This window comes from Pseudonaja textilis, chromosome 6 (assembly GCF_049901715.1).
Source record: "Pseudonaja textilis isolate UNSWEBS1 chromosome 6, rPseTex1.2, whole genome shotgun sequence".
NCBI classification, from domain to species: domain Eukaryota; kingdom Metazoa; phylum Chordata; class Lepidosauria; order Squamata; family Elapidae; genus Pseudonaja; species Pseudonaja textilis.
The window spans coordinates 29,935,079-30,007,167 of record NC_141995.1 but is presented as its reverse complement, the minus strand read 5'-3'; positions in this window follow the sequence as shown (position 1 = coordinate 30,007,167).

Genomic DNA, 72,089 nt, shown 5'->3' with positions numbered 1-72,089 from the left:
GATGAGATTCTGCCGAAACGTTGCTACAACTTTAAAAGCACAACTATAATGACGTGGGAAAATACCCGAACAAAGCTGAATACCATACATGTAAGTACCCGTGAAAACTTAAGAAAACATATATACATACATACATTCAATTTGTCACAGAAGTCAGAAGGCTTTTGTGGGTGCCTTTTGTTGCCCAGTTATAGAATTCTGACTGCTCATGCATGACAAAATTATGTGCAACTCACACTTTATCAGAATTGAATTTGTTTTCTTTAAATCTATGGCTCCAATTTTCCACTGATTGTAGAACAGTGTGAGCATTGTATTTGCCATATATTATGTGTTTGTATTTTTTTTTAACAACAATGCACCTGAAATTGTAAGGAAGCAAAGATATGTTGTAAAATTGTCACATTCATTGAAATAGTTCTATACTTGGAGGGAAAATTTTAGATGATTTTTCTTATAAAAGGACATCAGTCTGAAAATCTTTTTGCATAATGTTATGAAGTGCTAGCCAACTGAACAGTAAAATGTATTTTAAAAAAAGGGTTGGTGAAATAATATAACATTCATAGATTAAGCTTATTTTAAAAGATTTGCATTTATTATATCTCCTGCTGTGTCTCTTATCAAATCTCTATATTTACAATGAATGAAATTTAATAATATGGTAGGAGTATGCAGCAGGAGTTTGCTTCATCACAGATTCAGGAAAAATATCTTTTGTTGTACAATTATGATGTTTTCCTCCCATTTTAATCAACAGAGTGTCAGAACTTCCAATGAAAATTCATTATGAACTATAGACATCTATGGCAAGATCAACAGCCAGATTGGCTGGGCATAATTTTCCAGAAATTGAAGAGATAGTGAGATCATTGACTTTTACTCTGGACATCTTATAATTATGAGTAAATCACAGGAATTAAGGTTTTAGGCAACTTGGGAGCAACATCACTTCCATCAAATACACAGCCACAATGTATCCCTATGGCCCCAAATTGTGCCAAGTCTAATTTCTTAATCACTTTTGGAAATTGCTTCTTTAGTGTTTTTCAAATATTAAGAACTTTCTGATCAATAAGTTTTATAATTGTAGCAGGTAAGTTTCTCATGGAAAATGCTTCTGTTTTGAATTATTAAAAGAAAACATGATACATTGGAAAGTTGAAGGAACTAAAGATTACAATTAAAGAGAAGAACTCTTAAACTGGACTAGCAGAGTGGACAAAACACTGGATTAACAATGGAGGAATGGTGAGAAATGGATCCAGAAATTAATCTTTAAAATGTCTGCCCTTAAAGACAGATTTGTTCAGATATTAAGGAAGTGGAAAGAGTTTATCAAATAAGAATGAACTGACATAAAAATTGAGTTAAAAATGACAAGGTACAAGAATGATACAGCAAAAAATTTTACACCGAATGTATACATGAAAACTGAATGATGTCTTAATCATTCAAAAGGACATATAAATGGCAAAAAAATGATAACTTTCTCATATTGAACTTATAAAAGACATATTTTAAAAGACATTAAAATTCTGAAGGGTTTTGTGAGATGGAACAAAAAATAAAAATAAAAAGGAAACACACTCTAGGGCATTATTTGAAGGGATTAAAGATTAAGATTGTTAAAGGTTAAAAAGAAGAAAAATAAATTGAGTTTATTTAATCAAGCTTAAAATAAATACACTTTTATATCTCGTAACCATTAATGGACTTTTACTAATGACCAAGAGTGAATCATGATCTTTTATAGGTTTTATAGATTTGTTTATATACAAAAATTTGATATGGAATAAGATCATGTCTTAATTTTAAGAGAAAATGATACATTGTTAAAACTGTTTATACTTTTTGTTACAAAGTTAGGTCATTTCTTTATATATTTCCTTTTTTTCACTAGATTATTTTTTCTGTTTTTTTCCTTTATATTTTCCCCTCCCACACTTTCTATTTATTATTATTTTGTTATTATTTCTATTAATTTGTATCTGTTTAACTGTAATATTTAATGAAATTATTTAATCAAGGGAGAGGAGCAGCCACTTCTCTTCCAGTTGTGAGCGTTGCAACATACAGAAATCCTTGTTATAGTAGGCTCACTTTCAGATGAGTACCAGCGCCAGAATCATCAAGTGCTGACAGATGAAGACCATCCAGCTGTAGCACCACCAGTCTGTCTCCTGACCAGGCAAAAGGGATAGGACAAAATAGCAAACCGCAGATAGTTATTCTCTGAAAATAAGAATGTAGAATTACCGCCTTTCCCAACATAAGAACTTTGAAAAACTTTTCTTCAAAGAGAATAGAGCAAAGGTGCTTTGTGAGACTACTTGCAAGAAAGGAATCACATCTAGCTAAATGAACTATGTGCTGGGGCTGTTTCTATGAAAATAGAACAAAAAGCACAAGCTCCATTGTCAGCAACCATGTGTTAACTCTCACTCTGTGTAGCTTGATTTGTGAACCTTGCAACTCTGACTTTGAACCTGAACTGATAGACAAATCCACTATCATCTTTGAGCCTCAGAACTCACCTGATTACTCTCCTGTGTGCTGCTTTAATTTGGAACATTTGTAAGTCAAGCTTGTTGACTTTAGAGAAGGTCTGTCTCTACACTTCAAGTGTGGGTGCCGGTGTTTGCAAGCCTCATTTGATAAAAAGAACAAAGCACCCCTTCATATATTCCTGTGTGCTTGGGCTAGGATTCAACAATCAACCCAACAGTTTTTCATTTTGTTATACTTTAAAATGTTCTTCAAAGTCTGAATCTCTTTTTTATACAGTTTTTTATTTATGGTTTAATGACTAACATTTATTTATAACCCACTCTTAGGATGTGATATCAGTAAGAGAATTAATTTAGATACATGTGTACTATTCCCCACCTTCACAAACCTATGCAAACAGTTCAAATAAGAGATCCTTCTTTGAGGTTAGAAATACTTAACATCTGATTGTGTTTATTATACTGGATGGACAAAATTGGAGATGAATAGAAATAGTTAATCTTATATAATATTTCTTAATACAAGTTTCTTGGCTTCAACCTAAGTATCTCTTACTAAATCAGGTACCACAATCTGAAAGAATGATCCAGATGTATTTCCAAGGATGAACATTTTACAAATGTAACCTTATCACAAATGGGGCACTGCAATCTTACAAAGGATCCAGTGTACATCCAGATACAAGCATTTTATTCTGTAACCTTATCACTTGTATGAAATAGGAAAGCCTTACATCGTGGTACATCAGAGGAGAGATTGCTCCTTAGGTCAAGAAAGGTTGCAGACAATCAGCAGTTTGTATGAGTGAGCAGCCCCTGAATGGAAAAAAATAATAATAATAGACAGTGCAGACACTTTCTACAGAAAATGCTAGCTTTAAGACTTATATATTTTAAAGGGATCTAGCTATAGAGAACTGATAGATGTTTGTGAATTTACTTTTGTTCAGATAATGTTTACCTCTTTCATGGTTTTTCCCATAGAGTACTTGAAGGCAAATGAGCATGAAGAAATTGATAACATTTTTCTACCAATTTTTGAAGTGTTGGCCAGTTCAGCAGAATTTGGCAGAGAACAAGGTTCTTTTAGAAAGAAAAAAAAAATCATAAATTAAACTTTATTACTAAGGGGATTATATCATTTAACAATGAATTCCCAAAATATCAATAAACTTTTTTTTTAAGTTAGATGCTGTTTTTTAAAAGAAATAAGTGAAAAGCATAAAGTAAAATACTGGATTGTCCAGATTATGCAAACTTCCAAACTGTTTTGTGGCAATTAGATAATCCTCTTATAGAATGGTTAAAATATATATTTTACCTTATTAATTCATGGTAAAAGAGCTCCTTTCGATAGCATTCTGAAAGTTGTGTTCAACAGTGATTCAAATCTCATCACAAGCTTGAGTAGTTATATTATGCTTTTCATTATGTGTTAGGTGTTCCGAGTTCACAGATTACTAGGTATAATTCCCTCAGTTTGTCTTGCTTCAGTAATGTACTTTTCCTAAACACAAAAAGGTTAATTATAAAAAGTATATCTTTAGATTAAAGGTCTGCCACCTTTTGAAATAAATGGGATGTTTTCAGCTTTAGGACCTTTTTATAGACAGACTCAGGTACAGAAACACCGACTTAATTGTATATATGGCCAATCACAACTGCAATACATCAAAAAACAAAGTACTGGGCCAGCTACTTTTATAGGTAGCTGAAGAAGATTAAATGAAACTAAAATTAAGCAGGACAAAGAATTTGGCGGGTACTAAGGAATATTCTCATACTGATGTCTTAGAATTTAGAAATCAGGAGAAAGAATGGTTTATTGGATTTTTAACAATTTAGAAGGTTCCTAAACAGAAGCTTTCTAATATTTTCAGTGAAAAGGTGTTTTGCAGTGTGCATTTTTCCTATAAATTTTCCTTAGTTTGAAAAAGGCAGAAAAAAGAGAAAACAGTGTTACAAATTGAAATATAGTGATAATGAAATATAAAGATCTATGGTCTCTGAATAAGGTAGTGTGATTCCATAATATAAGCCTCATGTGGAAGTATTACCAACTCTTTGTTCTCTGTTATTTCTGGAATGAGTTCTGAGTAGTATCTATATTTGTCCTTTCTTTGTAGCTTTTTATTTCCAAACATGATCAAATATCTCTCATAAATATATTAATTACCATATTTTTGTACGATAAGATGCACCCCCAAAAAAGTGGATGGAAATGTCTGTGTGTCTTATAGAATATAGAGTGGATGTTGTTGAAGCCCCACCCACCCACCAACTCCTATCAAATCCTACAAGAAGCTTATTCAATGCCTGTTAAAATAAACTGATTATGAAGTGAGTAAAAATGGATCGACAATACTGCTGAGAATATGGAATGCTAAGTCAAAAATGAGTTTATTGGAGGTCAAAATATGTGAAAACTGATATTTATCAATTGAAAGAAGTTAGAAGGCTTAAGTCTGGGTTTGGTGAATAAGGAAATGAAGACTTTTATTTTGAAATATATAAAATATCTAAAACAGAAGTTCTTCTTTTTTTTTTTTACTCCCCTTTAACCATATTAAAAGTTACCATAATATAATCATTTTCAGTTATCACCTAAACACTACATATTACAAATACATTTTAGGTTAGATTCCACATGGTATTCTTTTCTTTACCTTCTAAGTCATTTATTATTTCAAATGCATTAATCTTTTCAGCTAATTGTAGAAACTGATATTAATCTTTTTAATACAATCCCCATAGTTCACTTTAGGTATATTCTCAATTTCATTCAATTTAATTAACATTCTTATAATAGTTTCCCATTTTTACATTTATTCCAATTATAGTTTAACCATCATTCTTAAAAATAATCAGATGGAAAAAAAAACACCACTTCCAATTATTCATTTTTTTTAAAAAAATCTATGTTCTTATACTTCTCTATACATTACCTTGCAGAAACTCCTTTCTTATTCTTTATCTACTCATTATCTGTAAGTCTTCTAGCTACGTAGCTTCTTTTCAAAAAAAAATTTGGCTTTCTATCTCCCCTTTCTATCTCCTTCTTTTCTGGGCCTTTCCCTTATTCCCTTTACCCTTTATTTTTCCCCTCCATTTCCGACTCCAATTTTTATCCCCTTGTCTCTGTTGAGCTTTCCCTTTTCTGCTGTTTCCTTTTCTTTGTTTGGCTTTCCAAACAGTTATCTTTTTAATTGTCCCCTCAAACCTCCAAGTTTTAATTTCCATGTTTTCCCCTCCCCTTGTTTTAATGTTCATTGCTCCATTGAGGCTGGCTTCTTCCCTAATCAACTCCTCCCCTTCTGGATTTCCTTGTTCTTCTTTTTTCTCCAACATCGCCATTTCTAAAGTTTGTAAGGCAATACTGCACAGTTCCTCTCTTTCACATATCATTTCCCTTATACTTCTTAAGTCCAATTTTATTTCCAAACAAAATTGTGCCATTTTTGTGCACCTCTTTCAATTTTAGTTTTTCTTTTGTCTCTTTCTTCAGTATTTAAGTCCGGTTGTCCAATAGTTTATTTAAACCAGCTTCTAGTCATCCACTTCTGTTAAATCCTGTTTCAATTTTCCAGGGTCAAAATAGTCCAATGTTTATATATTTTTATTATTAAGTTCCTTTTGTTGGGTTTTAAATTTTTCTCAAAGTCACCTACTATGCCCAGGGTTCAAGCTTCTTCCTTTATAATATGTTAATTTCACTTTTCAGGGTTTCTATCTTATTGCATCAAAGTTCCTCTTACTTTGTATCAAGTTCCAATTTTTAGAGAACCAAATACTTTTTAAAGAGTCACTGAAATTTTTACTTTACCATTAGGTGGTGCTCTCTGTTATGTCCAAGTTCCACCTTTTCTTTTCACTTTCCTTTACCTTTTAAGGCTTTTAAGTATCAATAATCCAGTAAGTCCAATTGTTAAGTATTATTTCTTTTTAGCACATTCAAGTTCAGCTTTTAATTATGCCTGTTTACTGACAATATCATATAATTTAATACAATCCAATTTAAGAAGATATTTTCTTCTAGCTTCCTCTTTCAATTTAACTCTTTTAAAGTTCAAAGCCACTTTCACTTATGTCCATTTTTTTCCCACTTCCTCTGGTCGCCGCTTTCCCAATCTTTCTTACACGTCTCTTAAAACTTTAAATCTGAGGTTCCTTTATATTCAAATATTATGCCTGATTTGCCTGGTCTCCCCACTGTCTGCTTCTTCACCACTTCAGCACAATCTTTGTCCCGGATAGCTGTCCATCTTCAGGGTGGCAATGTTTAGCAACCGCTGCAGCCCATCTTTGGGGAAAGTTTACCTAGCCAGGGAGGGGAGATGCTGCTCCCCTCAACTTGACAGGTGGTCTGTCCCTTCTTCCCCACCCCTCCAAAATGGTTCTAGTCCCATTTGGAGCCCTTTAATGGGAACAGCACAGATTGAAGCTGCACACAGTTGTGGTCTCCAGTCCGTCCCTGATGAAAATGCCACCAGAAGTCCCTAAAACAGAAGTTCTAACAACAGTTGACTTGCATAATTATTTGTTGTCATTCATTCTAGAGATGTGCTATGTTCCTTCTTGCTTCAAATGCTCTACTATCATCCCAGTGCCAAATAAGCTCTCCATCAAGGAACTGAATGACTAAAGACCAGTTGCTCTAACATCTGTAGTTATGAAAATCTTTGAAAGGCTAGTGCTGTCCCATCTGAAAACCATCACAGATCCGCTGTTAGATCCCATGCAGTTTGCATACCGAACGAATAGCTCGACAGATGATGCTGTTAATATGGCTCTGCAGTACATCCTACAACACTTTGAATCTCCAAATACCTACATAAGGGTCCTCTTTGTAAACTTCAGTTCAGCATTCAATACCATCATTCCAGACATTCTTATAACTAAATTAAACCAGCCAGTGGTATCTGAACATACTTTTAAATAGATCATAAGATTCCTAACAGACAGGAAGCAGCAGGTGAAGCTAGGCAGAATCACATCTGATACCTGTACAATTAGCACACAAAGCTGTGTGCTTTTTCCATTTCTCTTCTCCCTCTGTACCAATGACTGCAATCCAACTGTTAAAATGCTGAAGTTTGCAACAGTGATCGGTCTCATTCGAGACAATGACGAATCCTCATACAGATGGGAGATTGTATAACTTGCCTCGTGATGTAACCAGAACAATCAGGAACTGAACACACTCAAAACCATAGAAATGGTGGTAGACTTTAGGAGAAACCCTCCCATACCATCACCTCTTACAATGCTAACACAGTATCAACAATAGAGACTTTCAAATTTCTAGGGTCTCTTATATCACATGACCTAAAATGGACACCTAACATCAAAAACATCATCAAAAAAGCACAACAAAGAATGCTCTTTCTGAAAGAAAGCCAACTCAGAAAGCTCAAACTGCCCAAGGAGCTGCTGATACAGTTCTACAGAGGAACTATTGAGTCATCTGCACTTCTTTAACTGTCTAGTTTGGTTCTGCAACCCAACAGGACAGACACAGATTTCAGAGAATAATTAGGACTGCAGTGTATACCACACGAGTCAAAAAGAGGGCTGTGAAAATATTTACAGACCCCTCACATCTCGGACATAAATGTTTCAACTCCTTCCCTCAAAACGAAGCTATGGAGCACTGCACACCAGAACAACTAGACACAATAATGTTTTTTTCCCAAATGCCATCACTCTGCTAAACAAATAATTCCCTCAACGCTGTCCAACTATTTACAAAGTCTGCACAACTATTACTATTAATCTTCTCATCACTCCTTATCACCCATCCCCTCCCGCTTGTGATAGTATGACTGTAACTTTGTCACTTGTATCCTTCCAATCTATATTGACTGTTTCCTACAATGATTTGATTGCTTATTGTATCCTATGACTATTATGAAGTATTGTACCTTATGATTCTTAACTCTTGATGAATGTATCTTTTCTTTTATGTATACTGACAGCATTTGCACCAAGACAAATTCCTTGTGTGTCCAATCATGCTTGGCTAATAAAGAATTCTATTCTATTCTATTAATGTAAAAAAAAAGCCTGCTATTATACCAGTCTGTATTCATGAAACTCATGTGTGCTGACTATGTTCTATCAAGTTAGTATTGATTCTTAGCAGCCAAATAGTTAATTTTTCTTTGTGACAATCTATTCCTAAGATGGTCCTTCAGGGCCTCCAATAGTGCCCTCATTGTCACTGTGTACATCCACCTGGCTGTTCTTCTCTTCCTACCTTTCTCAGAATTAGAATTTCTTCAAATAAATTCATTTATGGCTGTTCAAATTCTCACTATGGAATCATCATCAATTCATTGTAGGGCTTATTATGCCAATGAATTCAGTGTATTATTTCTTGAATGAAGAAATACTATTTATTTGCCAGTAAGACCAAAATTATATGCTTCACCTATGAATGACTAAAATGATATTGAACTTTTATTATTCTTATGACTGTTGAGTACTTTTTTCTGCTCAGGTTACATAGTGATCAGCTTGCAAACAACCCAGTTTTTTTAGATTTCCTCCTAGCAGTTATGCATAGGTTTTCCCTTTTAGGTTCATATAATATTACAGTTATTTTTCAAATGTCTATGATTAGACCTTGAAAGGCTGTTGATATTTTAACATACATAGTTTTCATAAAAATTAATATGAGATTAAACACTTCTTAAACTTTACATTTCACTAATTATTGGGAGAGAAATTGTTGGAGAAGAAAAGGCAGCGCCTGGGGGAGGGAATCAAGAGAGGAATCAGTCTAGAGTCATTGTATTGATAGAACTAATTCAAGTGATTCTTAACCAGTGCTAATTTAGTGCTAATTGTCACTTGACAAGATTCTGGTGTATTGTGAAAATGGAGCTCAGGAGGACTGTGTGCTTCCACACAAGCTCCATTTTTGCTGCAGAGGGTTGCAGGAGCCATCACAGCTGAAACTGAGCTTGGGAGCCCATTTTTGCTGGTAGAGCACACTGACAGCAAGTCCCACTTCAGTGATGATGTTACCCAGTTTGAGTAATGAAACTTCTGCAAGAAAACAACTAAGCTAAGAGAGCACCAAGGACCTCTCAACCTTGAGCTTCTTCTTTATTAGAATGTTACCATCTTTGTATGTATTTAATTGTCTGTATTTAATTGATCTGTATGGAATGCCCAGTATCTGCCCAGTATCTGCGTTTTTCATGAAATCAGACACAGAACTTCCTCTGATAAAATGCTAGCCTACTATAATTATTATATAGTCTGTACAGTATATATGGAGAAAAAAGTTAAAATGACATTTTACATCTGTTTAGTAGAAACTATTTTGTGACAAAGTAGTTCTCTTCTCTACTGCTTAGGCAAATTACCCTAATGGGAACTTTGATGATAAAAGAGTTGTGGGATAAAGGCAATATAACTGCAACTTGGAACTTGTCTTTTCAAAATGTACATTATGGAAGCCCAGTGATACTCACACAGAGAGGTTTGCTTAATTAGCTGTCTACTGCATATAGTGAAATGTAGCAGTATCTAAAGACTCATAAACATCTCTTACTCCAGCTGGACTAATTTGGACATTTGCATTTGTATTAAAAATTCAAACATTCTCCTTGAAAGTCAGTTCAATTCTAAGGTTGGAATCAGGAAAAAATGAAGCAGAGCTGCTTTTGATATATATTAATTTATTTATTTTCAAACTGTGCTTCCTTAAAGCATTTTATCAGATGTTAGAAGGCAGTAATTTGCTAGGAAGGTATTGGGTAGGAAGATGTCCAATTTACACATATCTTTTGAAAAACAAGTTCTTATGAGTTTGGTCTAAATTAGTTTATCTGTTGCAAAAGGAGACAAGAAGGCTACATAAATTTTTTAATGATTTGATGCTGAGGCTGTAGAACACAGGTGTAAATTGACAATATAATTTGCTTTGATTATTAAATACATTTTTCTAACTTCCTCATTAAAAATTCTTTTAGATTAAACTCATTTTTACACTAGCATTTTTTTGTGGTAAAAGATAAAAAAGAAAATATTCTAGAAGTTTTAATTCATCTATGATTACTATAGTTTCTGTTTTAGTATATGCTGTAGGATAAAACCTTTGGTTTCTTGTTATTTGTTAATTATTACTCTTGAAACTTTGCTACTCATTGTTTGATAACTAAGACATCTGAAAAACTGTTGAAGTCCTGGCTGACCTGTGAATTACAGATAGATGGTAAAAAAAAAAGTGCCTATGTATGTACCCTTGTCCTCTAGGAGAACTAAATAACTATGCTGGTTCATTGGACAACTGAAATATCCTATGCTGAAATCTGAGGGGTGACAATTTGTCTATTGCAGGTATGCTGATTGATTACAACCCATTCAAATTGTTAATTCAACATGTTTTATCTAGTTTGACCACTGTACCAATTATGAATATGAAACTGAATGCAATCTGGAAAATTGATTCAATCTTCTGTACCAGTTTTTAAAAAGGGCACGTGAAACATATAGGCTCATCAATCTGTTCAGAGATTTTAAAATTGATGCTGTGGACCTTGAAAAGATCAGATTACTCCAATATCCCTAAATTGGTGTGAAATTTGATGCAACACTAGCAAACAATTGACAGAATGACTTGCTTTAGAAAATTTAAATAATGTCTCTGAATGGTATGTAAAAATTACTTTTTCACCTCCATGGGTACGTTTTTTTCCTTATAGATAATAATTTGCTTATAGATAATTTTTAAAGATAAATGTAATTGTTATACATGTATGTTTAGTGGCTGAATGAAATAGTCCTAGTCATACTTATATATTTCTTGTTTCATATTTATTACACTGTCAAGCCCGAAATTGACATGTGTATAGCCATTTTAGTTAGGCATAGTATATATTATCTTTCTTGGGAAAGTAAGTCATGGGGAAAGGGTTTCAGGCTTGCCACATTCCTAAGGGGTGTGGAGATAAAGAGAGTTGTTTTGGCTAGGTGATTTTTCTTCCTATGGGAAATGAGCTGTCCGTGCTTGGGTCCCTTGAGGTGGAGATTTATGACATCAAGCAATGTTGAATTACTTCTATTGGAGAATGTGACTTTTGGGGGTTGTTTCTAACTTTTAATATTGTGGGGTAATTCTGGGTTATGTCAGATCCAGAATGACCATGGACTTTCCCAATTTGATTCTTTCCTAAATAAAATAATTTATTTTGGAAGATGGACTTTGTTCTTTTCTTTTTAAATGGATTTCATCATTTGGAAACCTGACAAACATATGAGGCAAATTTGGATTATCATATATTATAGTAGTATCAAATCATTTGTGGAAACTACTGTATGATTTAAAAAGTCAGTATTGAATTTACTAGTACATTAGAGAACTTTATAATTTTATAGAAAATATTTTATTTTTATTTATTATTTTTATTTCTATTTTTTATTTTATTTATTAGCCAGGTTTTTGAACTTGAAAAAACACTAATCAAGTCATCAAGCCATGATTTTTCACCCCTATATATTAGAAATAAACCACATACACGGACATAAACAATTTCACTGATTAAAACAAAACAAAAACAAAGAAAACAATGTATCGGGAAAACCAGATATATATCTTGAAAGCTAAGTAATTTCATAGTTAACTGGAATGAATGTCTTTTTTTCACTACAGCCATATCCTTTTGAAAATAGCTTGTAATTTTTGGTGGGGGTGGAGATATAATGAGGTTATTAAGCAAACCAGCTAAAGTAAATTTGAACCATAACATAGGCTACCCAATTACAAGTTTGTCAGTAAATTGCTTTTATTTAAAATAAGAGGAGGAAGGAGAAATACATATCTTTATATCATATTTAATAAATTTCATGGTATTACCATAAAGCTTCAAACCCTATAAGCCAGCTTGTAATGTGAGATTCTTCATTAAAGCAGAAAATTGCATGAAAAAAAAATGTTCCACTCCAGTGCAACAGTTTCCAATATGATTGATTGCTGTGAGTATGTAGTGGCAAAAGCTAATGTGGCACATTCTGTGAATAAAAGCATTAATTTTTACTGAGTACAAAAATCAAAGTGACAGTGTCTAGGTATAAAGTTTTGAATTTATAACTTATAGCTACATTTACAACATTTGTGTTTTTCATCCAGTTTTTCCTACATAGGTATTATTCAGACTGACAAAGAAACTGCACTATTTTCAACATATCATTTCATTAATTAATCATAATTTGTCTATTTTTACTGAAGAAATAATTTTAGATCCTGTATCAATCTATGCTTATTTATGTAAATATTTTATATTAGAAATACATTACATCTGCCTTTACTACATATTAATATTATGATAAAGATCACAAAAGCTAACAACACAAAATTCCAGAAATACTAAGTTCAATTAAACAAGTCCCATGAAGAAGGATACCAGAAAATTAATTGTGAACTGTGATCAATCAATGTTCTGTTGCATTCACCACATTTTTAGCTATCATTGGGAATTATACTCACCAGCAACTTTGGTTTTTGCATAGCTTCTTGTTATTACTCTCTTGGCTTTATTTATTACATTACATTACCACACCACACAACACAACATAACACATTTTTAAGATAAATGTAATGGTCGTACAAGTATTATGTTTAATGGATCAAATAAATTTCCATAGTCATAGATAATGTGCATATTTCTTGTTTTGTGCTTATAATACATGATGCTAATATGGATTATGATAGATTAGAGTAGTTATAGTATACACATATATACACATATACAAAGTTAATGCAAGACTACATGCAACAGTTATTGCTGTTGCTTATATCTTACAGAATAGAATAGAATAGAATAGAATAGAATAGAATAGAATAGAATAGAATAGAATAGAATAGAATAGAATAGAATAGAATACTTTATTGGCCAAGTGTGATTGGATACACAAGAAATTTGTCTTGGTGCAAGTACTCTCAGAAAAGGTACATTTGTTAAAGAATCAAAAATCATAATGTACAACACTTAATAATAGTCATAGGGTACAATCAACAATCAAATCATACTAGGAAACAGTCAAGTGGAAGGGGATGGGTGATAAGGAGTGGTGAGAAGATTAACAATAATAGTAGTGTATACGTTGTAAATAGTTGAACAGTGTTGAGGGAATTATTTGTTTAGCAGAGTGATGGCTTTCGGGGAAAAATGTTCTTGTGTCTAGTTGTTCTGGTGTGCAGTGCTCCATAGCTTCGTTTTGAGGGAAGGAGTTGAAACAGTTTATGTCCGAGATGTGAGGGGTCTGTAAATATTTTCACAGCCCTCTTTTTGACTCGTGCAGTATACATGTCCTCAATTGAAGGCAGGTGGGTAGTAATTATCCTTTGAAGTTTGTGTCTTTCCTGTTGGGTTGCAGAACCAAACCAGACAGTTACAGAGGTGCAGATAGACTCAATAATTCCTCTGTAGAACTGTATCAGCAGCTACTTGGACAGTTTGAGCTTTCTGAGTTGGCGCAAAAAGAACGTTCTTTGTTGCACTTTTTTGATGATGTTTTTGATGTTAGGTGTCCATTTTAGGTCATGTGATATAGTAGAACCTAGAAATTTGAAGGTCTCTACTGTTGATACTGTGTTGTCTAGTATTGTAAGAGGTGGTAGTATAGGAGGGTTTCTTCTAAAGTCTACTACCATTTCTACGGTTTTGAATGTGTTCAGTTCCAGATTGTTCCAGTTACACCACGAGGCAAGTTGTATAACCTCCTGTCTGTATGCAGATTCATTGTTGTCTTGAATAAGACCAATCACTGTTGTGTCATCAGCAAACTTCAAGTATTTTAACAGATGGATCGTTTGAGATACAGTCATTGGTATATAGGGGGAAGAGAAGTGGAGATAGCACACAGCCTTGGGGGGGCCCTGTGCTGATTGTACAGGTATTGGATGTGATTCTGCCTAGCTTCACCTGCTGCTTCCTGTCTGTTAGGAATCTTATCATCCACTTACAAGTGTGTTCAGGTACCGCTAGTTGGTTTAATTTACTTAGAAGGGTGTCTGGAATGATGGTATTGAATGCTGAACTGAAGTCTACAAAGAGGACTCTTATGTAGGTATTTGGAGATTGAAAGTGTTGTAGGATGTACTGCAGAGCCATATTAACAGCATCATCTGTTGATCTATTTGCTCGGTATGCAAACTAAATGCACACTAGGTTTTCAATAGATACAAATACTTATTAAATAAGTATTAATAAAGCATAACAAATGGTTATTGAAATAACATTGATCTTACCAGTGCACCTAAAACAAATTACAATCAAATATATATAACCTTTAATAAATAAACAAGACCAACTACAATGACAAACTACCAAAAAGGCTATATTAGTACCAATATAAGAAGGCTCATACATAACAGAATGTACGATTTTTATGCTAATATTATTTCAAATATGTTAGAATACATACACATAGTCCACGTTTATCTATGTATGTATTCTTCTTATTAAAAACGTTATTATTACATTATATTATGTAAACCAAAAGGATAGAAGCAGTTCTTAGTAAATAGACACTTGAATCTGAACCTCTTTCGTCTAAACCCAACACTTGACTATGCCCTTAATTATAGTAGTTTAGCAAACGTCATAGAAATTTCTTTTTTACAAAGGCATAAATTTTCCTTTACAGAAAGACAAGTTGTAATTGGACAAAGTCCCTTCTCATGTGAGGAATAAAAAGACTTCCTTGTTTCTATGATGTTCAGACATAAAGGTCATTGTCCAAGATCTTTCCCTTTTCTCTTTAAATTTACCTATATATTATTTTCAGTTTTCATTGTATTTTTATCCCCTTATTTGATACTGTTTGGCAATATTTTCTTGGAAATATTTTTCAGAAGTTATTTGCCATTTCCTCCTTTGAATGGCTAAGAGAAAATGGCTGGCCCAAGGTCACCCAATTGACTTTGTCCCTAAGAGTGGATTAGAACTCATGATTTCCCAGTTTCTAGCCTGATGCCTTAATCACAACATCAAATTAGCTGTTTTAGTGTTCATAGTAACTGATAAATATACTGCAAGAAATTAACAAGCTAGCTTTTAGGTAAATATATTAAAAAAATACATACAGCATAGGCAACATTTAACAGCATGAAACTGTACATTCACTATGATATAAAATTTATTTTTTACATTACATTTTTTTGCTTCTCAAGACTGACTGACTCATATTTGTGCTTCAGGTGGAGTGCACTGACACTATTATAGTTATGTCTGCAACTAGTATTTCAATTCCACTGAAAAAGATCATTATATATCAAATGGAAGGAATTTATTTTACTTTTTTATTAACAACTTATTATACCATATGGTAGTAAAATATGAAGATTTATAGAGACATAAAAGATTTGAATGATATGATATGACGAAATGAACAATTTTATTGGTACTAGATTATATTTATTGCCCTCTTCAATTCTGCTAACAAAACTAATGTGCTTTTACTTTACAAACAGACTTTAGGCAGGTCAGTTTGTTCACATCCATCTCATATAAAGCAGGACATTAATGGATATTGTAATGAGCATTCAATAAAATGGAACATTTTATCCTTTATAGATTTGCTTTATAGTTTTTTTGAAATTAACATATATACTATAACAATCTACTAGAATGTATCCAGAAATGATGGCTATTAATTATTAATATTATTAAGCAGGGTGGTGGAGCATTTCAGGTTTATGTTCCAGAAGTGTTTTAGAGTACATGGGAATGTGAATGCAGCACTCATCTGCAATATCTTAATGAAAACATCATTTTAATACCTCTGAAATGTTGGTACTTTTGTTCTACTTAGTTTACTGATTAATATAAAGAAGAGGCAACAGATAACAAACATCTAAACATAGAGGGGTATGCCTCATCTGTGTCTGCATATATTCAAAACTGTATTGAGGATATCTCTGTCCTTAAAAGAATTGTTGTGACTAATGAAAAAACATGGTTGACATATGAGGTTTGCAAGTACGGAATGTTGAAAGCATGGAATGTGGCTTTTAAATTCAATGATATGCTGGCACTTAGAAAAGTCAGAGCTAATGTGAAAAGTGCCATAAAAAGAGCAAAGCAAGAAAGTTTGCTTTCTTGTCAGAAAGTTTAGATTTTTTTTCCAGGACCGACAAACTTCAAGCGTATTTCGGAAGGAATCCAAGCCATTACAGATTATAAGGTGACTCCATCAAGTTGCAAGGGGACAAACTTTTTTAATAAGCTGAACACATTTTTGGGAAGATTCAAAGCATCAAATAGCACCCCTGGAAAGAAAACTGTGCCCCATCTTGATGAGCAAGTGCTTTGCTTTGGTGTTACCTCAGTCCGAAGGACACTGCAGACATTTGGAAGGCAACAGGTCCTAACAATATCCTTGGGCATGTTCTTAGGAAATGTGCAGATGAGTTGGCTTGTTATTGAAATTTTCAATCTTTCATTGCAGCAGGCAGTGGTCTCACTGTGTTTTAAGACAGCCATTTTGCCATTGCCAAAAAAGTCTACAATTGCATGTCTCAATTATTACCATCTGGTTGCACTGACATCCATCATTATGAAATGTTTTGAGCAACTGATAAAGTACATTATTATATCTAGCCTCCCTCCAATATTTGACTCGCTTCTGTCTACTTCCCAACCTTATCGCTCCATAGAGAATGCTATTTCTTCTGTTCTCCATCTAAGCTTGGCACACTTATAGAAAATAAATGCTTGTGTGAATGCTGTTTGTAGACTTCAGTCTAGCATTTAATACAATCGTTCATCAGTATCTTGAGACAAACTGTGCCTTTTAGGCTTTAATACTCCTATTGTGCAACTGAATTCTTGATTTTCTTATTGATAGGTTCCAGTATGTGCAAGCTGAAACTAATATTTCTAACATCATTTTCTTGAGCACAGGTTCTCCTCAGGGATGCGTCCTAAGTCCATTGTTGTTCACCCTGTTGAACCATGATTGTTGTGCAAGGTTTGTCACCAACCATATTGTGAAGTATGTGGATGATACAAAAGTAGTGAACCTTATTCCAGAAAACAATGAGAGTGCTTGCCAGAAGGACATAGAGAGTTTGGTGAACTGGTGTAACAGCCTTGTTATAAACATTGAAAAAATTAAAGAGATCATTGTCAATTTCAGAAATGCAGGCACAGCCATATATCTCTAAGTGTTAATTATTTTCCTGTGGAGGTGGTTAGTAGCAACACATTTCTGGGTGTGCAGCTAATGGGTAGCCTGACCTGGTCACTTAACAGCAAGACACTGGTGAAGTGGGCACAGTAGCGCCTGCATTTTTTTTATCACATGAGAAAAATATACCTTTTCCTTGCCACTTTTTATAGAAAGATGATCAAGAGCATCCTGTCATATTGCATTATGATCTGGTTTGGAAGCATTTCTGCTTCAGACGGGAAGGTGGTGCAGAGTTATGAGAATGGCAGAGAAGACTATTGGCAGTTCATTTCCATGTATCTATCCAGAACAATAAGCAATGCTTGACCAGTATTTTCTGGGACACTACATATCCTTTTCATGACCTGTTTTCCTTATTACCTTCTGAGAGGAGGTTTCATGGTAACTGAAGCAGAACATCAAGATTCGGTCACAGTTTTGTTCCATATAGTATCAACCTTGTGAAATCTAAGCTTCCTCTTTGCCATATATATTAAAGATAGACAGTTTTGTGTGTGTGTGTGTGTGTGTGTGTGTGTGTGTGTGTGTAGGGGATGTATATATGTGTGTTATGTATGTGTACACTTTTGAAAGCAGACAACAGAATTTAATTTTAGTGTGCCCACAGTAAAAATGACAATAAAATTTATCTATGAAATATCATACTTCATCTTAGATTTTCAGAGAGTCAGCTTGCTGATCAAACTCTTCCAATTTTCAAAAATAGTCTCTATTAAGTAATTAACCTTACATTCTTTATAATATTTCCCCACATTGTTGAATACATTAGTATACATTATACATTAATTGAATAAACACACTTATCTAGAAAGTATTTCTATACGCTATTTGCCAAAACCTGTGGCAGCTTTTACATTCTAAAAACATCTTATTAAAGTATCTTTATGGGGAAATTATTATGTAACTTTAGACTACATGTATTGGTTTTTGGATCTGATTACCATTTTGTTACATTTCATATTTTTGATGAACTTGACAAAGCTACAATAGTATTGTATTCCGTTTTTATGTAAGTCAGAACAAAATCAAAATCAAAAAATTAAAAAATTGATACTTTTAAATATCATCATATCACTTCAGTTCCCAGAAACTTTAAATATAACATCAACTAAGGAAAAAGACACATCAAACTATAGCTATCATTAAATTGTAAAGTAAAATTGTAAATTTTAAAGCTAAATTTCCAAATCTTTGATATTTTTCATTAAAAAGACTTGATTAAAAATAAAATATGACTCTTGGTTTTTTTAAAAAAAAAATAAAAACTAGGTCTGGAGGCAGCCTAAGAAACAAGAGACTTTTTCCAAGGCAAAAAAAGAGGAAAATATCAAAAAGACATTGCTATATAGTGAAACAGTTCTCTTAAAATAAATTTTAATTACTGTTAATTTTTGCCATCTTTTTATTTGCTACAGTTCAATTACTTTTAAAAAAATGTTCCTATGCCATGTTTCTTTTTAAATGTTTTCTTATTAAAAAGAAAATTATAATAAATAAGCTTAATAGTTATACCTCTACCATCTGGTTTACTTATTTGAAAATATTAGAATAAAAAAAATGGAAAAAAATAACAAGGTAACAATTCATTCTTCTTCTTAATAAACTATTATTTCTATGTTAAGAAACTTCTCTGCATCAACGGAAAAGAAAAAGAAGAAACATATTGCAGAGGATATGAAATAACAAGATAAGTTAATAAATTTCTTTTGTTTTTTAAAAAGCAAAAGCGTTCACTGCTACAAAATTGCCTTGTAATTTAGGAAGAAATGCATAATCTTGCTGATTTTTGCAATATTAGAAAATGGTCCTTCATGTGATTATCAGAATAAAGTAACCCTTCAAAAGCTCAAAACCCTCAGCTTGTTTAATCAAGATCATGTTAGTGGGGGCTATGAAAATAAAACACAGAGAGAAGCAATAGGTTGAAGGTTACCCAGAAAGTCAATGTTTAATCTAGTAAAAAAGAATCATGTTTGAAATAGCCTTCTCAATTAAGCCATATTTCCCTTAATATCAATTACAAAAGTAAATTCCCCAAGCAATCATGGTGCTCAGGTTCTGGGTCATATTTGTTTTGAAACTCTCTTTCAGCCTTCAGCTCTCAATCATCTGAGGATGTTTTTTTTTTTCAGAGCATTTGAATCATTGTTTTCCTTTGACCTTGCCTGAACTCCACACAGTGCATTAGTGGAAGAATGATACTTGAACATTAAATGTTTGAGTGATGCACAGCATCAGACATATCCATCTGATTAATCTCTAATCACAGCTAACTGCATCTGAGTCACCATACACGAATCACAGCATCGTCTACTTTCTGAATCATATTGAAATAATTAAGCTTAATTTACATTTTGGGGTTAGGACTCATGTTACATTAAATAATTAGATTTTAAAAGTTTATCTTTAAACTCTTGCAACAAACTGAATGCTGAAAAATTCTTCATGACAATTGCTGTTTGGGTGGCTGTGTGACAAATGCATTTGATCACAAGCTTGGCATAACAAGCTCTATTCACATTAGTACCATGTAGACATTTTTATGCATATTTTTATGCCTAATCTTTCTAATATCATTCAACTGATGAAATATTGTTTTATTTTTAAAAAAATTGAAAAGAATTAAAATTATACATATTTTCCCTTTATTATTTAATTATGAGGCAATAGAATTAGGCATGAATATTCTAGTGTTCATTATAATTATCTCTATGTTGCTTTCAGTCTCCCTGCTTTCCATACTTCAAAACATAACAAAGAAATATCTCCCATGGGGCTGTTTTCTGATTGGACATTGTATGCAGCTAGAGTGGTCTCAAAATGGGATAGAAATATAATAATAAAAAAATCAAGACAAATAGTACCACTTTATTTCCAACAGTAATGAGCTAAATAGAAATTCCAAAGGAATTCTCAAGCACTGTGAGATTAGGAAGAAAGCAGAAGCCTATTTGACAATATATATTTTTTTGAGAAATCATTAGGTAGATTTCAAATGTTGTCAATTGAGTTATTGGAAAATTGTAAGAGTGAAGACCAAGTGAAGCTGTGTAGGCCTGTCTTTCCATTTTATCTCTGATATTGTCAAAACAATCTGGAGAAAATGTTAACTTTTCAATTCCAGAATTTGAAAATCCTCCTATTTTGCCAACTTTAGGCCATAAAATAAGATAGTGACTAGGCTTAGTTGAGCACTATTGAAGATTCTGCCTAAAATATGCTGTGGGGTTTGAAAAAAGGATTTGTCTTTTATATACTCCTTTTCTAATCTTCTGAAAATGGCAAGTACATTTATGATAAAATAATTTATTCCTTGTTTTCCTGCAAGTAAATTGTTAACCCACAAGGCATGAATGGAATTCTTTTAATATGTAGACCGGTATTTGAATTCCAGCTGGTACCTACCTTATTCTAGGAGTCCTTGGTCAAAGACCCCAAACATTGTACCAGCCTACTTCAGATATGAGAGTAACAAGAACTAAGAGTGATGCTGGCTTGGATATTTCTTGGATTAACAATGTCGGTGCCATGTTGAGGAATCAGTATAATTGCATAATAAGTGGGCTATTGGAACAAATCACATGGAGATCTGACAAGAGAACCTGGAACTGATGTAATGATATTATTATAGTATACCTAATAAATGGAAATATATGGAACATATAAGGAAACTATGGATGAATAGAAGATCTTCATACATTCTGGCCAAGAAACAGATAGGTATCCAGTGTTTTAACATAATAAGAAGGAAACAGCTTTCACAACTTGAGACAGACAAACTATATATCCTGAACTGGATGTGCATCCAATACCTGAAACTAGAATTTCACTACTACCCCTCTATTGCAGAGCATAGCAACTGACATGAAATATAAGATCATAGATAACTAGCAATATTCAACCTTTGAGACTAATTACAAAGACTCAGTGGTAGTATGCTAAAAGATGCCAATAGAGTCTTCATGACAATCCCTATAACTCCATCAACTGATATATGCTACATCCACTATAATCCTGGAGATTCTTCACTATATAGAATAAAATAGGATAGGATAGGATAGGATAGAATAGAATAGAATAGAATAACAGGAATGTCAAACTCGCATCATCACAGTGGTATTATGTGACATATCAGGACTTTTTCCCCGTTCACTAAACTAGGCGAGGTGGGCCAGTATGTGATGCATCCAGCTCATGGGCTGTGAGTTTGACACCTCTGGACTAGAATAACAGAGTTGGAAGGGACCTTGGATATCTCCTAATCCAACCCCCTGCTTCGGCAGAAAACCCTATACCATTTCAGATACAATTAAAAAGAAGAACAAGCAGTACACACCACCACCATCACTACTTCTCAGAAAACAAGGTTGGACACTAATATCAATGAAACTTGTAGAAAAGTAAATCAGTTGGTGGAACTATAGAAGGGTATGGAGATTAAATAGTCTACTGAAAAAAAATACAAGAGTTTGATTCCATCTGAAACCCTGGAGTCTACTAAACAAAGTTCACAGCATTGGTTACCAGCCTAAGAAAATACACCAGAGAAGAAAATGAATGCTGTTTTCTCAAAAGAATCAAGTTTGCACCTAACTGCAATGCAATAACATAAGAACAGCAAAAACTGAGCATCAAAATAAGCAGTAGATTAGAAATAAGACATGTACATACAGATAATATATAGAAATAAGCATAAATATAAATAAGAGAATAATATAAAAAAATCTAGAAACAAATATCCTCACTTTTTTGAAAAAAGGAAATGTATATGTTTGTGTAATAAATCAGTCCTTCAATAAGGGAAGGAAAAAAATCAAAATCTATTTTCTGTACTCTATATTATCCCCCATAAACATGATGATAGTACTTCAATGTTTAAAGTACTAGACCTGTACTGGAAGAATCTGTTTTCAAAATCACACTCAATCATAGAATACTTAGACTTTGAGCTCACAGAATTGTTGTTTTGTGGGTGAAATGCAGTGAACTCACAATGCATGCCAACTTGAAGCCTCAGATAAATGATCGGATATAAATAATAATAGATAGAATATTTTGTAACAGTAGATACAATACAAGGATAGATTAGCTATAGCAACAAAGTACCTCTATACCAGTGATGGCATTCAAAAATTTTTACTACCAGTTCTGTGGGCGTGGCTTGGTGCGTGTAGCGTGGTTTGGTAGGTGTGGCAAGGGGAAGGATACTGCAAAATTCCCATTCCCTCCCCACCCCACTAACCTGCTTTCCAGCTCTGTTCTCCTGTGCAGGACAACCAAAGAAGACCCAGCCAATCAGCTGGGACTCGGGAGGCAGAGAAGAAATGGGGGTGGGGCCAGTCAGAGGTAGTATTCCAAACTACTCAAAATTTCTGCTACCGGTTCTCCAAACTACTCAAAATTTCTGCTACTGGTTCTCCAGAACTGGTCAGAACCTGCTGAATACCACCTCTGCTCTACATTGCTCTTTTTAAAAAGAGTATATTCACATTACATTAATTCTGCAGTTGTAACTATAGTTCGTTAAATAAGCAATAATAGCATGAATTACACATCATGTTAAGCCAAACATAATGTTCATCCATTATGTTAAGGCAGATACAAATGAAACAGATAAAAGTATCACATTATGAATAATTTGGTTTTATGAATTGTGTAAAACAACTACATATCTTATTGCATTTATACAAATGAGAATCCAATGACTTATAATAAATGATAACCAAATAAACCAGTTGTTTCTGCCTATCTTACCTTATCTGACAAGAAGATCATGTTCTATATATTACCAGATAGGGATTGTTGACAGTCTATTGTGAGAACATTCCCTATGTTGTCAGCATAGACAGATAATTAAAATGAATATATTTGGGATATCACAATAGGACATCTACTTGAAGTGTTTTTCATCTTTCGAACTCTTGGCTTGAGACAGATTTAGGGCTACAGCACTTATGTCTAATTGTACCATCTGTGTTTCATACCTCACTTAGGACTTTGAGTATTATCTAGGTATCAGTGACCTGCATAGATTAATAATTAGTACTCCAGGTCCACTTTTCCTTTCCTTTCTGGCTGGGTGATGTATTTGACTGGCTGGCTAGCTGGGGTAACACTAAAATGGATGATGAATTGTATTTTGAACATGATCTATTGATAATACTTTGATAATATATTGTCAAAAATTTAGAAATGGGGAAAGGAACACAGGATCTTCAAAAAACATTAAATAGTAACCTAACCCTGGTCTGGCTTTAGCCAAATAGGCACTAATCTAGCATACCAAATCTTAGGGGATACTAATGCCGTTCACTTTCCCAAAACAAAGGCTATTATAAAAATCCAAATCCAAATCTTTGTATCAGTGGGAGATGGTACTATTGGTCAATGAGACTGAGGGTACCATATAATCTTGTGGTAGCATTCGCCTTGTCACTGGCTGATACAAACATATAAGTAATAATAAACTATTCATTTTAAATGCATAAATTATAGGATATTTGTATTAAAACATAGTGTATTATCTTTGGGGCTTAAATTATCTTTTGGCTTACATTAAGCCACACATCTGGAACTAAATGTGATATTTCCCAATTCACTATACACAATGCCAGATTAGTAAAAGGAAATGAGATCTGTGTCAGGTGTAAGTGACCAGAATGATGTAGGTAGTTTAATTCAGAAAGCTAGATTTATTGCTGTTTACTTATTGACATAATCTGAGCAAACTAAGGCACATACTAGAGAAACTAATCGATAAATACTACAGGTTTAACCATTTAAAATTAGTCACTTCATCTTATTTCAGGTTCGGATTCCACTACTTCTGAGAAGTACAACAATTATTTATCATATTTTAGGGAGAGGCATGCCTCATTGCAAATTAGAAGGAATATTAAAAATCCTTTTTCCAATCAGAATCACAAAAGTATGAACTGAGATTAAATACCTAGCTATTTTCCTCCCTATTGATATGATAGGGCGAAAGAATCAAACAAAAATGCTTTCTCCTTAATCCCAATCTCTTTATCCTTACATTGGGATGAAGGAATTTTACTGGCCTATATTCTTAAAGAAAAATGTTTCACAGCTCATTAGAGTTCAGTAACACATCTCCCCCTTTGGAAAGGTTCAGACTTGCTTAATAACCACCTGCCAGGCATCTTTTGGTGGATATTTTCACTGAGTTTAACCAGATGGCTAAGAACAGTTAACATTTTATAATTTTATACTTTTCTCAGAAAAACATAACTTTTTTTAGCAAGTGCAAAGAATTGATAAAACAAGAATTTTTAGTAAGAAAGTGTGTAGGACAAAGCTAATTATATTTAGTTATCTGATTATTATCATTATTATATACAAATATATTGGAAACATATGATTTGACTAATAAAACTTCTATGATTAAGGCGTGGTAGACTAATAAATTGTGGATTGCGATGATATCTACTATGTAACTTGCTTACAAAATCATCCAACATAACTAAGAAGTTGAAGCCAAAATACAGAACAGTAACGTTTTTTTTCTGAGGAAAATTAAATACTAGAATCTATAAAAATATGAGGTGTGAAGAATCAGGACCATTTATAAAACTGAAGCATAGAAGACTTATTCAAGCCTATACACAAGAATCTGATTAACTAAAGTTCAACATTAATTGGAGCTAGATAAGTTTCAACAGGATTCTGGAGGGTTGGACCTATAGTGCTCATGAGAATATAGTAACTCTAACAATGAAATGCTTTGTTCCTCATTTCTGCCTGCTCTTCTACATAAAATTGATAAAAATTCTTTAACTTTCATTTAGTTTCTCATGATTTATATTCTAATTCTAGCTAATGTTCATTCTATGTATATCAAGTAGACAATATATCCATTTTCTTAATGTATTTTAAAGGCCTATTTACCTGACCTTTACTGATTATATATGTCAACATTCTTGGTGTCTATGGAATGGTCCATGAATCAACTTGTTTATATTCTTATTATCAACCAAAGGCTTATGTAGCAAAAATGAGCCCTTGATTTATTTCTATAAAAATATAGCTAATTATTTCAAATAAAATTTGGTTAACTATATATTTCCAATAAAAAAACACAGTCTAGTTGTTTATAGACCATATCTGATCTATTTTCACTTGTTCCATATTCTCTGCATTTGATCTAATTTCATAAGACGTGTACAACAGAATGCTATTTATTACTCTATTACTTTTTTACATCAATATCTTCACATTTTTTGAGAAAATAGTTACTATATTTGGCACAAGTTCACTAGCAATACAAATATAAAGATTTCATTTTGAAAATCAAAACCAACATAGTTTCTTGCATTCCTAGTTTTGTAAGCAATTATCTGTAATTTCCTTGGGCATCAACAATGGTTTCCACATTTAACAAATATTCACAATGAATTTTATTGTTCCTGCTTAGTCTCTACTAAATGTTAACTAGATGCAAATTAGAACTGTGGTAATAGGGAATTTTTATAACATTGACCTAAGCAAACTATTGACCTAAGCAAACAATTGACCTGATCATAAGCTGTACTTCTTGTATTTTCAAAAATACAGTTGTAATAGTATCCTAAGAAATACGTTCTTACAATAGTATTTTTTTCTTTTCATAATACTTATAGAATCTTACTTAACTTTAAATTCAGAGAAAAGATCAGAGAAATTGGCTATGTCACTGCAAGCTTTTGACCCTTGGTTGTAAGAATGGTTATAATTTCACAATGCTGTCCCTCTCTCCACATGGGTGTAATGAACTCCTGCCAATAACTTTCCTGCTGAGGGCAAAAATAAAATAGCTCAACATAAATACATTCAAAAAATTTGTGTCAAAACAGAAACCTTTCCTATAAGCAATAAATGAGTGTGCTACAATTTATCAGAGTAACAAATCAGTGTTTTGCAGCACAGAATGTGAAGTTTGTATGGAGAAAGAGCAACAAAGTATTTAGAATATAGATTCTATGTTCTTTACCAACTATTTTCCTTGCACACAAAGTAAAATTAGCATTTTATTATTTTATATAATTTTAACTGCATCTACATTCATATATATAATTTGACTAATTACTGCTTTTTCTTAACATATTTGGATGATGAATTTTCTCAGAACTCCTATAGGAAAGAATTTGTCATAGAACCCATGACAATGATAATCAATATTATCATAAAAACTGTTCTATGACAGTTTGAGATGGTTGATATATACTGAGACTCTATTCTCAGAGCAAACAACTCCATTCTTCTGACTTAAACATAGCAGCACAGTCCAAGATAGACCAAGTCAATATAGATACCCATTTACCTTAGTACTATTGATCATACCTGGTAGCTTCGTATCAAGATTTGAAACAGGACTATTTTCACCACATGGAGATAACCTTTGATGCAAAACTTATGTTATAGAATGTCCCAAAGATTGCTTTTTTGGGGAAGGGGGAGTTTGAATTGAATTGAACTGAATTGAAATTTATTTATTTATTTATATACCAAGTGTGATTTGGTACATAAGGAATTTATCTCTGCTACAGAAGCATTCAACATATATTCAAAACTCAGTTGTACATGCAAAAGGTTGTATCAAGCTGTTTTAAAATATGTCTTGCTTTACTTATATGGGATGGTTGACAGATGCACAAAATAGTGTAGAATTCTCTCAGTACAATTGTTTCCTTCAGTAGGACTGAAATCTATATTATAAGGGAAGTTGAATTTGAATTAGGATTATAACAGGCCAAATAATTATTTTTACCTTTCTACTCACTTTGTTTCAACCTAACTTTGCGAGTGATGCCTCCAGTTGAAATTTATTTATTCATTAACTAGTTATAGGAATAATGATACATTTACATTAACATTATAAATCTTGTTAGGTGTGTAAAAGTTGTGTAATATGAAGTGAATGTTAAGTTGCTAGCATCTTTATAAATTCTACATGCCAAGATTTTAATATCCAAAGACTGATTTTGCTTCCTTCCATAAAGCTAGGTGTTCTCATATAATTGACTGATGATTGGTGTCTTAGCAATCATTCAAATTTACAATAGACTCTCCCAAAAGGTACTTACAACCTTGTTCCAAAGTTCCATGGGCAGCCTATACAGTCACATGACCACATTTCAAATGTGGCAATAGTTCCACATTTATGCCGTTGCAGCATCCCATGGTTACAATTGTACAATTTATGATTTTTTTCCCCAAAATTGGTGTTTATTTTGGGTTTTTAGCACGCAAACCTTGTAGAAAACAATGGGTTTGCTTAACAATCAGGAGTTCATTTCATGTTTCGCTTAAAGACCACCATAAAAAAGGTCTTAAAATTGGGTCAATCATGTGATGAGCTGCTTTATAACTATCACAACTTACAACCGTAATGGGCAGGCTCCATTACGATCATAAATTGAGGACTACCTGTATAACTTTTCAATCAATGAAGCAGTGGTGAAATAAGATATAGAGCATGATAATGAAATGGAAAACTATACATGCTTTTATGATCATTAGAAAATACAATTACTAAATCTCAAATGTATACTTTAATTGAATTGTTTGTATAATATGATTGTATAATGATTATAAACCATTTTTAAAGTTCCAGAATGATACTTAGACGAAACTACTCCTTCTGTCTAAATGCTAAAAAAAATAAAATGAAATGAAATTGAATGGAATCATTTTTGATAAACATAAAAATATAAAAATGCATTCCTTATTTTCATAGTTTATTTACTATTCAAAACTTTCCAGCACAGGTAAAGTTAATGTACTAATGCCTCTAACAAATTTCCTGCTAGGATAAATTATCTATGAAGTTGCCAAATGTTCAAAAAGTAAAAGTGTTGAGGAAATGTGTCCTTTGTGATATATGAAAGGGAGCAAAATACACAATGCATTTGAATGAGACAAATTCATCGTCTCTTAACTTGCAAACACTGCACTTTAGCAAATTATTTTTGCCAGCAGGGATGCACTATAAAAAGGATATTTTTTCCTGATTTTTCTCCCTAAGGTTACTAGTAGCTTTACTTGTACTAAATGGATTTTAAGCATTTTCAATAACAAGTTACACATTATTTTATGAATTTTGACATTGGCCTAATAAAGATATAAGTAAGTATGCATGTATACATGTCTCTCTCTCTGTGTGTGTGTGTGTTTGTGTGTGTGTGTGTGTGTGTGTGTGTGTATGTATGTACAAGAAAGTCCAATTACCTCTTGAAAAAGCACCTTTGGGACAACCACGACTGGATGACTGAGAATCTCTATAGACATACACACATACATACACATGTAAAATACACACACACGCACATGTATTCTACACACACACACACACACACACACACAGCAACACACACAAACTATGTATGTATGTATGTATGTATGTATGTATGTATGTATGTATAAAATTTGCAGCAGCATAAGTCACTTTAACGGAAGATGCAAAATGGTCAAAAGAAACATGGTGAAAAGGAAATTAAATAGGTCCCTGGGAAGGAGGAAAACTGGTTTTGTTCAGATTATACTGTATGTTTGAAATCAGAGATAAGAGAGATTGAAGTCATTGGAAAAGATTGGGTGGTGGATGTTTTTCAAGGAATCTGATTGGTTTGAGAGCTACGACCAGTATCAGTCTGTTTAAAATTGAAATTGTTTCTGACAAAAATACAGTACATGAAAGGAAAGTGCCAGACTTTGGTAAAAGGTCCAAAGGTTTATTTGAATTAATGGTTGAATTCATGCTATAAGCATTAGTAGTTCACTTTCAAAAGGACCAAGCAATACTTTATTTGTCTGTTTTCAAGACAAAGATAAGGTAGAAGAAACTTGGCAACTCTCTGAGATAGAAGCAGAATTTTGAAATGTGTGAGCTAGTTTTGAAATGTCTGAGAATTATTTAGAAAAGGTTTCCCAGTTTGAACCATAAAAACCTTAAAATGATAATTGCAATAGTCCCCAAAAAGATCATATAAAAAAAGCTTTAATGGTATTGCTGGATTGTTGAAGAATAAATGAAACATTTTGGGCCAATTGTAATGGGGAGCCAATTAATATGTACAAAGTCAATGGCATGAGACTGGCAATGAGGTAGCTGCCTTGGGTACAAACAAACTGATACTATGGAAGTCCATTATCCAACTTAATACTTAATACCAATAGTTTATTAATACTGGTATTAAGAAAAGACAGAACAAATAGTTTGCGTTAATATATTAGGGCAGAATCCTTTTTATTATTTAGGCTTAAAATAACTTTTTTATTTATAGGTTGGTTATTACTTAATGCGGTATTTAACATAGAAGCTTGTTGAAAGTAATTTGCTTTCTGTATTTTGAAGAGAATTTTGTGGGTCAAAAGTTTTCTTCAGATCATCATTTTTTGAACATATTTAGTTGTTAATTGTGCAAACAAGGCTATTACAATATGAGCAATTAAGAGGCAAAACGTTGCAAAACTGTTGCCCCCAAACCTCAAATTATTTAGTTTTTCCTCCGTAACATCATTAGAAGCATAAGCACAAATACTTCAGAATGGATGGTGCACCCACCAGAGGCAATATTTTCTTGAAAATCATCATTCCACAGAAGTCTGTCATCTTCATTAGGACAAGGATCTCATCCTCTGCAATAGCTTGAATTCAATGTATGGAATACAAATTAAAGAACCCTTTTCAAACAGTGACCACAACATGATTTACTTTTGTCCCAACATACGTCCACACAAAAATCACAATGACAGAATCCCCAATTATAACTTCAAAAAAGGCAACTATGATCTTTTTTTTTTTGAAAACAATTTTATTGGTTTTTTAACAAACAAACAAACAAACAAAAACATAAAAACATCTGCTCTCCTCGATACTTATATACAGTGTGTCGGTTGGTTCATCAGTTTTGTGCATTCATTTCGTAGTCACAATTACAGTTACATTACATAATAACTCTTATTATCAATTCAAACTTATATATCCACATATCATTATTAAAAAAAAAGGATTTGACTATACTTTTATTCAATCATGCCTTATGAGATAACTATAATTTAAGTAATTTATTCTATAACAAATCATATAATCATACCAATTCTATCTTAAAAAAAAGAAAAAAAAAACATTTTATAAATGTAATGTCAAGTAACAAGAGAAAAGGGAGGAGAAAAGTCAATAATATTCCTTATTACCTAACATTCTAAATATTCTATTTTTGTATTTCATCATCCAGCCATTGATAGAAAAGGTCCCAAATTGTATAAAGTTGTTTATCTTCTTGCTCTCTAATTTCAAATATCAATCTACTCATCTCAGCACATTCCAATATTTTCTTAATAATTTCCTCCTGCAATAGAATTTTCTCATTTTTCCAATTTTTTGCAAATACAATCCTAGCCACAGTCAATACATTTACAATCAAGTATTTCAAATCTTTACTATAAACCTCTAGTAAGATTCCCAATAAGAAAAAACTCCGGTTTCAAGTCTATATGTCTCTTTGTCGTTTTTTCCAACCACATGTGGATTTTAGTCCAGTATTTTCTAGCATCCTCACAAGTTGACCACATATGGTAATATGAACCAGGTATCTGATGACACTTCCAAAAGTTTTTCTGATTTGTTCTTAAACATTCTTGCTATCCTTGTCGGGGGGAAATGCCACCTGTAAAACATCTTATACAAATTTTCTTTATAAACTGTAAACATTGTCATTTTATAATTTTGCGACCATAATTTCTGCCATTTCTCTAAATCAATCCCATATCCAAAATCCCTCCCCCAAGCAATCATAGTTTCTTTAACTTATTCTTCCTCTAGCTTAATTCCCAATAAGTAACCATATAGTTTTTTAATCATCTTTTCATCAGTACCTGTCAAAATCTTATCTAAATTGATCTGTTTATCGTAAAATCCCTCTGTTTTGGAATCTTCATCATACCTTGAGTGTATCTGCACATAGGAAAGCCAATTCATCTGTATACCTTGTTCCTCTAATTTTGTATCAATTTAAGTTCACCCTTTTCATCTAGTAATTCCCCATATCTAACTGTTTGTTCCTTTTTATAGATTATAGAATAAGAAAAAGCTTCTAACGTCGATAACCAAACTGGAATTTTCAAATAACATTATTTTTTTTTTAATCTTCTCCCAGTTTAACCAGAAAGGCTCCCTATATAATGTCTTCTCTACTTCTTATAAACAAATTATGTCAAACTTTAATTTCCCTAGTTTATAAAAAGTCTTCCTTCTCTTGGCAACTAAATTCAATCCACTTATGTTCATTGTTATCAATTTTTTTCTCTTCCATGATGACATTTTATATTTAATCTTGGCAGATCTCATACTTCTTGGTTCACATTGGTCTTTGATATCCACCTGTCCACATACTACACCTTCTTCTTTTACCATCTCCATTTGTTCCTCTTGGGATTCAGTTAATAAGACCTCTTTTTCTACCTCTTCCTCTCTCCTTCCAAAAGAATCTGCGTAGAAGAGTTCTGCTTTCTCAACTGAATCAATTCTATATCTCTGTTCTTGCCATATAAACATCAATCCTTCTGGAATCAGCCATCTATAATTCACCTCCTTCTTCAATAACGCTTTGGTCAGAAATCGATATTCTCCTCTCATCTCTCTCACTCTTCTAGGTATTTGTTTTAAGACCCGGATTTCTTTACCTTTGTATTTAAATACCTTCTCTCTTGCCGCTTGTAAGATCTGTGTTTTAATAGATTTTTTTAGTAAATCTAATGTGGACTTCTCTGGGTAGGTTATTTCTCATCGCATATCTTGTGGAAACACGATATATCTCATCTACTCCATCCATCATCTTTTCCTCTGTTGTTTCGAAAACAACAGCCAAGATTTCTATCATTATCGCAGCCAAATCTTGCCCTTTTTCTTCCTCTATATTTTGAAATCTAAGATAAAATTCGGACCTCTCCATCTCCCACTTCAACATCTCGCTTTTTTCTTGTTCAACCACCATTAATCTAGTATGAATATTTCCAATCTTCTCCTCTCTTCGTTCACCCTCTTCTTCAACTTTTTGAATTCTCACATCATATTTCACCATCATCTGTTGAATATTTTCCACCTTTTCTTCAGTCTTCCCTGTTCTTTGTTCAATGATATCTATTTTTGTCTTAAGGTCTTGAATTCCTTGCATGATCATCAGTAAAGTTACTTTTTCTTGTTCTTTATCTTGCTTTGGCATTACCTGCGTTGAACATTGTCCTCCAGATGGTGAAGAAGCAGAAGAAGATACGGAAGCACCCGGGGGTATAAGTTTCCTACTCATTTTAGGTGGTTCAAAATCTTCAAATTCTTTCAAATTTAATCCAATCAAAAATGTAGCCAGTTATAATCCAAAATGGAAAGGTCCAGCAGCAAAAAAAATCCAATAGTGAGGGAGAGAGAGAGAAAAAAAAAGAAAGAAAAAAAAATCCCAAATAAATTTCTTCAAATTCCACACCTTAATCCAGCCAAAAAAATCTCAGTTGAGAAAAGAAAAAAAAAAGATAGTCCAAAAGTATACATTAAAAAGAAAGGCAAAAATCCCAATGGAAAAGAAAAAAAAATCAAAATAAAATAAAGATGAAGAATTCAAAGGCTTCCCCTTGAAAATAAATAAAAAATAAAAATAAAGACCTTACTAGAATAAAAATATACAATAATGCTGGTGGAGGGGGTAGCGGAACTAAAAAAAAAGATTAGAAAAGGAAAGTAGAAAACAATACACTGCACTCTGCCAAGGCTCTAATTATGACTCCCTTCTCTTTCCCACAAGCTTCAAAGCTAAACCATAGATATTTAAACCATAGATATTTAATTATAGACAGAAATCCAGAAAAGCACCTGTAATAATATTCTACAGCACTCTTCCCTCTATCTTATCAAGAAATGTCCTTGAGAAGGAGTCTTTCACATCTCTCTCCAGTTCAAGTAAAATATTTCCGAGCCTCTAGTTGGCAGTGTTACAAAGTTTCTTAGTTCTCACTTTCCCCCCTCCTCTCAGGACAGCATAATTAAAATAAAAAAAAGCCCGCAGGAAATATATACATATATATAAAAAGCAAACAAGGAAAAAAAAAATAACCAAAGGGAGCCTCTAGCCTTAAAAAAATTAGAATATAAAAAATCCAAAGGGAGAATAGAAAATATATATAAAAAGGAACAGTCCGGTTATCCAGTAAATAGCAATGAAGTCCGGTAGCAAAAAAAAAAAAAAACCAAATAAAGCCTCGCTTTGACGTCTCCCTTAAAAAAACGCCGCTTAATCAGTTTTGTCAAAAATCACACAGATTTCTTCTAATAATCAAAGTGTCCTTTCAAACCTCAAAAAATTAGAAAAAAAAAGTTTCTCACCCAACCGACAGACTTTCTTTCAGACTCTTTCTTTCTGGAGCTGCCCCGACTTCAGCAGCATGGGGGCTGCCTCTCCGCTGCCAGCAAAAAGAGCTTCTCCCGGGTCATCCAGGGACTTTGCGGTGTCCCCGGAGTCCACAGGGTACGCTCTTCACAATACGGGACGGTTTAGGTCCGTTTGGACCGGCCGGAAACGAAGATATCGGCTGCAATCGAAGAGCTCGATTGCAAGCTGTATCGTCACGGCGCCAGCTCCTCCTAACTCCCAGGCAACTATGATCTTATAATCAATGATCTCTCTTCCCTTGATTGGCAATTTCTATTCACTGGATGCAATACTGTTGAAGAACATTACAACATATTCTTACTAGAAATCAAAAGAGCCATCAAACTATATGTACCAATAACAATTCCCTAAAACCAGAAAAAACAGATTACCCATAACAATAAGGAAGCTTCAATCCCAAAAGAGATCACTTTGGTGAAAAAACAAATCTGCTCACGTTGCCAATTTTAAAAGCCGATACAAAAATCTATGCCATCAGATAAAGACTGAATGCACCAATGATCACATTAAACAAGAAGAAAACCTTCTATACATCAATTCCTCCTGCGCATTCTACAATTTTGTAAACAACAAACTAAAAGACTCAAGGTCCATCCCACCCCTGAAAGGACCTAATAGTAAAGACTACAATGACGACACCATTAAAACCAACCTCTTTAACACATTCTTTGGCTCAGTATTTGTAAACAACAATGGATCATGCCCTACTGCCTTTCCTAGTTGAACCACAGACAACTACAAAGATCTAATACATATTGATTTTACAGAAGACAATATTGAAAAAGTACTATGCAATCTAAAACCATCTCTATATATTGGACCGAATGGAATATGTGCCTACTTCTTAAAAAAGCTATCCACTGCCATAGCTGAACCTCTAAGCATAATCTTTGAAAAATCTTTCAGGACCAGCTCCTTGCCAACCCTATGGTCACAAGCCATGGTCATCCCCATTTCAAAAAGAGAGACCCCAGCCTAGTTGAAAATTACAGACCAATCTCTTTAAGCTGTGTCACCTGTAAAGTCATGGAATCAATTATTAACCAATCCATTATCCTCCACTTAGAGACAAACAACTTACCCTCTAATAAACAATTTGGTTTGAGAAAAAAAACTATCCTGTAATCTGCAACTCTTACACTGCAAAAACATATGGACTACATAACTCAACCAGGGCAAAGCAAATAGGTGCAATCTACAGAGACTTCTATAAAGCCTTTGATTCAGTGGTACATGACAAACTACTTCTAAAACTAAAATCTTATAGTATCTCTGGACACCTACATTGGATAGAAGCATTCCTGTCAAGCAGACAACAAATGGTCAAAATTGGGAGCATCCTATCAAATTCTGTACCTGTCAACAGTGGTGTCCCCCAAGGTAGTGTTTTAGGACCAATTTTCTTCATACTCTACATAAATGACCTCTGTGATCATATTAAAACAACTGCATGCTCTTCTCTGATGATGTAAAGCTGTTCAACACCACAGACAATACCCTCCCAAAAGACCTTGGCTATGTATCAGAATGGTCAATCAAATGGCCACTTCAAATCTCAACAAATAAATGCTCTGTCTTACATATTGGCAAAAAAAATCAGAAAATAAAATACAAGCTAAATAGTCAAGACCTTGTTGAGGATCCAAGCTCTGCCAAGGACCTTGGAGTACTCATCTCTAATGATCTAACTGCTAGAGCCCACTGTAACTACATAGCCAAAAAGGCATTAAGAGTTGTTAATCTAATCCTACGTAGCTCCTTCTCTGGTAATATCACACTACTAACTACAGCATACAAAACATTTGCTAGACCTATACTTGAATATAGCTCATCAGTCTGGAACCCATATTATTTTTCTGATATTAACACAGTTGAGAAAGTCCAGAAATATTTCAAAAGAAGAGTTGTCCACTCCTCTACTCGTTGCAGAATACCTTATGCCACCAGACTCGAAATTCTAGACCTAGAAAACCTAGAACTACGTCACCTCTGGTCCAATCTAAGTATAGTGTATAAAATCATACATTGCAATGTCCTACCTGCAAATGAATACTTCAGCTTCAATCATAACAATACAAGAGCACACAATAGATACAAACTCAAGGTTAAATGCACCAAACTTGATTGCAGAAAATTCAACAGAGTGGTCAATGTTTGGAATATTCTACCTGACTCTGTGGTTTCTTCCCCAAACACTTTAACCTTAGACTGTCTATTATTGACCTGACCCCCTTCCTAGGAGGCCTGTAGGGGGCATGCATAAGTGCACCAATCATGCCTACCATCCCTGTCCTTTTGTTTCTTTTTAGTTTTCTTATAAGTATCTATCTCATGTATTCAAAATTATGTTTATTCTTACACCTGTATCTTGTACGCAATTGACAAATCCAATAAATACTAAAAGGAGAGTTTGGTACTTCTTCTGATTGCTGGTAGAACACTTTGAATCTCTTCCCTGGATTCCAGGTTATTAAGACCTCAGCAGAAATTTCAGGCAAAGAACTCATTAATCTATAGTTATTTTTTTACCTCAGCCAATTTCAAAGTTCCAAGGCTAGTTCCTAATATCTCTCCTACCCATAGTGCCAGGTGCTTTCAAATTGCAGGTTGAAATCATAAACATAAAATATTAAGATAAGAGAAAATAAGATCAGATAAAGTGTGGTTACAAGAAAGAAAGAAAAGAAAACAATAGTAGGCTGAATAAAATTTAAAAAATCAAAGCTATAAAGATGCTATTAAGTCAGCAGCATTTCTTGGGGGGGAAATCAAGGGTAAACTCCACTAAACACATTGCAGCTATTTAATGAACAGAAACTTTCACTCTAACACTAAATGCATTGGCAACAGGATACACTATTGTTAAGGAAAATGAATTATATAGTCTTTGCTTTCGACATATGCATTCTCTAAATGAAAAGAAGGGATTGCATATCTGCCTATGAGTACAAAACAGTATGGAAGTGAGTTATGATGTTATGGTATTAAGGGCACTATATAAGACATGCTTTGTCTGAAAATGAATTGGATAGATTAGTATACATAATAGCTACTGATAGATTTATCCTACATGAATAGCACACTAAGATAGAGCACACACAATTCTTCCTCTAGTGTATAATAAAGGCCTATTAAGGAAATGCAACTAATTTGTTATTACCCTATTACTCAAGAGTACCAGAATAGGTACACTTAAGGAAATTTATTGTAAATAATATAAATAACTCTTTTCCTTAGAGAAGGGAACTTTTACGTTATTTTACACATCTTCCTGAATTATTGAACATGTGAGATGATAGTGTTTCCCTTTAAAAATATCAGTGCTGTTTCATGTATTTGAAACATTTAATTAAATAAATAAAAGCATTGGACAGGAATTCAAAGAATATGAGTGAATTTGGTAGCAATAGCATAATATGATTTGATGTAGCAGATTTTGTCCATTAACATCAGTTTTTCATGTCACTTTTAACTCTCAAGACAGACCAATAATTATTTTCATGGCCAGAAATCTATAGCAGTTATTTATCTTGATTCTAATTTTTATGGCCAAGGCTGCCTGTTTTTTCTGAGAGCAGTTTTGAGATGTGTTATTTAGCTATTCCTCTTCCCTTAACCTATAGTTATTACTGTTTTCCTTCATGATGTCTCTATCTTATTAATTTTTGATAACATTTTTCTAGTATCAAGGTGTGCATAGATAAAAATCAAAGAAAAATATTCTTAATTAGTACCAGAAGTTAGGAACTCACAAAATTCCCATTAGTCATTAGGAAAAAATATCAGTAGTTTTTCCGTTAAGAGCTATGGTAGAGCAGTGGTTAGAATGCAGTACTGCAAGCTACTTCTGCTGACTGTCAGCTGCCTGTAATTTGGCAGTTCGATTCTCACCAGCTCAAGGTTGACTCAGTATTCCATCCTGAGTGAAATTAGGATCCAATTTGTTGGGGCAATATGCTGACTGTGAAGTGATATATAAGTCTAAGTGCTATTCCTATTGCTATACAGGAGGAATAATTTGGGTCAAAGTGTTTTTATAGCCTTGCTATGTCAAGCAGTGTTGATGGCATCATGATAATAATAAAAAAGATGAATAGAAATATGTTATACATCAAATAACTCTAAATACTTTGATAATATTGTTTACAAAGTTTGTTTTTTTTTACCTTTTTAGGGAAAGTTGATTTAAATATGACAAACAGCACATATCAACATCCATTGATAGAGGGCAGAGCTGGTGCCACAGTGGTACAGCATGCAATCTTTAATCTCTAAGACCTCTGCTGATATCTCCGTGGGGGAAAATTTTTGGATATGGTCTTGACTTAGATAAATGGCAAAAGTGTGGTCTCAAAATTATAAAATGACAATGTCAACTGCATATAAAGAAAATTTGTATAAGATGTTTTACAGGTGGCACTTACCCACAACGAGAATTGTGAAGATGTTCAAAAATAAATTGGATAAATGTTGGAAATGTCATCAGATACCTGGTTCATATTACCATATGGGGTGGACATGCTCAGATGCAAAAATATATTGGACTATAATCCACACATGGTTGGAAAAAAGGACAAAACAACACATAGACTTTAAACCTGAGATATTTTTATTGGAAATTATACCGGAAATATATTGTACAGAATTGAAATATTTGATTGTAAATGCTTTAACAGTGGCTAGAATTGTATTTTCTAAGAATTGGAAAAATGAAAAAATACCTATGCAGGAGGAAATTATTAAGAAAATCATGGACTGTGCCAAAATGAGTAAATTGCCATTTGAAATTAGAGAACAAGAGGATAAACAATTTTATATGATATGGGTTTTATTTTATCAATGGTTAGATAAGAAGACATGGTAAAGAAATAGATTAGTGAGCCTTACAATAAAAGTTAATAGATTGATATAGAATACAATATAAAATATATAACCATTGGATGAATGTATAAGATTAAATCATAATGAAAATTAGAATATCTCGTATAAAATGATGGAAAAATAGTCAAATGAATGTTTAATAATTGATATTACATAAGCACAAGCTAGATTGATAAAGTGAGAATTTATATAACTTGTGAGTAATGGTAAAAAAAGGATAGCACAAAAGATTGTAACCAACTGACAAACTGTATGTATATAATTGAAAGAGGATTTTATGTTTTTATGTTTTGTTTGTATGTTTGTTGCAAAAAATAAAAAAAAACTTTGTTTAAAAAACACATCCATTGATAGAAATCAGGTGTAGATATATTTTTTCTTGATGTAAGATTTTAACATTGGGGTACAGCTAACATTGGGATACAGAACGATACACACACACACACACACAAACACACACATACACACACACACACACACAAAATACAAGACTTGTGGTTATATATGTAAAATTGCTAGAAAGTTATATAATATGACTTTAAATAGCCATACTGAGATCATTAGACCTTCCTTTGATTTCCAGAAGGAGACAACTATGCACAGATGTGCGCTACTAACCATAGCTATAAAAAAAAATTATTGAAACCACAATATAATGTACTTGTAGCCAGATGTTGGAAATAAATATATAAATCATGGTATTTGAATGCTACATTTCATCATTTGCCTCCTCTCATGTCCCCACAGTCCCCAGTCTAAACCACAAGTGATAAATTCCTGGAAATGCTGATTTTTAATTTTTCTTTATCCCTGTTCTATTGGTTTGAAAACCGTGGTCCTGAGTTGGCACTCTGTCTTCTTTTAAAAACCCAAGTGTTTTAATCTATTGAGGAATATGACTGTGCTATAACAATATTTATTTCATTATTCAGTAGGACTCACATCACATTAATATTAAATGGCAACTTTTTTGAGTAAAATTAATTTTATTCTAAACTCTATTTTAAATTTGAATGGAGCAGATTAAATATTCTTAGATATATTATTCTTAGACATATTAAGACACACATAAAAGCTATCTGAAAAAATGTTGCAAGCAATAATTAGCAAGTTCTGTAAGATTTGGGCCATTGATTACAATATAAATGATCCATTTGTTCTTTGGAAAAAGACTTTTGTTGTATTAATGCAAGTATTAATCTATAACCAATTTCTTTTGTCTTCTGCTTGATTTCCCCCAAAGAAATACAATTCATAAAGTTTATAACCTTTCTTCAAATATCTGAAAGCATGGCACAATACAATTTGAAAATTCATCCCTGTTAAACACTAAGGCCATAATTATCTTCTGTTCCTTCCTTCTCTCTCTCTCTCCTTCTCTGAGACTTCCTCCCTCTTTCATCTTGTAAAAATGAAACTTTCATTTTAAGAAAGGTTCACAAATAAATGTATTGCTTAAATGGTCCTGTTTATTCATTGTACCTGCAGGCCTGGAGCTGTATTAAAATATATAAACACATTAAAATGAACCGTATTTTCACTGCCACACATTCATTTGCTTTTCCTCTAATATAAGGAGAAAAAAACCTTCTTTCATGAACATTTTGTTCACATTCATCCATTACATATTCATTTTCCCCCTGAGAAGTATGGTACCATGTTCTGCCTACTGAAATTCTTTCGTAAGTAATAAAACTATACCTTTACAACTCCTGGAACAAAGAGATAATTTTAGATACCTATCTAAATAATTTTAATTTCAAAATGTTCAAATATTTCAGATTAGATTTGCTTTATCTTTTCATGTAAGTCTACTGATTGCCAGCCAACTAAAAAATTCCAAACATCTTTTTTTTTAATGACACGATGAACCAGAATGTTAGAGGAGGAAATATAAAACTTTGCTGGATCTAACCTAAAGCTGTTTTAGTCAAATTTATTGTTTTAATGGATTCGACCACATGATCACACTCTACTTTGCAACTTCAAAACAAATTATAGATAAAGGCAGATGCTCAGGTTGTCCTTGCAATTATAAAACTCTGCTTTTGAAGGGAAATACATCAAAATCTAAATATTTTTTTTCCTGAAACAATATGTAAGATATTTTAAATAGGAAACAATTTTGCATGCATGAATTATTTAGAGAAAAGGGTTAATAATGTTTTATATAAATTAATAATCCTCAGTTTTCTGCTTTTCAGGTGGCTACATAAAGAATAAATTATGTTCTCAAAACTAAACTCCAAATTGAATCCAGCCTTTTGAAACTCTACATATTATTAGTGGGATGCATTATTCACTATTTAGGTTTCTCTTGATGAATTGAAAAATGTTAACCAAGTGGTTTTTAGTTTAAATCTCACCAGATAATTGTGAATTTTGACTAGAAAAAGGATAAAAAGTCTGTATACAACATATATGAGTGTGTGTTTATACATTAACAATTAGTCATTAAGTAAGTACTACATTTTATTAAAAGTGATGAATATCTGCTTAGATTTTATCAAGATATTGGACTTTATATAGTCAGGGTAGTATATTAATCAAAATATTGTAGTAGACCAAGAAAGCCAGTTTTTGTTTTGCCTTATCTATGGAAACAATTCTGGGCAGTCATTCTTTCACACACCTTACAGAGTTACTGATATATATGTATATCCATACATATATTCATAAAAGGAGATGCTGCATGTGCCAGCTTGACCACTTTATGTAAAGAAATGCTATCAACCTAAACTAACAAAGATATGGGAACACTGTAGAGAGAAATCCAGCATATCACAATTTCATTCCTCTTTAATAATTAAATTTACTATAAAATATGTTTGCTCTAAGAAAGGGAAGGACAGAAGGATAGAAAGGTAAATAATAGAGGAAAGGAGTGAAAAAAACAATAAGCACCAACATTCTTACAGAAAATCTAATAGTTTACAAACATTGTTTTCTGTCACGAATACATCCATTGCTGCCATCATTTTCTTTTCCTTGAAAATAGAGGTCCTTTCATAATACTTCTTCATGCTTTATTCAGATATATGCCAGGAAAGGAAGAGGGACTGAAGGAGTTGCCCCTGTACTAAAAGTGCCTCTGATTTGATTACCAAGGTTGGCCAAAAATATCAATTGTGTCGGTATTAAGTACTGATGATACACCCTAATGGCACTAATAAAAAAGTGAGACATCATAACAGGATCTAGTAGCTGATTATTTACTGAAAACCTTCCTCAACTACCAACCTTCCCTGGACCTACCAAACTCTGCTAGAATTAGGCATTCTATTCTTTCCTTTCACTTTGCAGGTTAACTTATGTGATCTAGAATACCAAGATGTTCACTAGCTGCTCATTCACACTTTTTGTACAAGGAACAGCTCTAAATTATTTAAAATGAGAAAATTAGCTTCATTAAGATTTTCTTCATAGTACATATGGTTAGTATGTTTTTGAAGAAAAAACACTGTTGAAACGGCTGCATGATTTTTTTTAATCCATGTCGAAAACAAAATAAAAATACCACTTCTTTAAATAAAACTGCTACACTTCTGCCCTTCTCTCAGCATGTCAAGCTTTTTTCAGATCCAATTAATGCTTCAATACTATGAGGTCATATAACTAGACCCTAAATAACTAGATCCTAAACTCAGATTAAAATACATTGCTGAATTCATATAACAGTATCCAATGAATACTGTTTGTTATAGTTAAGTACAGTCTGCTTCAGATCACATGTTAAGAATGGGTTCCATCAAGTTTCCAAACATACTTTTATCTAACTTGTTGTGTTATGGGAACACAGTCTATGTGTGTGATACAAATACTCAGTGTTCAAATAGTTGCTAATACTGAGTGATGGCCCGGCTGGAAGTTTTTCTTCGTAATGACTGGAGGCCTACCCCAGACTTCATAAAAATAGTATCTAGTTATGTATTAAATGCCCAACACTGCTGATCTTTATAGTTGGGCTGTTGTAAATAAATTGTTTCAAATTTAGGCAATCAAATTATTTCTGAGTTTTTCTATTATTACACCTACTGCCCCAAAATAGTTTGTTCCCATTTCAACATTTTACAGATTTTTGTTTTTACAATTTCTGCTTTGCTGTTTCTTTAAATGACTACATCTATAAATCAACCATGGATCACTTCAATGATAACATTGTCTCATGGTTTATGTTCTTTCTATTAATTATATTAATTACTCTAAATTTTAAACTCCCATTATATGGGAGAAAATTATATCATAATTTTTCCCACCTTGCAAACACATACATATATGAGAAATAGGAAAGTTCATGTAGGAGGGTAAAAAGAATAAATGTATGACATCTACATGTTTCAGGTACTCTGGAAATATATTGGAGTGGAAGTATGTTAATGGGCAAAAAGAGAAAAAATGTTTGAAAGAAATATCTGAACTTTAAATATTGTTGTAAGTCTAAATATGAGAAACAATTTAAAGGTTTCTATGAATCATTTCATGGACTGGAGTTGAAGTAGGGGATAAGCAGAACCAGGGAGAGTATATATGGGAGAACAGATTTTTTTTCTTTCTTCCATGAAGAAATTGCAGTGGCAGAACAAAATGAAAAAAAAAAAACATTGCACTTAATTGGTTCATGGAGTTTATGAAATGGTTAGTTAGCAAAGGGATAAAAGCAAATATAATAACGAGCCAGGTGGGAGAAGGCATATTTCTTCAGTTCTTCCTTATGAAATGCTAGTGTTTCGTATATGGTTTTCCAACAAAAGAAAATATGTCATCCATCTGAAGAAAAAGAAAGGCCATTAGCTAACTGATGCATACTGATTATCAGGGAAAACAAAAGAACCATTGTTCATTCTTATTTTAATAATGAACTATTTTGTGTGTCCTTTTTAAATTTGGTATACCCCATATACTGATTGCTTTGTTTTAGCTGGCTCTTCTATCTATTCCCACATTCTAAATTGTAAATTGGGCTACCTCTAATTGTCATTTCTTTCTTAATATCTCCAGAACTAAAGTATGTATTTTCCTAACATTTTTGAAATTTTGAGGCAATTGAGACAATGAGGCAAAGAGTATTTTACTCTTCAACTAGGGTATGGGGAAAGGAAAAGCTTAGTTCATGCTGAGTTTATGCTACGTACATAGCTGAATCAGCACAAACAATACAGGCAAAATTCTAAATTTTAAGCAAAATGATTGCTTTTCCCATTTTCTTCCATCTCTGCAGCTGTCTTCCAGTATGTTACCAGCTACCAGCTACCAAGAAAAATATCTACCAATCCTACAAACAAACAACCTACCTGCTCTAATAAACAATTTGATTTCAGAAAAAAACTGTCCTGTAATTTGCAACTCTTACACTGCAAAAACATATGGACTACACAACTCAATCAGGGCAAAGCAATAGACACAATCTACAGAGACTTTTCTAAAGCCTTTAATTCAGTGGTACATGACAAACTACTTCTAAAACTAAAATCTTATGGTATCTCTGGACATCTACATAACTGGATAGAAGCATTCCTGTCAAACAGACAACAAATGGTTAAAATTAGGAATGTCCTATCAAATTCTGTACCTGTCAACAGTGGTGTCCCCCAAGGCAGTGTTTTAGGACCAACTTTCTTCATACTCTACATAAATGACCTCTGTCATTTATGTGACAGAACTATGTTCTCTTTGCTGGTGATGCAAAGCTATTCAACCATCACCTCCCAAAAGACCTTGACTATGTATCAGAATAGTCAATCAAATGGCCACTTCAAATATCAACAAATAAATGCTCTGTCTTACATATTGGCAAAAAAATAAATCAGAAAATAAAATACAAGCTAAATAGTCAAGACCTTGTTGAGGATCCAAACTCTGTCAAAGACCTTGGAGTACTCATCTCTAATGGTCTAAGTGCTGGAGCCCACTGAAACTACATAGCCAAAAAGGCATTAAGAGTTGTTAATCTAATCCTACATAGCTTCTTCTCTGGTAATATCACACTACTAACTACAGCATACAAAACATTTGCTAGACCTATACTTGAATATAGCTCATCAGTCTGGAACCCATATTATTTTTCTGATATTAAGACAGTTGAGAAAGTCCAGAAATATTTCACAAGAAGAGTTCTCCACTCCTCTACTCGTTGCAGAATACCTTATGCCACCAGACTCGAAATTCTAGACCTAGAAAACCTAGAACTACACTGCCTCCGGTCCAATCTAAATATAGTATATAAAATCATACATTGCAATGTCCTACCTGCAAATGAATACTTCAGCTTCAATCATAACAATACAAGAGCACACAATAGATACAAACTCAAGGTTTTCCGCACCAAACTTGACTGCAGAAAATACGACTTCAGCAACAGAGTAGTCAATGTTTGGAATACTCTACCTGACTCTGTGGTTTCTTCCCCAAACCCCAAAAACTTTAAGTGTTTACTGTTGACCTCACCCACTTCCTAAGAGGCCTATAGGGAGTGTGCATAAGTGCACCAATTGTGCCTACCATCCCTGTCCTATTGTTTCTTTTTATTTTTCTTATAAGTATCTATCTAATGTATTCAAAACTAAGTTTATTCTTATACCTGTATCTTGTAAGCAATTGATAAATCAAATAAAAATAAATAAATAAATAAATCCTGGCATGAGAGTAGAAATGAGAAAGCCTAACTTTGGACTTAGCAGAGGCTTCATTTTTTCCCCCTAAAAATGTTGGAATAAAGTAATAGTCTGTCATGAACATATAACTTTTAAAAACCATATAGGATAGAATCATAGAAACACTAGTTGGCAGCATTCAAGTCCTTTGTTCATAAAGGGAAAAAAATGTAAGGACTTGACAGAAAAAGTCTCTGTAAGAATAACTAGTTAATTTCTGATGTTGCAGTGAAGAAAATGGTGCTCTCCCACCCTTCCCCTCCCCTCAAAACTGATCCTTTAAATCAATTGCTGGCTTAATGTGATTGTTAGTTGGATGGTAATTGTAAATTGGAGACTGAAAATGTAGTCAATGGTACATGATATGATAACAGTGCCCAAGATCTTAAATGTATCTTCTCTTCTATTGGTTGTGACTTCTCTTGATTGTGTTGTGAATTTCCAGAAGAGATAAGATTCCATTTAAAACAAACAAAAAAATTCATTGCATTGCTTTAGAAAGTTATAGTTACATACTTTAAATGGTATACAATAGGGAAAAAAATTAGACTTCAAATGTGGTAGTTAAAAATAGCTCATGGGCACTCTTCACAATATCATAGTACTGATTTTCTTTTAAATAGCAAGTAAAGTGAAAGAGGTAAAGTCCACAGAACTGCTCAGCACTTAGCAACATTGGCCTCTAATAGATAATTTCCTTATGCCTCAAGCAGCGTGGTTAAGTAGAAATTTTATTATAAAAAGACTAAATTCTCAATCGACTTCAAGAACCTCTTATATGTATTTATAGGGGTAAGATAAATGTAAAATAATATCCAGTGAAATACTGTTGTTATTGGGGGGAAAAACAGATTTAAGGAAAAAGAAAAACTATAATTATAGTTTAATTATAACTATAATTAGTTAAAATTATTTAGAATTTCCATTTCAAAAATCCAGGCAATAGGAAAATAAGATCAATATGATGACCAATATAATCTGAGCAACAGAAACTAGTGAAATCCCTGAAATCATAATCTATATAGGTCTTTCAAATTAACCTAAAGATGTGAAAGATGTGCCAAAGAAAAGATACAGGTTCCCCTTGATTGTGATGTTCCTAAAGACCTTAAATAACAGTTTTCTTTCTGCACCAGGCTCCTATAGTTTTTATGAAGGAAGCAGCTCACTCTACCTCAATCACTTTCTATTGATATAGCTGATGGATTTGAGAAATTGTCGTAAAGTCAAGGTTTACTTATGAACATGTGTTTGAGTGTGTGATGTACACATACAATGTTTATAGTCTTAAACAGCAATGTGGTAAGATCTGTAAAACATTTTGTCTAGATATTAGAAAATTTACAAATTAAATAATATACTCAACAGTTATAAGATGACATATAAAACATCTTTTTAAAAGGACAGGAAAAATATTTTTTTCTATCAGATTCTCTGGGATAGCACATCATTACACAGTACCCCTATGAAAGGTCACGTTAATACTTAATCAGTATTTATAGCCATAGCTTCACTTGGGAAAGCTTCCAAGACTTTGAGAATAATTTAAAAGGTTGGTTCAGCAGTTGAACTGGATTGCCTTAATCACTCTCTTGAAAGGCAACTACAGGTAGTAATGTTATATGATCCATTTAACAGATGAATCAAAGGTGACCATGAGGTGAATTTTAACAGACTGTATTGATCAAACTGTACTGCACAGAGAGAAGCTGGTAAATAGATTTACTTACAAGATGGTGAAATTATTCACAATCACACAGATAATTCATAATATGGAAGATCTGAAATACATGAGAAGATGGAGTCTATAAATATAGTCATATTGTAGTTTTATTTATATTTTCTAAGTAAATAGGTGTTTGTTTTTTTTAACCAGCTGTGTTTCTTGGAAAAATATTTATAAGGAAGAAGAAGACTAAGTGGTAGCTGCTTATTACCCACCAAAATGAGGAAACCCATTGGCCTCACACAGATTTCAAGTTACCTATGAGTAAAATCCTATGTAGGCAATACAGAGTGAATTGTATATAGTTATGGATGTAATTTAAGCTGCCACAGATTCCACCAGGAATAAAGCTGAGTATTTCTATTTAATATTGCAATGGTATTAACATTGCTATCCAAAAGAAATCTACCAGTGATGCCTTCTTGTGACAAAGTTGGAATGGAGCAATGAACTGTCCTTATTTTATTAAACGTATGAGCTGGAAGAAGGCTTTTATTGCTATCTTTTTATTTGTAAAATATGCTTTCTGAGTTCATAGTTTTATAGGACCTTTCTTCTGGTTTTCCTAATATTAGGAAGTCTTCATTCATGCTTATAGCAAATGTGGGACTCTCTAATTGAGTATCCTGTTGATGTGGCCATACAGTATTACCGCATCAGAATATTGAGGGTTACCCTGGCATGGCAAATGGGTTAACCCAGTTTAAGATGGCTACTATGACAATTGTGCAAGCTTTTTTCTGTCATACATGACATAGATGCCTATATAACTTACTACTGGATAGGTTTGTATAGGACTGCAGCTTTAAACCACAATTCTACATCATTTTTATATGAAGCAGAAAAATTATTCTATTAGAATTAGGGGAAATGTGATTTATTTAGTATTGGAAAAACTTAACACCTAGAAATATCCCATGCGCTGGATTTTTATGTTTTTTTTCTTTTTAATTCACAAGCTCTCTAATTCAAAAAGCACTGGGTGATGGAAGATCAGATATGAATTACAGCATTTATTAAAATGTTCCTTTACAATTCTAACATCACATAATAAAAAAAGGAATACTTTGACCCTTTTTACCAAAGTGTAAATTAGTAATCTAATGATGCTATTCAGATGGGCAAAAAACCCTAAGCCCCCTTTGATGAAAAGTAATATGAGGAAATGTTTTCCTGCTGTGAACCATCTCAACTTGTGAAATAGTATTGTGGTACAAATGATCTTTGTAAAGCGTACTGCTTGCTGGTACGTGTAGCAACAAAAGGCAAAAGTTATTTCAGCAGCTCTGTCCAGCATTCTTCCATTTTCTGTGATCGAAGCTCCCAGCATGGCTTTTAGTGACATTAGCTTAACATCAAGTTACCTCAAGAATGAATATTATTCTTTTTACCTAGATAGCTTGTCCTTTGTTTCTGGCTTCAAGATCATAAAAAGTTATATTTCAGGTGCTGTAATTTCTAAGGGCAAAATATAAAAATTGATATCTATGAAGATTATGCATCAAATGATTTTTAATCAGAGGAAACCTGGACAGATAGTACAATTTTCTTGATGCCCTGCATCTAGAATAACTTAACTATATTACCTATAATACCAGAATACTAGTTTATTTAAATGATAAGAACTTAAGACTAACTAAAAACAGGCCTCATTCTACCCATAACTCATGAGACAAAACATGTCACTCAATGTTCTTTTTCATTTTTAAAAGTAGAATAACATGACAATTAACTAAATATCTAAAAATTATGTAAGTTGCTGTTTTATGATAACCTGATTATCCACCCAAAATAGCTGCCATTCTGTCAACTGAGTAGGCTTGCTTCTCTTCTCTCTTGCCTTTATTATGTGTGCCTATATCGATATTGAGGCAAGGTGATTGGTTTAAAAAATGCAGAAATGTATAAGCCTTTTTCCCTAGACTGAAATTATACATTAAAATAAGTCACAAAGTTTTTATTTTAATCTAGAAGGAGAAAACTGGTGTCACAGGCTGACAGTGGGTACAAAGTGGTTTCACAAACAGGTGCTTTACTTTGGAATTTGCCCACTGTGGTTTAAGAGAGAGTAAAGGAGAAAGTGAAGTGAAGAGATAGGTTGGGTGTCCTGAGAAGTAAAAATATTATAACCTCAATAATTGCCAGTTTCCAAAGAAATGTATTAAAAGTGATGCTTACCTATGGTGGGCAGCTGAGGTGATGATTTTCTAAGAAAACCAAGATGGAATAATATGATAACCAATTCAAAGGATTATCTTACTTAGTGAGCAAAGTTAAAATAAGTTTGCCAAGAAAATTAATGTTCCTAATAACTGCTTTTTCTAATGAAGCAGTTTTTTGTTTGGCTTACCTGACAGGTTGACTAAAATATGACACTTTACTAGGGATACTTTATGAAACAAAAGTGAAGGTGGATAGCTTGCTATTGCAATATTTGTGGCTGTTTCTGTTCCTTCCTGAAAACAATCTGGCAAATGTGCAAACTTGTAAGCAAGTAAACAAAAAGTCAACTGATCAGACCAGCAAGTGCTTGTATTTCAGCTGATGAGAGGACAACGATTTACTACTTCAACAAAGAAGATGCAACAGGATTTGACAGAAGGCTATGTACAGCAAGCAGATGAGTTAGACCAATCAAAATACAGACAACATCCTATCTAGCAAACAATAAATCCACATCTTCCAAGAACTTCCAATCATCAATTGGATTGTGTGATGTGAAAGCTTGCTGGGACACAGAGCAAAACATTTGCTAAAGAACATATCAGTATCTCAGTTCCAATGTGCCAAGGCCTGAACAAATTGAGTATTAAGTTTGTAGAGCAAGCCTGAGCTTTGACTATTCCAATAAATCTATTTGAAACTCTAAAGTGAGAAATGTTAATTGTGTGCATGGTTGCCTATATTAGAGGCATTTCATGCAGATTCTACCTTTAAGATATGAAACCAATCTGCTCTAAGAATACTGAAGTTCCAGTCATAATTATCATTACTAAATAAAAAATTATCAATTATTTTGAAAAGAGATACACCTTTAAATCATGCCTCTGCTGCTTCCTTATTTCCCAATATGTGATTTTCAAATTAATTCGCAGTTTGTATTAGATTTTAAGGATTCCTTCCATTATTGGCAATCCTCAGACCACAAACACACATACCATCTTTATTTGTATTACAAGTATGGGAAGCCCCTCCCAAAAGAAGAATGAAATATTTTGGGCAGAATATTATATTTTCCTAAAGGAGAAATGGAGAAACATGTTTTAGAAGCAGGAAGCAGCCCAAGTCTTTATTAATAACACATAGCAGATGCCAACACTTAAGAGATAAAGAACTTATTGAAAGAGGAAGACAAGTATTTAGATATCTCTATTCATAAGCAAAGCAAATACTACAGGTAGAAATCCATTCAAGAAAGGATATTTTGAAACACTCTGCAGCAAAGACTGAACAAAGGCAGAATGATAGGATTAGAAGCAGCCCCTCATCCAAGATCCTACACAGGACAAAAGCCATTAAGCCATAATAGGAATTACCCAACACTCTTTCAAACACAAGCCCCTTCATTGCACCATCCCAGAGCAGTCCAAACATCAAATCTGGGATCTTAGATAAAAAATAAGCAAGAGGTTGACCAGATTAGCTCTGACAAACACGTAGGATTTGCATTTCCTCTTTTGCCTATAGAGCCAGCTATGACCCCTACATGGCCCCATAGGAATCTCGCAACAGCCAATAGAATATTAAAGGACAGGTTCTTGCACAGGAACAGGAAGCTCAAATACAAAGCTCAAAGAAGGTATAAAAATCTCCCATTCTCAACTCCATTTTGTCAGCTGCATCAGAACCAAAAATACTGGTGGTTCTATTTACTATAAAACCATCTTTCCAAACAGCCTCCATGTTGTTTCCAGCTTCTTTTTCCCAGCTTAGAACAGAACCAGATGGATATTTCTTCCAACACAAGTTAGAGGTTTTTTGATATTCTGTTCCACTGCAGAACTCATCCAACTTCTTCATCTATTTTAGTTTCTGTACTATGTTGCATTAGATAAACGACTCTAGCTGACCTTTTCCTGTTAAAGTTTCAGTAGCTTTTTTACAGTCCTTTTCAGTGATATTTTATTTTACTTTGATGTCTACTATTGCATGTACATATTCTAAAGATATGTATTCAATATGTAAGATCAAAATTGGAAAGGTCAGTCTATGGAATACTGCATGAAATTGTAAAAATCACCATGATTTTTTTTTAAAAAAGAGAGCATATTAAAAATAGTAGGAGTAGAATTTATTTCCTTCTTTTATTGTTTTCTTACTCAAATATGTATTAAAGTTGATAAACACGTCGATATAAAACTCTTCTGATGTTCTCAGATACTGCAGTTGAATCTGCATTTGCTACTAAGCTAATATTTGCAATAGGATATTACCTGCCATTATTTAGTAGAAAAAACAGCATGGAAACTCACTAGCCCCCTGCAGTTTAAAAAGTTACGGCCCTGAATTTTCTAAAAAATACCATAGAGAAATTAGATACTTTGAATATGTTTATTTTATAAGTGTCCTGTGGTTCGGACCTGAAAAATTAAGCGGATTGAGAATTTTCAGAAATCTGAGAATGCTTCAAATCCATTATAAAAGACCAAATATTACAATAAAACTATAATGATTTTGTGCCAATGCAAACACTCAGGCATCATTCAAAAATTACTTTACAGAGTATATATTATGTAGGAGAAAGGCTCCCACATACATTTCCTAGTTTGTCCAATAAATCAGATCACAATACCTGATTATACAAAAATGTTCTGCTTGAGGCTCTCTGAATGATGTGTTTAAAAAAGACAATATTAATGTCTAATGAACAGAAATGTAGAGAAATGACAACAGAAACAGAATATTAAATAGTGGAAATGTTGAGTAACCAGGCAACTGAGAATTATTTTTTTGTTACTAGACAACTTATCACCCATTGGATCATCCTTAAACTATATATTCTTTGCCATATATTCTTGAATCAAATGTTTCTGTCCTCCTCTGTCTCTTCTTCTGGTCTCATTCTATGATTTTTGTTGTCATTTTGGAAACCTACAGCTATTTCTCATTTTTTTCATATCTTTTGCTATTTGTTCTTTATTTCTGATCCTGTACATATGTATTTCCCTGCTATTTTGCTACTTTCTCTCTTGTTTTTCTGTGTCTGTTGCAGTGGTGGTATTCAGCCAGTTCGCACCGAAGCGAGGAACTGGTAGAAAGAATTTGGCGTGGGTCGCCGAACCGGTAGTAAGTTCTGGCTGGTCTTCCCACCCGATGCTCGCTTACCCACCCGCCTGACATTTGCCTAAGGTATTTCTGTTTTTTTCCCATCCTGACAATCAGCTGTGCATAGATCAGCTGTGCCGGGATTCTCCTTGTGAGGCCCAGGAAGGCAAAAAATGGAGGGAGGAGCTCAGCCCCGCTCCAGTTTTTGCCTTCCAGAGCCTCAGAGGAGTCTTAGGGGAGCAAAAACGTCCCCCAGAGGCTCCTCTGAGGCTAGGAAGTTCCCAAAACAGAGCTTGGAGGGGTGCTGTATGTCCCTCCCATGCTCTGTTTTTTTTTTTTTTTGTTCCTGGACCTTAAAGGAGATTTAGGGGAGCAAAAACACCCCCCAGGGGTTTCTCTGAGACTAGGAAGCTCCCAAAAATGGGTGGTGGCGGCAAAAAAGCACAAAAAAGCCACACCTACCCAGTCACATGACCACACCCACCAAGCCATGCCCACAGAACCAATAGTAAAAAAATTTGAACCCCACCACTGGTCTGTTGTTATCTGGAAACAGGGTGCCTGTATCTCTCCTTGCCCCATGTAATTTTTCTTGATTGTGGAGTCATGCAGGAGTCCTGGTGTCATGGCCTCATCTGATTTTTGTTCTGTCTTCTTCCTTGCTATTTCCCAATGACATTAGTATCATCTGCTGATCATGATTTCTTCCTAGGCAGATGATATATTTTTACTCCAATGGTGCATGGTACCATCATCACTCTGAAGAGTATCTGTATCATATGACTGTGGTAATGCTGTAAAGACCACAAACCATTCACAGGTTTGTGAATATAACTGGTCTGCAGATCCTTGAAATTTCAATTCCAAAGAGATAATGGGTTCCAGATTTTACACATTCTTTGTTAGTGGATTTGAGATACATTGATTCAAAAATTGTTGTATTAGCAGATTAAACTACCTTTGATTTCCTAGTGGGTTCCCCATTGACTTTTCTTGTTGGAAACTGGCAGGAATATCAGAAATCATGACTATGTGGTGCCAAAATGTTTTAGCCAAATGTTTTTGAATAAAAGTGGTATGGACCAGTGGTGGTATTCAGCAGGTTCTGACCAGTTCTTGAGAACTGGTAGCGGAAATTTTGAGTAGTTCGGAGAACTGGCAAATAGCAACTCTGACTAGAGATTTTACTGTATCCTTTCCCTGCCATGCCCACCAAGCCACACCCACAGAACTGATAGTAAAAAAATTGAATCCCACCACTGGACATCATGAATATTTCAATTCCATAGGAAAATGGGTCCGGGTGTTTTACACATTCTTTAATTTAGCAGATTTGAAGTAGCTTGATTCAGTATAGTGCACTGTTTGCTCTAATTGGAGAAAAAAAACAGACACAGAGACAGGATAACATTGGTAATATATGCAGTAGATTACTATTTCACTGAATTGTCTAATGTAACCATAAATTCTTGAGATCTATATATTATAACTCTCAGAATTCTCTGTAGCTTTCAGTTGGCTGAAATAGTGCATCATAGGCAACAGTTTTTGAATCAAGGTATGCAGATACATTCATTTTTAAAAAAATATGTCCAAAATCTGGAACCTATTACTCCTATAGAATTGAAATATCAAAGGTCTTTAGACTAATTGCTTTCACAAACTTATAGCTAGCGCTGTCTGTCATGGTCAATTGTGGTCATGTAGTGATTTCTGATATTCCCTGCCAGCTTCCCACAAGCAAAGCCAATGGAAGCCAACCAGAAGTCAATCTGTTACCACCACTTTTTTGCCCACCCAAGGTTATTCTGTTTATCTCTTGAGAAAACAAATACTGGCAAAGGATGACCCAATTGGTCATAGAATGTCTAGTATTTATTAAAGGTTTTTTTTTTTTTAAAAAAATATCACTTGCATTTTCCTGTGCACATATATTGATATTATGTGTCCTGTTTTCCATTGGATCATTTTCAGGAGATGTATCCATATACTACTACAACAGTAGGAAAGGAAAGGAAAGGAAAGGAAAGGAAAGGAAAGGAAAGGAAAGGAAAGGAAAGGAAAGGAAAGGAAAGGAAAGGAAAGGAAGAAAATATTAACAAAAATTAGGAAGATCAAAAGAATTGATTAAAAAACTCATTTTCAGATTGAGAAAAAAGTAATATGTTTTTAGCTATTATTATGAATAATATGAATTAAATGTTACTTCAAAATAATTATGTCAAGATAAGGAATGCAATTTTAAAAGAGCTGTTGAGATGAGAAATTTAAAGAGGAAAACTAACCTTTTGACATTATATAATCTGCAGATTGCAGAAAGCTCTAAAAGATTACTTTCTAGTATTTTTTCATGGTTACATATTTAGAAATAAAGTTGTTTCTCTATAATTTCACTACCTTTAACATCTGCAATTTCATCTCATTGTCCACACCTACAGCTTTTGACTTTTCAAATGCCAAGACAATGCTTCATGCAAGTCTATATAATTTAGCAAGTTGATGTGGCTATAACTAAAAATACCAGCAATTCACAAAGTCTTTTCCTTTTGCCAAAATGCTAACTGGTGAAAGGGGGGGTGGGGGGGACAAAAGCAAGAGAAAGAGATGAATATCAAACTAAACTCAGAGATAGGATTTAAAACTCAATTTTAATAAATTTGGTTCTGAAATAGTTTCAGAGATTATTCACAGACACATCTGGATCACACTTGAAATCTTATAAGATCTCTTATTTCTCTCTTTAAGCAGCGTGTTATGCAAAATTACCACTTCAGACTTCATTAGTAATTTTCCATTTTCTTTTTAAAAAAATGTTTAATTCAGCTTTTTCTATACTGAGAAACCATTTTGTTTTGAAAGGACACCTCTTCAGCATTACAGATGGCAATTTTCATCATGTTAGGTGATAAAATGATGGTCACACACTAAGAGACTGCCAATTTTTTAATTTTTTTTTTGTGGTACAAGATGCCAGGGTGAAGTCCAGAAAGTTACCTCCTGTTCCAAAACCCTTTGCTGCTGCAGTTCATTGGACATTATGCTAATCACATCATCTGCTTAAATACAGGCCGTATGGTGATGTTTCCATAAATGTTTTCTTTATTTGAACACTTGTGCATTAATCTATTTTCAGCTCCACATTGAAATTAACCTTGGAGCCTGAACTATTCAAACTGAGCCAAGGCCTTGTTATCCAGAAGAAAGATACCAGTTTAGCAAACTAGAGGATTCAAGGTTGCAAATGCTCAGGAAAAAAATTAAACTAAAAAAAAATCTAAAATTTATTTGGGAAAAAATAATACTTTCTAAACCTTTTTTCTATTGCTTATTTTAATTACTTTGACTTTAGAAATAGTACAGATTCAGATACTGAGAAGAACACCTGTGAAATGCATAGGGATCATTTACAACAATATATCTATGCATTTGACAGGCATTCTTCTCAGTATCTGAATAAATAGACAAAAAAACCTTGATATTCTGCATAAAAACAGAATTATACTTCATGTTAGCTGTTCCTGGCTTAGGTCCTCCTAGTTAGTACTTAAATGGAAGAAAAGCAATAATTCTCCGAGTTGCATATTAAACTGCAGAATTGGAAAAAGAACATTATGGAAGAAGACAGTGACAAACCACTTGCATACTGTTGCCAGGAAAACAATCTGGGTGTCTCCATGTAGTCATCAAAACATATGCTAAAAAGCTATAACTGGAATACATTTATACCATATTTCTCCAAAAGGTAAGAATTAATGCCCATATATAGTTTGTTCATCTTTCAACCTGGATTTAATGAAAAATTGAATTAGAATTCTAGAAGATGCACAATTTTATTGCGAACATGATTTAACAAACTCTTACTGCTTTTCTGTTCCCAGCTATCTAGCTATAATGAAATGTGCAGTGGAAAATGACAATAAAGATGTGTTAGTATTTTGATACCTGTGTATTTCATTTCAGCTCTCTATCATATGATCACATAGACCACCCAATCAACTAATTTTACATTTGACAGGTGATAATTTAAGAAATATTTTGAAGCAATTAAGACACTATTTTACATACAATTATAAAAGTAAATATATATAACAGCGTAGCAAAAGCTAGAATATCTAATAAAAATGAAAATTCTATTAATCATGCCATTTGAGTGTTGAAAAGAAACCTAGCAAACTAAGGAGATATTGAATTTACTGATTAATAAATTAATTGACCATAAGCATATTACTGAAATGTGAATTTATCTTCTTGTCTATTGGCAAAAGTCTATAATTAAATATAAAATTTATATTTATTTTAGAGCTTAATTCTGGATCTATTTGAAGGCCAAGTGCAATTCTTTCTCCAAAAAGCTTTATGCCTTGTTGTGCAGAGAAAAAAAGACAAAAGAATGTCTAATTTAGGATTTTTCTTTTATCTAAAGCATTTATTCAGGATTTTATTTTATAATAGCAAAGTGACTGTGTTTTACCAATTTTTATTACAAAACTCATTTGTACCTTAATGAATGAAAAATATTAAGCATTTACATCCTTATTTTTATTTTACTGAAGTTAAATAGAAAACTTCTTTTGTACATGGAGAGTGTACACAGGAGATACTACTGTTTACAGGGAATCAAATATGCAGTATGTTGCTGTAAAGTAATTTCGATGATAGTTCTGGTCAATTCATGTTCATTTTTTAAAAAAAAAAACTAGATTAGGTATCTTTTACCAAGCAAAGTACAGTTACCAATAAATACATTTATAACACTTGTGCAGGATAGGGTAGATCTGGATTTTTTTTGCTTTTGCTCAGATTCTTTTTTTAAAACTTTACTTCAGTTTGAAATGTTGTTGAATTGTTTTGGAAACAACATTAATCTGCATGTGCAGGATCAATTTCCAGTACACAGAAGAGCATATTGTACCATTTACAATAGTGCAAGATAATTGCTAAAAATAGATTTGTCATGAAAAAAAGTTACAAAATTATTTCAAACTGTCAAACTAGTAGGATACATAGGTATTCAAAGATTATAAGATAACTTTATTCAGAATTCTTTCAGCCAAGAATGTTCCCCCACGAACCATAACTACTAGCATATAACTACATTATTGAGTTTTGGCAAAAGGACATGATTTTAATACACAAAAATCTCCTTCCAGCTTTTTATTATTTATTGGAAGGTGTTTTAGTTTTAAATTTTCTTTCTTGGTTAAGCTTTATAAAGTGTTCTAGCTGTTTCATTCTAGGGTACATCATCTAATCCTTATCTTATCTAATATATTGACAAACTCAATCATATTATATGTACAATCTCTTGGATATTAAAATAGCATAAAATGCACTTCTGGTTCTACTGGATCAATTTCATTGGTTTCAAATCATGGTGTCTCTCATGACAAATTGATGGCATCTCTGGTTTATTCATTTTTGTGGTAAACTATTGTTCATAATTCTGACCAGCTTTGTTTTCTAACACCATATATATATCATCCTTTAAATTTACAATAACTTTGAATAATGTTTTAAATAGCTTCTATAATTAAAAAAATGGTATAAATAATATAAATATTTTTTTCTATAGAATAGAATGGAATAGAATAGAATAGAATTCCTTTATTGGCCAAGTGTGACTGGACCCATAAGCAATTTGTCTTAGTACAAATGATCTCAGTGTATATATATGAATGCGCTTTAAAAAATAGGGGAAAAGAACTAAAATGTTAAGATAATTATATTCCAATTTCAGGTTGTTATGTGTACCAGATAATATGTTAGGATATTTGTGAATATATTCTCAATTATCAACATTTTGATACCCCAATTATTCTTTTGTCTCTCAATCTCCAATGTCTTTTTAAGGTTTTCCCAGTTTGGAAAGGCTTATCTGCCATGTTATGCATATTTTACATGAATTTATTAAAGATGAGCCTCTCTGAAAAAAAAAAAGAGGCAAAATATAGTGATTTTTTTTAGAACAAGCTTTTACAGTTAAGTCCTGAAAGTCTTCTGCATTTGGAAGATGAATCTTTCAGTATTCCTGCCTCATGTTACTTTAAAGTCTAAAGTTCTTTCCATTTGGTTTATGAATTTATGAAGGTACCAAGAAAGAATCGAACAAATATATTTCCCTCCATAGAAAGTAGTATTGATGCATGAAGCAACATTAGCTCTACTTCAACAAGACACCTTACTTGGATGTGTCAAAACATTCAGCCTCATCGTAGCATTGAAATAGAACTCTTTCACACCTATATAGGCAGGCAAGCAAGCAAGCAAGGATGGCCAATTATCATCCCTGACATGACTACAAGTGACTTTTCCAGGGATAGAGCTATTTGGATCAGCTGCACTTTTTGAACTGAATACTTAAACAGAAAATAAAAAAACCAACAACCTTGTTATGTCTTAGCATGATGTATATGTACAATCTAAATCAGGGCTTAAATTTTTTTTGAGGGCTAGATCAGCTTTGTAGTTCTCCTTTGTGGGCCAGCTGGAGAGGAAGATAGGATTGAAGCCTCCTGCAGCACCCTGTCGAGGCACAAGGGAGGCACATGCAGCTCTCTGTGCTATGCTTCCTCTAGCAGAGGCACCACGGGCTGGTCCTTTGCTATTTCCAGGCCTACCATGAACCAGATTTAAGCAGCCCTGGTCTAAATGTATGCCTAAATTCTGAAACGATGGGGAACTACTTCTCACTTGTTTAATCTGGCTTAAAATATAGATACTATATGACATACAGTCATTTGGGTAAAACATAAAGAAAGGACTTTACATCAGGAAAACACAACTATTATTTAACCTTATCTTTATATTGCATCCAGTAATTTGAAACAAACAATACCTAGGATATTTAAGAAGGTTGAAAGCCTATAGAATTAATAATCAGGTGGCATAACAGCAGCTTTAGAAATTGCTTCTGGTGGTTCTTTTCTTATGAGAGGAATTTAGCAGAATTTAAGTGAAATAAGTATTACCGATTGTTGGTTAAGTACATGCTATACTTTTTATTACCGTAGAAGATGTGAAGGCTAAAATGAATGATTTCATAAAAATGGTTGTGATTTTCTTTTCTTTTTTTTTCAAGTACATGCACCTTATTGGTAGGGATACATAAAGTTTGTTTTTGTTATCAGGTATTTTGCATTCTTTTGACTGCTTTTAAATCTTACAATGCATGCTGCCCAGAATTACTTGCAGGGGTGGGCAAGTGATTTGAGTTGCTATAAAAATCAAATAAAGAGGAAAAAACAAATTTAGCAACCTTTTAAACATCACTGGAATTCAGGATATTTCAGGCTATTTTCCTCAAACAAAGATGTGTGGTTATATCTTTTCCTCCGTAGTAATTAGTAGGAGCATGAAGCAATACTAGCTAGCTCTGCTTCAGAAAAACATTTTACTTGGATGTATCAAAACATTCAGCCTCACCACAGCATTGAGATGGAGCTCATCACCTATATATCTGCTTTATTATTTCTGATATTATTGTGCAATTTATGGGCAATAGGATTATTTTCATACTCAGATTATTACAATCCTTTATTATAGCACAATTGTAACACACTGTTAACATATACTTTAATCATCACCTATGAAAAAACACTCACTAGCCAAACCTATACCTTATTTAATAGAGGAGATGAAGCCTATTTTTGCAACTGAATATCTGATCTAATTCTAGTTCAACAAAAACTTTCAAACTGTTTTATTATTTTTGAATACTCAGAATTATATATTATCAGATAAGTATACCAGTTTTTAAATTTATTCATATATATATATATCAGAAGTATTTGTATTTCTTCTTTTCAGAAAAATAACATTATTTATCCTCTTTATCAGATGAACAAAAATTTTAAGAAACTCATATTATTGCTCTCTAAAAGCCTGCTCTTTAGGGAATAATCCCTAAACTCAACAGAGAAATGGGCTAGTTTGAAAATGTTACTACAAAAATATATTCACTTTTTTCTTCCCTTTGTATGATCCTGCTTGGTGACAACATATTTTATGACCAGCGAATTGCATTTATCATCCATATTTTCATGCCTGCATTAACTACTTTCATTTAGTTCACTTATTATATATTCTATTTCATCCCTCTGATCTTTCTTTCCTGCCTTTATTTTTCTTTTGCAAAATATCAAAATTTTAAATTTTAATCTCAGTAATTTTGAACTGTACTTATTTAAAAGATTCATATGGCCATCTCTCTCATGAAATGATTCTAGGCAGCTCATGACAATCTACTAAAATTTAACTAAAAAGAAAAGTACTCTTCTACCCAGGCACCCGATAAAACAGCCTCCTAGCTTAATGCTTGCTGGAAAGGCAAGGTTTTTCATGGTCTTGTGGAAATGAAATGATGGAGTTCCCTCAGATCTCAGGTGAGAAGATGTTCTAAAGGGCTTCAGTAGCCAGTGAAAAGATAGTCCTCAGCATATTTGATCTCACTATATTCAATCAACTGGCAAGATTTCAGGGACAGCATCTGGAGTGTACCCACTCTGTTCTGTTTTAAGATTGCTGTGATACATGCGTACACAAACACAGTATCAAAGCTGCAAAATTTACTAAAGTTAAAACTTTAGTTAAAAGCAAATAACCATATGTGTTAAATGTCTAACAAAAGAAATTATCTCTGGACAGAGATGAATGCAATTGAAGAAACATTAGTATACTCTAATTATATTCCAAGAATCACAGGATACCAAATTAGGTAGTCACCCAGCATAATGGTCAAGTGTCACAAACAAGATGTGAGATCTAGGAAGTCAAACAATTGTCTCTAACAAAGATTGCAAGCAAAGAGTCTAAGAAAATTTCTGTAGCCAGATGACTGTAATTACACAACTGCATTATTCAGTTATCATATTGCTTTATTTTCTCTGCAGTAGTAGAGAAAATAAATTTGTTTCAGACCACCATCATCATCGTTATTGTCATCATCATCGTCATCATCATATTTTTGATGGTTTTGTTCTTTTTAACACTGAAAACTGCCCAGAATCACCTGGGCTGGGAACAAACAAACAAATAAATATGTCCAAGTACATTTATGGCACATATTTTCATTAGATATTTAAAAGGAAAACTAAGTTCATCTATTTTGGTCTAGGTATGGTCCAATATGTCAGAATATGGAATAAAATATAAATATTCTAATAACAAAACAATGATGTAGGATTTCTGCAACCACATAATTTGATACAAAATAATTCCACAATATTACTCTGATTTAAAAATGTATGTATAGTTTTCCAAAACAGTCTACATTTCCTATCACTATGAACACTAGTAATTAATATTCAAAATATAGCTAAAATCATTATTTGGACAAATAGACGTTTAAGTAAACCAATGGCATGGAAGGGTTTTTCCCTGTAGTCATGTGATAGGTACCAAAGTTAAGCAAGACAAAATTGTGTCACTTACAGTAGCTGCAGTAAAAAATCTGGTTGCATACATGTTAACTACATAACTCCTGTTCAATTGCCTTATTAAATATTTTAAATTCAGTTTATGGATTAGTGAGTAATTTGCAATTAGAAAGTAATTTGCAAGGCATTTAATAATTTAATAATATAAATCAGTTCTTGGATCCTACCCTGTACTGCAATGTATTTTACATAGATATTGGAATGGCAACTATATTAAAATGTAACTGTATCAAGGATACAATAAAAATTCCCACAGTCTTCTCATTAAAAATATACAGAGAACACTTTTTCTCCAGATTCTCATAGGACTGACAGATATCTTATTGCCCTTCTCCAACTACTCATTGTTCATTAATTCACCAATAGCTTTTATTAGAAATGCAAGCATGTTGAGATCTGAAATTACCTTGATGCTCATTTCTTCTTATTTTATGAGTTTTAAGTGGCATAAGTCAGAAATACAAATGAATTTTAATGTGCCAAAAACCTGTCAAACCACATTTTTAAGCAAAATAAATAAATAAAAAGCAAAATGGCTCTTCTTTATCTTTTACATCACACCTGCAAAAACCAGCTTAAATACTACTTTCATTTTCAATGAGGTCTGAAGCAATCAGTTTTTCTTGAATAAAGGTATGGATTTTATATGAATATTGTTAGATAATCCTTTAAAATAAGCAATAATCTTTTTTAAATGGCTGGAATGCACATATCTGTGTGCTCTTGTTAAATCTTCCACCGAAATGGAGGCAGAAGCTCCAATTTGGTCTGCAACAGTGAGGTTCCAGAGGGAGGATATGCTCTGTTCAGTCCTCCTGAGGCCTTCCCTGGTCATTGCAGGCAAAAATGGAGCTTCCACCTCCAATGTTCCTTTTGGTGCTCCACGCCCCCCAGTCCATTTCAGGCTGAAATGTAGCTTCCATCTCTGATACTACTTTTGGTCCTCCATGCCCCCCAGGTCCATTGTAGGCCAATACGGAGCTTCTGAGGTAGGTGGATTTGTCCCCTAGAAGCTCCATTTCACCTGCAATGGGTCAGCTGGCCTGAATGGCGCATCGAGTGTGGATCCCCCACTTTGGAAACTCTATTTGGGCCAGCAACATTCAGGACAAATGTTGCAGAGTCTCTGCAGTTGTTCATAAGGGCCTGGCCATAGTCCTGCAAGATTCATAGCTTTAGGGCATCTTAGCAAACACTAGGGGATGTTTATCCCCTAGTGTAACTTCAAACATTTGTTAAAGGAAAAGAGAAAATATCTTCTCCAGGGTTGGGATGCAAACATTTTTACTACCAGTTCTGGGGGTGTGGCTAGATGGGACTGGCTAGGTGGGCATGGCCATGTGACTGGGTGGGCATAGCTTCTTCTTCTCTTTTTTTCTTTTTGAACCCCCCATGCCCTGGGCTTTTTTTTTTTTTTTTGGCCTCCTGGGCCTCAGGGAAGCCTACTGGGAGGCATTTTTGCTCCCAAGAGGCTTCCCTAAGGCCCAGGAAGGCAAAAAAACAGAGTGAGGAGGGACCATGTACACCACCATGCTCTGTTTTTTTTTTTTTTTTGGGGGGGCTTCTGGGCCTTCTTACTGCTGAAGCAGTAAGACAGCAAGTGGGATTCCAGCAAAGCTGATAGTTGGAACAGCTGATTGTCAGAAGGAAAAAAAGAAATATCTTAAGGAGTGACTGTAAAGGGGAGGGGCAGGCAGAGAGGGGAGGGGCCAGCCAGAGGCACAATTTGTCAGTACTCTGAACTGTGCAGAAGCATAACAACCAGTTCTATAGAACTGGTCCGAACCGGTAGAATCCCACCCCTGACCTTCTCCCTTAAAATTGTTGTTTCTATAGAGAACTATTATTTGCAGAGATTTGCTATTGCATGCGAAGAAATGAAAATTTTACAGCTTAGCTAGTAAAATCCTCCAAATATACTTGCTCAGAGCGGAACAAGGCAATTGCGTGCACAGGAAACCTGAGGATCATGGAGAACATATGATCATGAATATATATGACAATGGTTAAGAAAAGATGAACTTGGAGGTGTTAAAGTACAAACTATGGCTGTGCCAATTGTTGCTGGAAATTTGGAGCAAATGTGCTGATGACTGCTGACATTAAAAATGCAAGCTAAGCAATATTAAGAAACATTGATAAGATCATAGGATGACCTAAGACAGATTGGCTTAAGATGGGCTTATAAAGAAGTATTTATAAAAACCTTTGCAGAGGCCTATTGGGAATGAACCCCCCCCACCTCCTATCTCTTGTGTGCAGAATAAAGCTTTGCAAATGTCCACCTCGGTGTCTGGTTTATTTGGTGTTACACATCAGGTGGAACCAGTTGTCTAGGACAACAATTAAGGCAGCAGAATATTTTTCTAAGAATACAGCTGCTGCATATCGCAAAATGTGAAGTGCTACATAGCCCTACTAGTCATATGCAGGATGAACTTTAGGTGCAAAGGAGTTGCACCATTTTGGATGGAGCAATGAAGGCAGAGTTTTCATTTTAGATATTTTTTCAAGATGAACTTAGAGATTGGGATTGTTGCTTGTAAAGGTGAATATGCATTAACCTACTTTAAGATGCCACACTGTAAATTTCATATGTTCCACAGGTGGCTTTTTTTCCCCAATATTGCATCATGAAAATTTGGCATGATGATTGTACAAGCCCTGCAAAAAGGGTCACTAAGAAGCCTTAGCATTGAAAATGTCAGTCCCAAGCATTCTAAGGACAAAGTACCTAATTCAGAAAATACAAGTGAGTTTGGCTTATGATATGTCACTCAAGCAACTGTATTTTTGACTAGCTTTCCATAAATATGTCAGTTGAAAATAACCAGTAAAATGACAGCTTCATTTTTACTCTATTTCTATTATCTCTCTTGTAAACTGATTCTCTTGGGTTTCTCATGGAAAAGCTCACATAAGTAGTGAAAGTCATTTCTATAATACAAACACTTTTTCAAAGTACTAAAACAAGATTAAATAATTGGCTAACCATTGCTGCGTTAATATGTTTATAAAAGCAAAACTATTTTTTTAAAAAAGTAATAACAAGCCCATAAGGACATTTCACCAAGATGCATGCAGTTCTTTTTTTTTTTTCAGGAAGGAAGGAAAAAAGGGACGGAGGGAAGGAGAGAGGGAGGAGGAAGTGAGGGAGGAAGGAAGGAAGGAAGGAAGGAAGGAAGGAAGGAAGGAAGGAAAGAAGGAAGGAAGGAAAGAGAATATACCTGATTATACATGTTAAGAAAATATACCTGCTTATACATGGCGTCAATATGTCATAAAACACATAATGGAGCTTGTATACATTTGGATATAAACATGAAAAGCTTCCTCCATATTCCATAAACTCTATATTCTGGTGGGATGTTGGCTTGGATATTTATATCCAGTCATGCTGATTTAAGCTCTGCTTTGTCTTTATTAAGCTTAGGATAGTTATATATGAGTTAGAGATTTCATATTGGATAACTTATCTATTTTATGACTTTTTTGAGGTGAATATGTAGAATTAAATTTGTTTATAGTAGCAAAAACTACAACACATCCAATAGGACTTTTTCCAATCAACAAATGCCATTAAAAAAGCATAAGTTCATGGATGGTTATTGCTTTTAATAAAACGTGTTAGTTGTAATCATTCTTCCTAGATAAACAAATCCTTCCTGCCAAATAAAAGCAGCTAGGGATCCCCCCCTCAAAATTAGCTCAAGCCAATAATTGAGGTCACAACTTTACAGAGCTGCTTCAAGGATAGTTGGCACAACAACATATTAAAAATACACAATGTAATCTGACATATAGTATAGTGCTTAAAAAGTTGGCCCCTGGACCAAAAGACTTAATAAACATAGATCTAGGATTGATTGTTTAAAGGTAAAACCTCAGTTAGTAATTATTTTGCTTGGATGTGCCTCTTTACTGTTTGAGATAAAGGATGTATTCCATGGTGTAACACAAGAGGAAAAGAAATAGTGTGCCATATTACTGCACCATATTAAACAGACCTAGCCTACTTGCAGGGCAGAGGACCTACCATAGCTTATTTCTCTTTCTGATGTTGTTGTATGGTAGCAATCATTTTCTGATCATTTTTGTTAGAAAAGTGGGGACTTCTACTTTCTAAGGATATCCTCATGCATCTCTTTTTCCAACGTCTAGGTATTTAATCAGTTCAGAGTTATGAATAAATTTCACTAGTTTGTCCTTCATGGCTCTCAGGATTTATTCCACCAATTTTCTTTTCCTTTTTTAGAAATGCATCTGCAACATTTAAAATATTGAAAAGCCTTTTAAAAATCAATCAAAAATTAACTTTTGAATTTATTTGTTGCATTATTGTAATAAACCTGCACATCAATAGGGAATTGTAATGGGAGTGAACATTTACAGTACGCATATGCATGCATAACACATACAATCTCTTTAAAAATAATTATAGAATAATAAAGAACATGGTTACTTTATTTTTTTCATAGATTCAACAACCTGCTTTTGCGTCTTTGATAGAATTAAAAGTATGTTCTAATACTATGAGAACTGCTACAATTTATATTTTGCTATGTGCTACATAATGGCAAATATCATATACTATGTTTCACTTTATTTTATAAATAATCATTTATCCTATGTTGTGATCTCATTAAAATTAAAATTAATATCCCTATGGGATGTTGAAGAGGTTGCACACTCCATTTATTTGTTTTTACCATGATTAATGATTAACTGATTCTTGGATTTTTCTCCCTTAATAATTGTGATAAATTGCAGGCCATCATACTAATTTAATGTGCTTATAATGTCAGATCCCAGATGAAAAAGTGTGTATCAACTGTAATTAAGATAAGCAGTTTAACTTTGAACTATAAGCAATAAATAAATATGACTAGATTTCATCTATTGTCTATTGTAATTGGATATAACCAACTATGGGTACTTGTATGTGTGTCAAAAGTGGGAGACTACACACAAAATAATAGCCTTAACCAGAAAGAGGGGCAAATCAGAGCAATGGGTAGCATTACACAGGGACTGAAATGAGTTTGATCTAGGTTCTCCATAAAATGCAAAATTGACAGGTGATTTCACACAATCTCTTACCTTTTAACTACATCCAACAGTTATGAAATTATAATAAAAGTAAATTTGAGCATACTGTTTAAATACAGATGTTTTTGGATTCTGTTCAGCTTCTCAACTTCTTTTGTTTTGGAATCTTAAAAGGTAGTTAAAAATCACATACCATGCCAGCCTTAGCACTTGAATAATCATCCCTAAATATGAAAGGGAACAGGACAGTAATGAAAAGTCACAGTATGTACAATGTTGTAAAAGATCAGAACCTGTTACTATTTGAGGCAGAAATTTTGGTTGGAGGAAAAATATGGATGCTGATGTCTATAGCTATTGCTTCATATTTAATGACACATGAGTAAAACTTAGATACTGCCTATACTGAGACAATCCTGTTGATTCATTAATTTGATCTTACCTACATTGACAGGTGGAATTTTTCCATGTTTTTCACCTTTTTTCATCTTCATTTTGGATCTTTTTTAAAACAGATTTAGCTGGTAACAGAATTAATTTATTAATAAAAAGATATTTGTTCTAATATCTCAATAGTAATAATCATCATGATATTATTGTTTCTACCCTACAACTTCTCCCCTTTAAACAAAACCTCAACAAGTGTATCTGAAATTTAATATAGGTATTGAAAACATTTATATCAGGAGTGTCAAACTCATATCACCACGGTGGCATCATGTAACATATCGGGACTTTTTCCCCCTTTGCTAAACTGTGCAAAGGTGTTGTGGCCAGCATGTGATGCAACTGGCCTGCGGGCTGGGAGTATGACAGCCTTGATCTATGTCTTACAATCTATGTCTTACAATCTATGTCATACAACCAGATCTTCAGAGTGAAAAGCTGGAAGTTCAAAGTCCCTCTCCCAAAATATTCATCCTTAGGTCATGTGATGAATCTCATTGGATGTTATAGAGGCCCATATCACTTGTCCTCTTACAGTTTCAGTCCATGAAAGAGATAGACTTCCTCAAACTATACTGCTTTATGACACAAAAAGTTAAATATGAAAATATAAAAGGAAAAATAGCTCCTTGGCCCTCTTGTATATAAGGGTGTGACTGAAGGCGTCAACTTTTAATTCCCTTTTGGAAAAAAAAAACTATTTTTTTTCTTATTTTTAAAAGTGTTTATTTATTTTTTATTTGTTTAAAAGGGCAAATAAAAAGTTCTATTTCTTAACAGATCTTTACAACAAGACATGCAATGTTCATAACAGACCACAAGATGGTATTGGGCCACTATAATTAGCAAGATTTATAGGACTCTGCTGCCAAATTAGATTTCATAGAATCATAGAGATGGAAAAGATCTTGGAGGTCTTTTAGTCCAACACCCTGCTCAAGGCAGGAAACCTTATACATCCCAGTCAAATGGTTTCTAATCTGTTCTTGCAGTGATGGAGCTTTGGAAGCAAGCTATCCCATTGATAATTGTTCTCACTAGGAAATTTCTCCTTAATTCAACATTAGGTCTGTCTGTAACAAGCTTCCATCCATTACTTCTTGTCCTGCCTTCTGGTACTTTAGAAAATAATTTGTTTTTTTCTCTTCTCTGTGACAGTCCCTCAAGTACTAGAAGACAGCTATCATGTCAATCCTTTTTTTCAACAGGCTAAATATACTTATGTCCCTCAACCATTCACCATACCATTTAGCCTCCTGATCTCTTATAATCTTTGTTGCTCTTCTCTGTACACTTTCCAGAATATCAGCATCTTTTTTTTGTATCATGGTGACCAGAATTGGACACAGTATTCCAAGTGTAGCTTCACTAGCGTGATATAAAGTGGTATTATGACAGCATGATTTAGATGCTATCCTTCTAATGACACAATGTAGGACTGCATTTTTTTTGGTCATCATTAAAAACAAGATAAGTATTTGTATTTGTTTTTCTCATAGTGGACAATAGAACTATTAAAGATGACACTTTGGGGCTGCAAAAGTTATTGAAGAGCTGAATGTAGAGGTGGTATTCAGCAGCTTCTGATAAGTTCTGGAGAACCAGTAGTGGAAATTTTGAGTAGTTCGGAGAACCAGCAAATGCCACCTCTGACTGGAGATTTTACAGTATCCTTCCCCTGCCATACCCACCAAGCCACGCCCACAGAACCGGTAGCAAAAAAAATTGAATCACACCACTGGCTGAATGGCCTCAAAATTGAAATATTAAATTATTAACCTCATTTCCACCTTATTCTTGTTCTATATCCAGATGAGTCAAGCTTGATCAGACTACCATGAGCTATACCCATTTCTGAATGTTTGAACTGTAAAATTTTATTTCATGCCCTTAAATCAGATCAGGCAGTCAGTGTACACTCTGTGCTATTAGGTAAGACTGCCTTGTGCAGTGTCATGCAGTATTTTACACTGAGTTTCATATCTATAAACATATCAATTATACCAGGATATAAAAAACACTTCAAGAGCTTTCAGGATTTAAGAACAGAATACTAATTCTGTTCTTTTTTGTCCCGACACCAGGTATATAATATACAATCAAAATACCCATTCTTCCTTTTTTCAAAAGAAGCATTAGCTTATAAGGTCATTCTAAAAATATGCAATTTTAATGTTCTGAGTGTTATAATGTTTTGTAATCATAATGCTAATTTGTGCTGTTCTTGGAACTTTAATTACAAAGCTAAATTGTACTAATATCCATTAGGTACTTCTTAATTGAAGGCACATCATATGTCTGATGTGGCAGTACTAATTGGTGTAATTAAATTCTCATATGCATCAGTAGCCTATTAAAAAATAAAAAAGAAAGATAGTGAAACTTCACAGAGCTTTTTTTAATTTAACATTTTCGCATAAATAAATAAATAAAATCTTGAGACATTGTATATTTCTGTGGGATTTTTTTGTCAAATATGTTATAGCAAGAGCTTAAAAAAGCTAAAACTTCAAAATATGTAATATGTAAGATACATTATTCAATTTAATGATGAAAAATCAAGGTTCTTCAGAAGGATCCATTGACTCCCAACTCTATAATAAAGCTTTGCAGGGCAGGATTCTCAAAGGCTTTATAGTTTCCTATAAAGCACAACAATGTAAGCTATCTTCTGTCAATAATGGAAGTGAGCCCTACCTTCATCTTTAGATAAGCAGAGTGGTGTCCTTGGGGAAGCCCAAATCTTCCTATGAAATTCTTTTGGACTTCCAATCCACTCACCCACCCACCTCAGATCTCAGTCCCATATATATGTGGACTATAATTTTGCCCTGGAAAAAAATTAAGTGCAGACCTGCAACTGCCCTCCTTCAGAACAGAAAAAAAAACAGGCTAATAACAATGGCACTTATATACAACTTCATAGTGCTTTATAGCCCTCTCAAAGTGGTTTACAAAGTCAGCATAGTGCCCCCAACAATCTGGGTTCTCACTTTACTGACCTTGGAAGGTTGAGTCAACTCTGAGCCAGTGAGAATCAAACTGGTGCCAGCCAGCAGAATTAGCCTGCAATACTGTATTCTAACCACTAACATATTTTCCACATAAGAAACTTATGAAAGGTGATGCGGGCATATTTAAAAGAAGGATGTTGCTTTATTGGTTGGACATTACTTGATGTTTCTAAAAATATATGTTTTAATATTTTAGTATCATAGCAATAACATTTAGGATTATATATCACCCATAGCACTTTACAGCACACTCTGGATGGCTTTCAATATAGTTATTATTTGGATATTGACCCAACAATTTTACTGACCTAAGAAGGCTGGAAGCCTAAGTCAACCTTTAATATTATTACTAAAATAGTAATTACTAAATAGTTTAATATTTAGTATTAATTCTTCCAAAAATATTTTCTTTTGTTTTGCTATCTTTTATCCTGAGTTTTTCTCTTTCATAATAATCGGATAGTTTGGCTTATAATCTTCTAAAGCCAAGCCTAGAATAGGAAATAAGAGTCCTGTCATTGGCATCCATTAAAATTGAAATATTCCATTTATCTAGTGAGGTGAAGAACTTTGTGACCTCATGGTCACTACAATAATATTAATATAAAAGTTAAATAAGAAAGGAGCAAGAAACAATCCCATTTGTCTCCTTTCTCCAGTGAAATAGGACAACGGTCTCAAGGTTTTTTCCCTTATACCAGGAGAATGTGGTATCTGGATAAAGAAGAACAGGCTTTGACTCAATGAAAGGCTTTAAGTTTTGAGCCCTCCATTTTTATTTTTGAACATCTGATATGCCATTTTCCCAGACAAGGAAATCTTTCTGAATTTACAGTTCCTGCTCAATGAGGAGCCCAGGACTTTTGCACAACTTCATAGTGTTCATAACTATTCCTTCCTGAAATGAGCAGCTCTACTTTGTCATTTTATTCTTGTTCACTTTCCAGTTGGACTATTGAAATGAATTGTACCTGGGGCTGCACTTGAAAAGCAATTAAAGTCTATAGTTGGTCCAGAACCAGTAGCATGAATATAGTTTGGCATACATCTGAATACTCGTGTCTGCTTTACAAGCTGTGTAGGCTTTCATTGTTCTTCAGGTTCCAGTTAAGCTGCTGGTAGTCTTTAGTAGGTAGGCCAGAAAATCAGCTTCACAGGAACTCTAAAAATAGTTTACTGTTATCAACTATAATAGAAGGATATTGTTTGTTCTGTACCTCTTTACCCTTGTTATAATTTAATGAATTGAAAAGACATCTGCTTAAGCTGATTGCAAATATTATTTCATACCTCTGGATTTAAAACAATGTTTTGTCTGCTTTTGCTTCCAGCATATATCTGTCAAAGTCATTTCCCTTACTCTCTACACCTACAAAGACTTAGATTATATAGGGCCATGTCATTTGTTAGACTGCCTGACCCTGATTATATCTGTCCATTTAACTAGAACTTACAGGATACAACTGGTTC